Here is a 72089-nt window from a genome sequence, read left to right as displayed (position 1 = left end):
GCTAACTTCCAGTCAAGATTTCTCTTGTGCCCTCACCTTTCTTCTTGCACGTCTAGGACAAAGGAGCCAAGCAGCTGTTCTTTAATTTGAAGCCATGGCCCTAGGATTCAATAAATTCACCATATGATCAAACATTAAAACACATATGCACCTGTGAAAACTAGTCAATTTCAGCCAATTGTACCTAGTTTAAATTAGATTGAGGCAGCCTGTGGGAAGACTAATCTAAGACTGGAAACCCATCAATGAAGCATATAAAAAAGGATATTTAACCTCTGATAAAATACAAACCATGAAGAATTTATTAATCCCCTCATAAGAACGTCTCTTGCTAGGTATTGATGATGATCCATAGGACAAAAATAAAAATCAATCCCTCTCCTTAAGTCTATATTCTATTGGTGACTGACATGCCAACAGATAAGTATATAAAGTATAAGATTACTTGAAGAGGAAAGAGGGGGTAACTAATGACTAAAGAAGTTACCCTGTAAATCCTGGCACATGAGATCAACCTTGCAAGAAGCTGGGGATTGAAAGAAGTGGAAGTGAAAAGGAATAGCCTAGGGAAGAGGAATGTAGATTGTACAAAGGCAAAGAAGAAAAAACACATAGAGAATCTAGTTAGAAAAGCAGGTACTCACATTTGACAGAGTATGTGAAGTTGAATGATATACAACAATTCCAAAAAGGGAGGCTGGAGCCAGATAGCAACGGGCTTTAAAAGCCAATGTAAGAAGTTACAATTAAATCCTAGAATCAATAGAATTTAAGCACAGGAAAGAGAGCTAGGGCAGTTTAGAGAAGAGCAAATACTTATTGCAGTTTGAGTAGAATTTGGAGTTTGAGAAGGGAAGTATAGGGAGTCAGCAGTCTCACAGTGTTCAAAAGACATCATCAAAGAACTAAGTATTTTCCTTTATTCTAGCTTCAAATCATTTAGAATGCTTTAAGGTTTGTGACAAGTAAAACTATATGTGGTCACCTTATTTCTGTCCCAAGTTTGGTAAAAATTAGCTGGGGTTTCTAATGTATTTGTTACTTAAAATTAGAAGCTTTAGCACCAGCTTGGGGACATTAAGCATTTATTAAAGTATATTAGATATCAGTAAATAGAGAACACGTGGAGTTCAAAAAGTTCAGAAGCCCTACGTACTTAGGATAGATGAGTCAGAACAAGGCATCCTCACCACCTCAGAGTCTCCAGCCAAAAAGGGGAAGTTCCTGTGCCTGTGAGATCAGAAGATAATTGGCTAGCATCACCCAAATCCACTGGTTCACTGGACTAGAGGTCAGTCCATGAACAGAAAGTGCCAAGGACAGAGAACCCACCCCCTGAGGTCTAGGCTCTCAGGTAGGTGTGGTTTCAATCAAGTCAACTTCAAGTGAGTCAATCAGCAAAGTCAAACCAATCAATCTTAATATAATCCCCTCAAAGGTGTGGGGGTGGGGGTAGGTAGAGCTCTGAGGATTCCAAAACCCATTATTTTCTCACAGGTTTGTGAATTAATTTTATAAACTATATGCTATTTTATCCGTACGAAAATCTTTGGAGGGAAATGCTATTCTTATCACCTTTTTATTGATGAGGAAACTTAGGGTGAAAGAAGAAAAATTATTTGTCCACCATCACATAATTTAGAAGCATATGAGTCTGGATATAATCTCATCTTCCTCCTTCAAGGTCCAGTATTCTATTCATTCCTCATTTGAGCTGCCTCTAAGATATTAAGGGACTAAGGGGGGTAACTAGTGCTAAATTATATAATTTAATGGAAAAGATAATACATCAAAACTGACTCTGAAGTATACCCAGCTTTTTTTTGTGTGTGTGTGGGCAATCATCAGGGATTTTTTCTTTTTATTTGATTTTTTAATAGAATTTTATTTTCCAAAATATATGTAAAAACAAATTTTAACATCAATTTTTTTAAAACTTTGTGTTCCAACTTCTCTTGCTCCATCCATTCCCACCCCACACCCACAAGAACTAAAGCAATTCAAAATAAGTTATACATGAGTAGTCATGGAAAAATTCCCATATTAGCTAGTTGTGAGAGAAAACAGTAAAAAAAAAAAACAACACTCCAGATTAAGGAATTGTCAAATAGGAAAAGAAAAAAAAATGTGTTTCCATCTGTTTTCAGATACTATCAGTTCTTTCTCTGCAGGTGGGCTGCAATCTTCATAAGACTTTCAGGGTTATATTGGATCATTGCCTTGGGGGAAGCTAGGTGGTTCAGCGGATAGACCACCAGCCCTGGATTCAGGAGCACCTGAGTTCAAATCCAGCCTCAGGCACTTATCCTATTCTCTCACTCCTTTCATTGTATTCATCCTCAAAAGTGTTTTGTTTCTGGCTTTTACCTCCCCCAACCCACCCTCCCTTCTATCAGAATTCTCCCTCCCCTGTATGGTAAGGCAGATTTCCATACCCAACCGAATGTACATGTTATTCCCTTTTTGAACCAATTCCTGTAAAAATAAATTTGACATTATTCTTCCTCCCTCATCTTCTACTCTAATATAGAAGTTCTTCTGTGCTTTTATTGTCAGATGATTTACTCCATTCTACGTCTTTCTTACCTATTGTCCCAATGCATTCATCTTTTTCAGCCCTTAAATTTTTTTAGATAAGTATCCCATCATATTCAATACATACCCATGCCTTTTGTGTATGTATAATTTTTCTAACTGGTCTAATAATGAAAAAAATTATAGTTACAAGTATAATTTTACCATGTTGCAATGTAAACAGTTCAATCTTATTGAATCTCTTATTATTTATGTTTCCTGTTTACCTTTTTATGCTTCTCTTAAATCTTGTATTTGAAAGTCAAATTTTCTATTCAGCCCTTGTCTTTTCATCAGGAATTCTTAAAAGTCTTCTATTTTATTGAATATTTATTTTTCCCTGAAATATTATACTCAGTTTTGTTGGGTATTTCCCCTCTGTAATATCATTCCAAGCCATCTGATCGTTTCATGTAGAAGCTACTAAATCTCGTGTGATCCTGACTGTGGATCCTTAATAATTGAATTATTTCTTTTTGGCTGCTTGCAATGTTTTCTCCTTGATCTGGGAGTTCTGGAATTTTGCTTTAATAAACATGGGAGTTATCATTTTGTGTCTCTTTTAAGAGGGGATTTAGTAGATTCTTTCAATTTCTAATTTATGCTCTGGTTCAAGGATATTGGGGCATTTTTCCTAGATAATATTCTTTTTTTTAATCATGGCTTTCAGGTGGTAGAATAATTCTTGAATTAACTCTCCTCAATCTATTTTCCAGGTAAGTTATTTTTCCAATGAGATATTTCACATTTTCATCTATTTTTCCATTCTGTTGATTTTGCTTTTATTATTTCTTTTTCTTTTTTTTTCTTTTTTTTTTCTTTTGGTGAGGCAATGAGGGTTAAGTAACTTGCTCAGGGGCACACAGCCAGTAAGTGTCAAGTGTCTGAGGCCAGATTTGAACTTAAGTCCTCCTGAATCCAGGGCCAGCACTTTATCCACTGCACCACCTACCTGCCCCTATTATTTCTTAATGTCTTATAGAAACATTTGTTTCCATTTGCCCAATTCTAATTTTTAAGGATTTATTTTCCTCACTGAGATTTTTATCTTCTTTAAACATTATTTGTCTAATTCTACTTTGTAAGAAGTTCCTTTCTTCAGGGAATTTCTATACACCTTTTTAAATTTGACCACTTCTACTTTTTCAAGGAATCACCTCTTCATTGACTTTTTGTGCCATTTTTACCATTTAGTGTATTCTGTTTTTTGAAGGTTTTATTTTCTTAAATGTTTGATTTTGTGCCTCCTTTAACAAGCTGTTGACTTTTTTCCTGATTTCCTTGTAGAATACTCATTTTTTATTTTTTTCCCCCTAAGTCTCTTATTTGATTTGTAAAATCCTTTTTGAGCTCTTTCATGGCCTGAGTTCAATTCATATTTTTCTTTCAGGCCTTGGATGTAGTAATTTTGACTTTGTTGCCTTATTCTGAGTTTGTGTTTTGATGTTCCCTTTCACTATAGTATTTCTATATAATATTTTTCCTGCAATTTGTTTTTTTTCCAAAATATTTCTTGAATTATCTTATTTCTTTTTTAAAATCTGAATATTTTTTCTTTAGAATTTTATTTTTCCCAAATTACGTGCATAAATTCTAATCAGTTTTTAAAATTCTATGTTCCAAATTCTCTCCTTCCCTCCCCCCTTAAGAACTTGAGCAATTCAATATAAGTTATACACGTGTAGTCATACAAAACATTTACATATTAGTCAGGTTGTGAAAGAAAACAGACAAAAAAACTTTAGAAAAAGGAACTAACAAAAACACATGTTTCAATTTGTATTAAGATACCAATAGTTCTTTCTCTAGAGAAGGATTACATTTTTCATAAGTCCTTTAGAGTTGTGTTGGATCATTGTATTGCTGAAAATAACTAATTCACAGCAGATCATCTTACAATATTGCTGTTATTTTGTATACAGTACATTTCACTTTGCATCAGCTCATGTAAGTCTCTCTAGGTTTTTCTGACAACATCTTGCTCATCATTTCTTATAGCACAATAGTCTTCCATCATAATCTTATCCCACAATTTGTTCAGCCATTCCCCAATTGACTGGCATCTCTCCAATTTTGAATTCAACTTTTCTAAAAAAAATCTTTGTGGATAACAACCTATTAGTGGTATTACCAGGTCAAAGAATATACATTGCCCTATAGCCCTTTGCCATAGTTCTAAATTGCTCTACAGAAAGTTTCCATCAGTTTACAACTTTACCAAGAGTATATTAATGTCTCATTTTCCCCATATTCACTACAACATTTGTCATTTTCCTCTGCTGTCCCGTTGTCCAATCGAATAGGTATGAAGTAGTTGTTGTTTTGACCTGAAAAATTCCAATCAATAGTGTGTTAGAGCATTTTTTCCCCATAGGAATGTAGGTAGCTTTTATTATTTCATCTGAAAACTTCATGTCTTTTGATCATCTGTTAATTGGGGAATGGCTCCTATTTTAACAAATTTGACTCAGTTCTATATGTATTTGAGAATTGAGGCCTATCAAACAAACTTATTTCATTTTTTTTCACAGTTACAATTGCTAACTCTATTTCCATCCATCCCATTCCCTCCCCATGACATTTACTCTATTTTCAATTTTCTTTCACTCTGTCTTTCCTCAAATGTGTTTTGCTTCTGACTACCCCCTCCCCCAATCTGCCCTACATTCATTCACCTCCCCCTCCCATCCCCTTCCCCTCCTACTTTCCTGTAGGGTAAGATATATTACTATACCCAAATGAGTATGTATGTTATTCCCTCTGAGCCAATTCTGATGAGAGTAAGGTCACTCATTCCTCTGTGTCTGCCCCATCTTCCCCTCCACTCCATAAGCTTTATCTTGCTTCTTTTATGTGAGATACTTTATCCCCTTCCACCTCTCCCTTTCCTTTTATCCCAGTGCATTCCTCTCACACCTTAATTTTATTTTTTAATGATATCCCTTCATATTTATCTCATTCCTGTGCCCTCTGTCTAAATATACTCCATCCAGCTGTCATAATAATGAGAAAATTCTTATGAGTTATAAGTATCATCTTCCCACGTAGAAATATAAACAGTTTATGAGTTCCATTTCCTGTTTACCTTTTTATGATTCTCTAGGCTCTTGTATTTGGAAGTCAAATTTTCTATTCAGCTCAGGTCTTTTTATCAAGAATTCCTGAAAGTCCTCTCTTTCATTGAATTCCCATTTTTCCCTTGAAGGGTTATATGCAATTTTCATGGGTAGGAGATTCTTGGTTTTAATTCCAGTTCCTTTGCCCTCTGGAATATCATATTCCAAGCCCTCTGATTCTTTAATGTAGAAGCTGCTAGGTCTTGGGCTATCCTGACTGTGGCTCCACAATACTTGAATTGTTTCTTTCTGGCTGCTTCCAATATTTTCTCCTTGACCTAGCAGTTCTGGAATTTGGTTATAACATTCGTGAAGGTTTTACTTTTGGGATCTCTTTCAGAAGGTGATTGCTGGATTCTTCCTATTTCTATCTTGTCTTCTGCTTCTAGAATATCATGGCAATTTTCCCTTACAGTTTTTTGGACATGATGTCTAAATTCATTGTTTTGATCATGGTTTCCAGGTAGTCCAATAATTTTCAAATTATCTCTCCTGAATCTATTTTCCAGTTCAGTTGTTTTTCCAAGTAGATATTTCAAATTGCCTTTTAATTTTTCATTCTTTTGGTTTTGCTTTATTGTTTCTTGATTTCTCATGAAGTTATTATCTTCCATTTGCTCCATTCTAATTTTTAAGGAATTATTTTCTTCAGATAGCTTTTGTTCCTCCTTTTCCATTTGGCCAATTCAGCTTTGCAAGCTGTTGAATTTCTTTTCATGATTTTCTTGCATCACTCATTTCTCTTTCCATTTTTTCATCTACTTCTCTTAGTTTACTTTCAAAGTCCTTTTTGAGTGCTTCTATGTATTGATACCAATTCATATTGTTCCTGGAAGCTTTGGATAAGGAGTATTGACTTTTTTATCTTCCTGTGAGGGTCTATTTTCATCTTCCTTGTCACCATAGGAACTTTCTAGGTTCAGCATTTTTTTTCCTGTTTGATCACTTTCAGCCTATTCTTGATTTTTAACTCCTTCTTAAATTGGGACACTGCTTCCAGGGTAGAGTGTGCACTGTCCCATGTTTCATGGGTTTTCAGCAGCTATTCTTTGAGATGCTTCTAGGAATTTGTAAGTTCCTAGTTCCTCTAAGGTGGTATGATTCAAGGAGAGGCATGTTTACCACTCCCCTGTCCTGTGCTCTATTATTTAAGGAACATGAGGTCCACTTTTTTGCCCTTCAACCCAGAACAGAATCCTGCTGCACCATGGCTGCAAGCTTCAGCCCAGCTTCAAACCTCCCCTACTGGGGTCACCACCAAAGAATTGAACTCGTACCTGACCATGGGCAAAACAACAGAGTCCTGCCTCAGTGCCATCAAAGGGACCCTTGTAATTTCCCCCTGGCCAAATGCAAGACTTCCTCACTCTCCATGGGCTGAGTTCCAGAAGCAGCTACTGCTGCAACAGACTCAGAATTTCCTCCTCATGAGGCTGTGTTTCACTCTCCCTTCCCCTTCCCACCCCCTCACTGATACAACAAACCTTTCCCGCCACCCTTCTAAGTTGTCTTTGGCTGGGAAATGTTTGAACTCTGTCCTTTTGTGGGTTCTGCTGCTCCAGGAATTGTCTTATGGCATTATTTAAAGGTAGTTGGAATGGTATTGGGGAGAGTTCAGGAAAGTCACTGCCTTTCCTCCACCATCTTGGCTCTGCCACCCATTTCTTGACTTTTAATACCATGCTAAAGTGGGGTTTTGCTTCTTCAATGAATAGGACACTGTCCTAAGCTTTTTACACAGCAGTTTTCAGAGATAATTCTGGGGATATATAAGTTTTCAGTTCTTCCAGAGTTGTATGATCTAGGGAGAGTTTTGTTTATTATATTTTTCATCTATGCCCTGGTCTGTGAGTGACACCAAGCACTATTTTCTACCCTGAAACTTTGGACAGGATACCAGCTTCTCTGGGCCTCCAAGCTGTGGTGTCCTAGTACTTCTCTTCACCCTGTTACTGTGATCCAGATATTTGTATAGGTAATGCAACAGAGTTCTGCCCCTGGTTCCATCAGAGGAACCATTCTTATCTCTTTCTTACCAGTTGTCTTACCACCTTCCCATCTGTGATCTGAAGAGTCAAGAAACTGCCACTACCACTGCTGATTCAGGTGCCCCCAAGAACTACTGCTAGTTTGCTGGGGTCTGATTTAGACTGTGCTTCATTCTCACACAGGTACATTAGACCTTTTCTGCTTACCTAATTAATCTTAGCCTGAAAATTTTTTTCACCCTGTTCTTTTTTTGGGTTCTGCTGCTCCAAAATTGGTTTTGATGAATTATATAAAGATGTTTGGAAGGGTTCGGGAAAGCTCAGGGGAGTCATTGCCTTTTCTCTACCATCTTGGCTTTGGCCTTAAATTGTTTTTTAGTTCTCCTATTCAGTGGGTTTTTGTGCTTCTTTTACTAATTAGCCTATTCTTTATTAAGGTGGTACTTTCTTCAATATTTGTATGCCACTTTTACCAAGCTGTTCATTCTTTTTTTATGATTTTCTTGCATCATTCTCATTTTTCTTCCTAATTTTTCCTTGCTCTCACTTTTTAAAATCTTTTTAGAGTTCTTTCAGGAATGTTTTTGGGCCTTAGATAAATTAATATTTTTCTTTGAGGATTTATATGTAGCTATTTTGATTGTATTGTCTTCTGAGATTTGATCTGTCACCATTGTTACTTTCTATGATCAGATTATTTTTTTTTGTTATTGTTGTTTGCTCATTATTGCAGTCTATTTCTTTACTTTTTTTTTTTTTTTTGATTATTGAATTTGAATTTATTGGATATATGTATCATTGGTGTCTGGCATATTATTTTTTTTTTATTTTTTATTTTTTTTTGAGATATTTTATTTTTTCCGTTACATGTAAAGATAGTTCTCAACTTTTGTTTATACATGCTTTACAATTTCAGATTTTTCTCCCTCCCTCCCTCCCCTCCCTCCCCCCTCCCCTAGACAGCAGGTAATCTGATATAGGTTATATCTATATATATCTATACATATACATATAGATATATATATACACACACATATATATACACATAATAACATTAATCCTATTTCTGCATTAATCCTGTTACAAGAGAAAGAATCAGAGCAGTGATGCAAAACCTCAAAATAGAAAAAAAAAAACAACAGCACCCAAAACAAAAGAAATAATATGGTTCAATCAGCATCTATACTCCACAGTTCTTTCTTTCTTTTTTTTTCTTGGATTTGGAGATCCTCTTCTATCATGAGTTCCCTGGAACTCTTCTGTACCATTGCATTGGTGAGAAGAATATAGTCCATCACAGTAGGTCAACACTCAATGTTGATGATACTGTGTACAATGTTCTTCTGGTTCTGCTCATCTCACTCATCATCAGCTCACGTAAGACCCTCCAGGTTTCTCTGAACTCTTCCTGCTCATCATTTCTTACAGCACAATAGTATTCCATTGTATTCATATACCACAACTTGTCAGGCCATTCCCCAATTGAATGGGCACCCCCTCAACTTCCAATTCCTTGCTACCACGTAAAGAGCAGCTATAAATATTTTTGTACATGTGGGTCCCTTTCCCCCTTCCATGATTTCTTTGGGCAAAAGACCTAAAGTGGGATTGCTGGGTCAAAAGGGTATGCACAGCTTTATCGCCCTTTGGGCATAATTCCAAATTGCTCTCCAGAATGGTTGATCAGCTCACAGCTCACCAACAATGCATTAGTGTTCCAATTTTCCCACAGCCTCTCCAACATTATTATCTTCCTTTTTTGTCATTTTAGCCAATTTGATAGGTGTCAGGTGGTACCTCAGAGTTGTTTTAATTTGCATCTCTCTAATCATAAGATTTAGAGCATTTTTTCATATGGGAATAGATAGCTTTGGTTTCTTCATCAGAAAACTGCCTGTTCATATCCTTTGACCATTTCTCAATTGGGGAATGACTTGGATTCTTATAAATTTGATTTAATTCCCTATATATTTTAGAGATGAGGCCTTTATCAGAAGCACTGGCCTCAAAAATTGTTTCCCAGCTTTCTGCCTCCCTTCTAATTTTGGATGCATTGCTTCTGTTTGTACAAAAATTTTTTAATTTAATATAATCAAAATCATCAACTTTGCATTTTATAATATACTCCTATCTCATGTTTGGTCAAAAACTGTTCTCCTTTCCAAAGATCTGATAGGTACACTATTCCTTTCTCTCCTAATTTACCTATGGTATCACCTCTTATGTCTAAATCATGTATCCATTTTGACCTTATTTTAGTATAAGGTGTAAGATGTTGGTCTAAGCCTAATTTCTGCCATACTATCTTCCAGTTTTCCCAGCAGTTTTTGTCAAATACTGAGTTCCTATCCCAGAAGCTGGAGTCTTTGGGTTTATCAAACACTATATTACTAGTGTCATTTACTACTGCATTTCCTGAGCCTAGCCCTATTCCATAGATCTACCACTCTATTTTTTAGCCAGTACCAGATAGTTTTGATGACTGCCGCTTTATAGTAAAGCTCCCAGGTTTGGTACCGCTAACCCACCTTCCTGTGAATTTTTTTCATTATTTCCCTGGATATTCTGATTTTTTTGTTTTTCCAGATGAATTTTGTTATTATTTTTTCTAGCTGTATAAAAATAATTTTTAGGTAGCCTGATTGGTATGGCACTGAAAAAGTAAATTAATTTAGGCAGTATTGTCGTTTTTACTATATTAGCTCTGCCTATCCATGAGCAATTGATATCTTTCCAATTATTTAGATCTGATTTGATTTGTGTGAAGAGTGTTTGGTAGTTGTGTTCATAGAGTTCTGGTTTGTCTTGGCAAGTAGACTCCCAAGTATTTTATATTACCTACCGTTACTTTAAATGGAATTTCTCTTTCTATCTCTTGCTGCTGGACTTTGTTGGTCATGTATAGAAATGCTGATGATTTATGTGGATTTATTTTATATCCTGCTACTTTGCTAAAGTTGTTAATTTGTTTCTAGTAATTTTTGACTTGATTCTCGAGGATTCCTTAAGTATACCATCATATCATCTGCAAAGAGTGATAGTTTTGTTTCCTCCTTGCCTATTCTAATTCCTTTAATTCCTTTCTCTTCTCTGATTGCTAAAGCTAACATTTCTAGGACAATATTAAATAATAGGGTGATAATGGACATCCCTGTTTCACCCCTGATCTTATTGGGAAGGCCTCCAATTTATCTCCATTGCATATAATACTTGCTGATGGCTTTAGGTAGATACTGTTTATTATTCTAAGGAAAGCTCCCCCTATTCCTAAACTCTCTAGTGTTTTTATTAGGAATGGGTGCTGTACTTTGTCAAAGCTTTCTCTGCATCTATTGAGATAATCATATGATTTTGGTTGGTTTTCTTATTGATGTGGTTGATTATGTTAATAGTTTTCCTAATGTTGAACCAGCCCTGCATTCCTGGTATAAATCCCACCTGGTCATAGTGTATTATCCTGGAGATCACTTGCTGTAATCTCCTTGCTAATATCTTATTTAAGATTTTAGCATCATATTCATTAGGGAGATTGGTCTATAATTTCTTTCTCTGTTTTTGCTTTGCCTGGTTTTGGTATCACCACCATATTTGTGTCATAAAACGAATTTGGTAGAACTCCTTCTTCACCTATTTTTCCAAATAATTTGTATAATATTGAATTAATTGTTCTTTAAATGTTTGGTAAAATTCACCCGTAAACCCATCTGGCCCTGGGGATTTTTTCTTAGGGAGTTCATTAATAGCTTGTTCAATTTCTTTTTCTAATATGGGTTTATTTAAGGATTTTATTTCCTCTTCAGTTAACCTGGGCAGTTTGTATTTTTGTAAATATTCATCCATTTCATTTAGATTGTCAAATTTATTGGCATACAGTTGGGCAAAATATTTCCTAATTATTGCTTTAATTTCCACTTCATTGGTGGTAACATCACCCTTTTCATTTTTGATACTGGTAATTTGGTTTTCTTCTTTCTTTTTTTAATCAAATTAACCAGTATTTTATCTATTTTATTGGTTTTTTCATAAAACCAGCTCTTAGTTTTATTGATTAGTTCTATAGTTTTTTTGCTTTCAATCTTATTGATTTCTCCTTTAATTTTCAGGATCTCTAATTTAGTGTCTAATTGGGGATTTCTAATTTGTTCTTTTCTAGCTTTTTAAGTTGCATGCCCAATTCATTAATCTCCTCTTTCTCTTTTTATTCATGTAAGCATTTAGAGCTATAAATTTTCCCCTAAGCACTGCTTTGGCTGCATCCCATAGATTTTGGTATGTTGTCTCATTATTGTCATTCTCTTGGATAAAGTTATTGATTGTTTCTATGATTTCTTGTTTGGCCCCATTCATTCTTTAGAATGAAATTATTTAGTTTCCAATTGATTTTCATTCTACTTTTCCCTGGCTCTTTCTTACATGTAATTTTTATTGCATCATGATCTGAGAAGGATGCATTTACTATTTCTGCCTTTCTACATTTGACTATGATGTTTTTGTGCCCTAATACATGGTCAATTTTTGAAAATGTGCCATGTACTGCTGAGAAAAAGGTATATTCCTTTCTATCCCCATTCAATTTTCTCCAGACATCTATCATGTCTAACTTTTCTAGTAATCTATTCACCTCTTTCACTTCTTTCTTATTTATTTTTTGGCTAGATTATCTAATTCTGAGAGGGGGAGATTCAGATCCCCCACTAGTATAGTATTACTATCTAATTCCTCTTGTAACTCATTTAACTTCTCCTCTAAGAACTTGGATGCTATACCACTTGGCGCATACATATTCAATATTGATATTACTTCATTATCTATAGTACCTTTAAGTAAGATGTAATTTCCTTCCTTATCTCTTTTAATGAGATCTATTTTTGCCTGCACTTTGTCTGAGATAAGGATTGCTACCCCTGCCTTTTTGACTTTAGCTGAGGCATAATATATTCTGCTCCAGCCTTTACCTTTACTCTGTGTGTATCTCTCTGCTTCAAATGTGTTTCTTGTAAACAGCATATTGTAGGGTTCTGGTTTTTAATCCACTCTGCAATTCGCTTCCGTTTTATAGCAGAGTTCATCCCATTCACATTCACAGTTATTATTACTGACTGTCTATTCCCCTCCATTCTATTTACCCCCTTTGTACTTTTCCCCCCTTCTTTCACCCTATTCCTCCTCACCGACGTTTTACTTCTTACCCCTGCCTCCCCCAATCTGCCCTCCCTTTTTATCACCCCCCTCTCTTTTCTTTACCCTTTTCTCCCTTGCTTTTGTCCTCCCTTCTCAGTCCCCCCCTTTCCCTTCCCCTTTTGTTTCCCTAAAGAGTGAGTTAAGTTTCTTTATCCCAATGAACGTATATGTTATTCCCTCTTTGAGTCAAATCTAATGAGAATAGGGTTGAAACCATGTTCCCCCCTCCTTTCTTTCCCTCTATTATAATAGGTTTTTTTCCACCTCTTCATATGATATAATTCATCCCATTCCACCTCCCCTTTCCTCTCCTCCCCATAGACTCCCTTTTTATCTCCTTAATTCTTTTGTATCATCACATCAAAGACAATTTATATTTATACCCTCTATATAAAGTCCTTCTCTCTGCCCAAATACATTTACAGTTCTTAAGAGTTATGAGTATTATCTTCCTGTGTAGGGATATAAACAGTTTAACCTAATAGGGTTATTTCTTTACTTTTAATGTTATGTTAAAGTTATTCTCTGCTCTTGGTGTGGCTAGGACTCTGTACCAGACTTGTTAGAAATTACAAGGGACCCTTTGATGGCATAGGCTACAGGACTCTGTTCAATTGCCCCTACATAGGTCTGCATCACAGTCTTGTATCACAATTCCAGGGTGAGGAGGAGAACTTAACATCAAAATTTACTGACCCAGGACACTGAGGACCCTAGTCACATTTCATAGATCATATCACTGACCAGGAGAGCATTGATAACTCCTTTCCTTATATATTACCACTTTGGAAGAATTGAAAATGTGCTGACATTCAGAACTAGCTCTGAAAGTAGTTGTATACATGAAATTTGGTACAGAGCCCTAGCCACTGAGCATACCCTTTGATCTAGCAATACCACTGCTATGTTTATATCCCAAAGACATCCCAAGTAAGATAAAAAGACCTATTTGTACATGTACAAAAAATATTTACAGCAGCTCTTTTTTGTAGTAGCTAAGAATTGGAAATCAAAGGAATGCCCATCAATCAGGTAATGGCTAAACAAGCTGTGGTATATGATAGTGATGGAACATTATTGTGCTATAAAAATGACAAACAGGATGATCTCAGAAAGGCCTAGAAAGACTTGTATGAACTGATGAAGTAAGTAGAACTAAGAGAATAATTATACAGTGAGAAAGTAATATTGTTTGATGATGAACTGTGAATGACTTAACTATTCTCAGCATTACAATGATCCAAGTCAATGCCAAAGGACTAATGATGAAGCATACTATCTACCTCCAAAGAAATAATTGATATTGATTGAACATAGATCGAAGCATTCAATTTTTCACTTTCTTTCATTTTTTTCCTTTTATTCAAATTTTCTTATACAAAATTAATAACATGGTAATATTTTACATAATTTCAAACATATAACCTATATCTGATTGGATACTGCCTCAGGGAATAAGGAGGGGAAGGAGGGATAAAATTTGGAAATCAACACTTTAAATATAGATGTTTATTCTTTTTTTTTAATGAAATAAATAAGAAAGAAAAAATGTTTGGAGGGGAATCTGGAAGAGCTCATGAGAGTCCCTGCCTTTTCTCCACCACCTTCAAATACCTTGATTTAGGATAGCTATTATAGTGTCCCCATCTATGTGAGAGGAGTGCTCCAGATGCTATAGAATGAATATACAATAAGCCTGGAAAGGCAGGCCACAGTCATATTGTTAAAATTTTTAAATTTCAAGATAAGGTTCATGAATAGGTTTATGACAAGTCAGAATTGGAAATAGTGTACATATATATGCATGCTTATGTAAATATTTATGAGTGTTTCTATATATAAAACAGATATATCATACACATGTTTATATTTATGTATGCATATGTGTGTATACACACACATATATATATATATATATATACATATATATATATATATTTCATTATATTCTTGTCTTCTAAGTTTATGTCTTAGCCTTCCCTGATACCATTTTATGGTCTAATTATTATTATTATTATTTGTTGTTGTTGTTTGGTCATTTTTTCCATCCTATTTCTTGACTTTGAACTTTATATTAATATTGGGTCCTGCTTTCCTGGGTGTGAAGAAGCATTATCCAAAGATTCAGACTTTTTTTGTGCTTTTGTTTTCAGATCTAGTTCTAGGGATCTCCAAGTATTTGGTGTTTCTATTGTGGTGTGAATGTGCCACTGTTTTCCTGCTATTTGGTCTTTCTGCACAATGGTCCATAGTACCCTACAGCCTTAAGCACTAGTGGTCCTCTTTGCTTTGCTACTATTAGCAAGGACTCTATTCTCTTTTTTCCAACCACCAGTGGTCCTTGCCACCCTGGAACTACAACAAGATCTGTATATAGGCAAACAAGTTGCCAATCATTACCATCAAAGGTTTCCTTGTGATCTGTTTCTAACCAATTGTCCAACCTTTTTACTGACTCTGGCATGAGAGCTTATGATGCTTATGTTGCCACTACCTAGTTTTGCCACTGTTTTTTGTTTGTTTGTTTGTTTTTTGATTTTGGGGGGATTTTTTGTGAAGCAAGTGGGGTTAAGTGACTTGCCCAGGGTCACATGGCTAGTAAGTGTCAAGTGTCTGAGGCCAGATTTGAACTCAGTTCCTCCTGAATCCAGGGCATATGCTCTATCCTCTGCACCACCTAGCTGCCCCTCCATCACTGTTTTTTCATCCACATGGACTCTGGGTCAGCATTCACCACTATGCCATATATCTCTCTGACCTCCTCTGTTTTCTTAAGATAGAACAATTTCTACTCTGACCTTTTGGTGGTTCTGCCACTCCAGAATTTTATTTAAGACATTATTTTAATGCTGTTTAGAGGGTAATTTTAGGAGAGCTCAGGAAAGTGTTTTCTTTACTCTGCCATTTGGCTCTACTTTTTTACCCAGACTTGATCTTTTGACAGATTACTTTGGCAACTCTTCTAATTTTTATCAAAGTCCTTGAATTGGCACATACTAATTTATCTATTTCTAGTGCACTCAGAAGTATTTGTTTAGGAAGAGCTATGCACATGAAAAAAGTGTCAATTGTACCAAAATTAAGAATACAGAGGAGTTGCTTTTTATATTTATTTTTGGTTTGTATTTTTTTAAAAGAGTTTCTTCAGGGGGCAGTTAGTTGACACAGTGGATAAAACACTGACCCTGGATTCAGGAGGAACTGGGTTCAAATCCAGGCCCTCAGACACTAGACACTTAATAGTTGTGTGACCCTGGGAAAGTCACTTAACCCCAATTGCCTCACTCAAAAAAAAAAAAGGGTATCTTCATTAGAGTAAAAGTATGGATATGGAATCTTGAAGCCAACAAAATGTGTTTATAATTTTTCATTAATTAGTCTGTCTATTAAAAGGTTTATTTTAATCAAAGGAAAGTAATAATGCAATGGTAATGAATGTAGTTGTTATTGTTTTCAATTGTCAGTGAAAGGTTAAAGAATATTTTAGTAAAGATAAATTTGTACTAAGTATACTTACATGAGGAAGTAGTAGGATATAGTGAACAGATAGATTAACTTTGAGTCAGAAAGACCTGGGTTTGCATTCTGTCTCAGATACATTGTAGTTACATAACCCTGGAATTACTATCTCACTTCTCTGAACTTCAGTTTTCTCATCTGTAAAATGATAGGATTGCTCTTCATGATCTTTAGATTCAGGTATAATATTATTATCTTACTCTAATCCTAATGAATTTGTTCTGGGTTATCACAGAGTCTGTAGGTACTATACCCATTCTTTATTCTCTACTCATGTAAGTCGTGTGTATTGAATTTAGCCCTTGGAGGCTTGCCTCTAATTAAAGATGTTAGATTCCCTTTCCTCATTTTCATTGTCTTGTTATATTTCCCACCATAGTATCACTAATGATATTTTAGTTATGGCTTATTTCTAGGGGTTTCCTGAAAAGGGGGAGTGAAAAGCATACTAACTTTAGAATATGATTGGGGTGGGTACTTTTGCTTGGAAGAGAATCTTAAACATACATTCATAAGAATGAATCACCAAAAAAAGAATTCAGTACCTTCACTTATAACTACTTATATAGTCTCCTGTGAAGTTGTGTAATTTAAAATTCTAAATGTGGGTCCTAATCTGTCTCCCCAGCTTTGGGGGGAAACTGACTAAAATCACTGATAAATGAGTTTAGGTTTTTTAAGGGTTTATTGAAAAATAGTAAAAGAAAGAGAAAGATTGAGAACAGATTTCCTATAACCTGGCAATCCTAGCCTTCCTAATCTCCCACTTCTGAAGTTCTCTGCCACCACGTCGATGTATCTCAGCAAAAGAGGAAGAACCCCCCCCCCCCAGCATCTGCTTCCTGCTTCATGCTAGAACCTCCCAGAAAAACCTCAAGCTGTTTGGCTAGTGTCATTCAAATTCATTAAGTACCCTTAAGTACCAGCCAGGTGTGCTTATAATCTAGCAAGCCAGTCAAAGTACCCTTAAGTACCAGCCTGACATGCTTACAATTTAGTATGCCATTCAGTTGCTTCTCCCCAACTCAATCAGCCCAGATCAATCTCCAGGTGAACCCCTGAGTTCCATTATCTTGACACATTCACCCCTTTGTTTCTTTGAGGAACAGGGTGTTCCTTGATGAAACACACCCTATGCTAACAAACAATATGTAAACAATATATAAATAACAATATAGGAAAAAGGAGAAAGAGGAAATTTTGTCCAGAGGGGCAGTTCCTCATGAACTGGAGCTTTGACACTGGACTGCAGAGGGAGTGCCTCTGCAGAGAATACATGTTACAAATGGTGTATATAAAAACAGAAGGAATAAAGAAAACAAAACAAAACAAAACAAAACTGTTCATTTAAAGTCTCTGAGATCTTGTCTTCTTGGAGTGGTCATCAGGAAAAAAACAACTAGACTCTGGTCTGGACTCTGGTCTGTAAATTTGGACTCTCTTCTTTAGCTGTTGAACTGCTGGATCTTTACTAATCTTTAGCATAGCATTGTCAATGATCAAATTAAACAGTTAGAGTTCTTCAAAATATAACTCATACTCAAATTATATATATATATATATATGTATGTATATATATATATATAATATTACTTTTTTTTGAAGGATTTATACCCATATAATACTGATTTGGGGCAGTTATACAATCTATAACTATTCTTACCACCATGTGTCTGGATCAAGCCCAAATTTTGTAATATGTCTATGATGACACCTAAAAATGTTATGGAAAAGTTACTATACCACATCTAGTGGTTCTGAGACATTCAAGAATTGTTCTGGGACACAGGTGGGCCAGATGATAAGTTCTGTCCCCCACCCTTCTCCTACTCTCACCACTGTCACAGGATAGATTGAGGAGTAAGGAACCAACAAAAATTTCCCAAACATATTAAAAATCCAAATTCTTCCAGTACTGAGTCTCCAAAATACCAGCCAAGAATTTCATCATCCCCAAAAATCCCAAGATATGAGTCACCACATTGTTGGAAGTTTCCAGGAGAACTCTGTTTGCATACTACTTGAATAACCCCCATAGGCCAATTAATTGTTAGCTACAGTAAGAACCTAGGAAACTAAAACATGTCTAGGTAAACATCTCTTGAGATCTCTGAAAAACGCAACCCATTGATTGTTTTATCTTCTAAGTATTAATCAGCAATTTTATCTCATTCAGTAGTATCTCATTGGTAAATTTGGTTTTTGAGTAGTCCTATTATTCATTTCATTCTACTTCACTTGTTTCATATTTGTTGTTTCTTTTTTATGTAAATGGTTAAAACTGAAAAGATGTTATCTCCCCCTTTTTGAAAAGATTTTGTTTTCATTGATTTTCCTGTGACCATTGCCAAACCTAGCATCAACTATACACTAAATAACTCTTTAAAAATACAAAATAAATGAGTAATGTCTTTAACATAGAAACAATAATTTTTCACAGTCCATTTTTATTTTCACCAGAAGTTAAAGAACAGTATGTTACTATAATATCCCAATGAAATGTTATAGGTCATTAGCATTATCAAAATGAAAGAATTACTCTTATCATAAGAGCCAGGGGAAAAATGATTGTGGCTATTATAAACAGCAGATAGGTTTCCTTCATGCCCTTTAAAAACGAGTTGTTCTAGTGGAGACTGATGAATGTCTTGCCCTCAATAATACAATTCTTTTTCCTTTTAAAAAATATCTCTTGGGACCTGGAAGATTCTAAATTCTTTGTTACCCTTTTCTTGTTTCTTTGAACAGAAACATTGATAATGCTCTTCTTAATTCCCTATTTAAAATATATGTATACACACATACTTAATTTATATATATATAATTTATATTTATATAATACTATTTATATTTGTAATTTATATATACAAACACATATGCATGTATATATATATATATATATATGTTTATGCATTTGTATATGTATATATTTCATGCTATGGTATATATTCTTCACTCTTCTGACACTAATTCAATTATAAATTGTCTGCTAATTAACATTTTATACCTGTCAAGACTCTTCACTCTTTGACTTTCAATATATTGCTTCTAATTTGATTTCCCTCCCATTATAAAAACAAAACCATTGCTTTTACTTTTGCTTTAGAATTACATTTATAGTTTGTGAAAAAAGCCCTAATTCACTTGACAGTTGTCAACATTACAATTCACTTTTTATACTCAGGCATCTATGTTATAGGTTATTGATCCTTTGACATTAGTGAATCTCCAAAGAATTACATTTTTAAGAGGTTGAAATTTGCTGAATGAGTAAGAGAGATGGAAGAGGGAAAATTTAAACACTAAGATTTTCAAAGCAGTTTATTTTCATTATCTCATTCCATCTATTACCAGTATTTTTATCCTCTGATTCTATGATATCAGGGCAGTTCTCCTTAATAATTTCCTGGAATATGGTGTCTAGGTTCTTTTTCTGGTCTTGGCTTTCAGGCAGTCCAATGATTCTCAAATTGTCTCTCCTCGATCTGTTTTCCAGATCAGTTGTCTTTCCAATGAGGTATTTCACATTTTCTTCTATTTTTTCATTTTTTTTATTCTGCTTGACTGATTCTTGGTGTCTCATGGATTCCTTATCTTCCAACTGTCCCACTTTAATTTTTAAGGCATTGTTTTCTTCAGTGAGATTATGCACCTTTTTTTCCATTTGGCTAAGTGAATTTTTTAAGGTATTGTTTTCTTCAGTGAGATTATGCACCTTTTTTTCCATTTGGCCAAGTGAATTTTTTAAGGTATTGTTTTCTTCAGTGAGATTATGCAGCTTTTTTTTCCATTTGGCCAAATGAATTTTTTAAGGCTTTGTTTTCTTCAGCTTCCTTTTCCAAGCTGCTGATTCTTTTTTCATAGTTTTTTTGTTTTGCTTTCATTTCTCTCCCCATTTTTTCTTCTACCTCTTGCAATTGATTTTTAAAATCCTTTTTGAGCTCTTCCAGGAAGGCTTTTTGTTCTTGCGACCAATTCACCTTCCCTTGAGAGGCTTCAGATGTAGACAATTTGAGGCTATTGTCCTCATCTGAGTTTGTGTTGGCTTCTTCCCTATTGATACAGAAGCTCTCAATGGAGAGGGCTCTTTTTTGCTTCTTACTCATTATTGCAGCTTATTTATTTATTCTTTAGGTTGAGGTCTGCTCTGGGGGCACCAGGGTCCCTGTTTTGGGCTTCTTGTGCAGGTGTATAGGTGCTGTGTGACCGGGCTTTTACTCTGAGGCCTTTATGGTGTGTGGAGATCCCCTGCCCTGCATTTCCTGTCTGATTGTGCTCGGCCAGCCAGGCGCCAGACCCCGGCGTCTGATCCTGCCGTTCGTGGCCCTCTCGGCCGGTGCAGGTAGGTTTTTCCACTGTCCTTCTTGGCCACCAGATTTTTGAACCAGGTTCCGGGAGCCTCAGTTGTTTGGCTGTGGCCCGCAGCTCCTGCTGACTTGCCCCGACCCCTTCGGCGCTGGGTTGATGCCCTGCGCTGGGCCTCCCTTTTGCCCGAGTCAGACCGACCTTTTCCTGAAGTCTTCTAAATTATCTCTGGTTGGAGGACTGTGTCTCTCTGTCTCTTTGCAGGTTCTGTAGTTTCAGAATCTGTCCAGAGGCTTGATTTAATGTTCTTTTTGAGGGAACAGAAGGAGAGCTCAGGCAGCTTGCTGCTTCCTCTCCGCCATCTTGGCTCCGTCCCCCTATTACCAGTATTTTTAATCACAATTTTACTGATTAGAAAATAGAAGTACAAGGCAGTAAAGTGATTTGTCTATATTGGTCACATAGCTAGTAAGTATGTGTCAAAGACATGATTTATATCTCTCTTTTTGACTATGAGTCTAGTATTTTAGGCATTATAAAATACAGCCTCCTCACTAGACCAAAAGTGGTTTTAAGAATGACTCAGCAAGACATTGAATGTGTTTGATACCCTATGAAGAAATAGGAAAATATGAAAAGATTTAGACAGTTTAATTACTAAATCATTATTTTTCTTTTTTTTTTCCATGTGTTGTTTCTCATTGATGCAATTAAAGTTTGAATTTAATATAGCAGAATGCCCAGTTGTCCTAAAGATGATAGTAGATTATTTAAATTGGTCTCTTATACTTGTTACCACTACAACTTAATTGTTTTTTTTTCTCTCCCATTTTTATAGATTGCAAGCCCACTGTGTATTCATACCCTGTGTTATTCTTTTTCATGTTTTCACATTTTTTCCCACAAAGAGTCAACCAAAAACACCAGACACTTCCTCCTCTTATTCTAATAACTCATGGCTATGAATAAACTTTCAGGTTGTTCATATACCATTTTCCACTCTCATTATATAACTGTAGTAGCTTTTTTTCTATTTTCTTAATGATTTTCAATTGTCATTTGGTTTTAGCATTTAAATTTCCCAATATCATCTTCTCCTAGAATATACCCATGAAGCCACTTATTATAAGTAAACTTAAAAGTAAAAATAAAAATGGTGTCAAATTAGATAATATTTTAAAAATTCTAATTTTATATGTAGTGTACTACATTCATGGTCTCAGCTCTGCAAGGAAGCAGGAAGAGGAACCTTCTCATCTCACTATCTCTCCATATTTGTTAACCAAGCATTAGATTTCAATTATTGTTGTTTGCTTTTACATTATTGTAGTCATTTTGTATATTATTTTCCTGTTATTACTTTTGTTACTTTTCATCAGCTCATATATATCCCCATCATTCTTTTCCATTATTTCTTAGAATACAAGGAGCCCAGAATTTAATGTGTTATAGGGAGCTAAGTAAACCTCTATTTAAATATTAAATAAATCCCTATTATAATATAGCTTAAAAGTGGTTTTCTAGGGGCAACTAGGTGGTTCAAGTAGATAGAGTGCTGGCCCTGGAGTCAGGAGGAACTAAGTTCAAATCTGGCCTCAGACACTTAACACTTACTAGGTGTGTGACCCTGGGCAAGTCACTTAACCCCAATTGCCTCACCAAAAAAACAAAAAACAAAAAAACAAAATAAAACAAAACAAAACAAAAAAAACATGGTTTTCCAAGCTCTATTTGAAGACCTCCGAAGAAAGGGTAAGCCTCCTCTTGACACAATCTATTTGCTTTTGGACAGCTCTATTTGCTAGGAAGAAAACAATATTCTGACTCTTATTCTTTGATACTACCAAAAATTCTGATATGAAGATTTCAGTTGATAGAGGACCTTTCTTTTTGTCAATGAATATTTAGTGGTATATGCATTGTAAATGGAATGGCTTGGGTAATGATTATGGACATGTTGTTTCTTTACAATTTCAAGTTACTTTCGAGAATGATTAGAGCATGATAGAATTTAATAGAGACACTTTTGGTTCAGAATCACCAACTGTATAGATAACAGTTTTATTGTGATAGTATGGTCATAGTATGATATCTGGAGGGGACTTTAAATATTATAAAGTCCAAATTTCTCTTTTCACAGGTCAGACAACTTAGTCCTAGAAAAATTAAATGACTTTCCCAAGGTCACGCAAGAAGTGACAGAGATGAGATTTTAATTCTTGTTATTTCAAGAAATTTAATTTAACATGAAGAATTCAGTAGTTTCTCATATTAAGAAATGTAACCAGAGATCTCCTGACTTATTTCTGCCTGTATTTATGATCTGTTGTCTTAAAACTTCTTTTCATCTTATGTTTTACAACTATGCAAATTCATGTAGATATCATTTTAAGGCTTGATAATAAGATCATAGTAAATGTTCATGTTATTCTACTAGCTGCATTATCACAATATATTATTGATAAAAGTCAATTATTTTCTATAAAACTTATCAAACCAGTACTAAAATAGTAGTGAAAATTAGAGTGCCTGACAATGAAAGGAAAATGGTATCAATTTTTCCAAAAAAAGTAATTTGGTGATTTAAAGCCATTCATTTAACTAGATCTTTCCTATAAGTTTTGTCCTGTGTCACCTTTTAAAAACTCAGGGAAACAAATTGACTCGTCAAGAGACTTAATTTCCCCAATTGAATATGTGGATCTAAATGAGTCCGAGCACCAAGTTCCCTTTGGCTATTCTTTATAAACCATTGTTCCTTGTCACTTTATATTCATGAAGTAAATCAATTTGACACATTAAAAAAGGATGTCTCAGAGGTTCAACAAAGTAGATACCTGTCTAGGTCATTTGTATAAGAACAACCTTTATATACAGAATAGTACAGTAGAAAAAATAAGGACCACATCCCTAATTCTGTTACATTATATAAATTAAGTATATTTTTGTTATTTAACTGAAAAAATGAAATTTTAAAGATAAAATAAAACACTAAAGACTATATTCATATTTCATCTTATGAAGGGATTCATCAAACTAAAATATCCATGAGTTTTCCATATTCTGGTCGTTGGCACTTTAAACAAGGAAAGATTCATTGTCATTTCTATAATCTGTGATTGTTGTGAATCACTAATAAGAGTCCCCAAATCATTTTTTAATTCTTTACTCAGTGCCAGGGAAAGTTGGTGTTCTTTTCAAGTTTCTTGACTTTTTAGATGGACCTGTGTTAGAGAATAAGGGAAATGGATTGGCCTCAACCAATTGACCAATTCTTCATGATAGCCCCAAAACAAATTAGACCACTAGTATGCAAAAACATAGAAGTTGATGGGGGAAGAGAAGCAAAAGCCAAACTGATATGGTTCTAATCAATTTTATGTATTTATATGTAACTATATAGAAATAAATATAAATAGTTAGGTAGCCTGGTAGATAGAAGGCTGAAGTTATAGTCAGGAAGCCCTGAATTAAAATCCTCCCTCAGAAATTTATTAGTTATATGTCCTGGAACAAGTCACTTAAATGCTCAGCCTCTGTTACATTATCCATAAAATAGGCATAATAATACCTTCCTGGTAGGGTATTTGTGAAGATCAAATGACATAATATATGTCACATTCTTTGTATAACTTAAAGGTTACTACTACTACTACTACACAGGTCCTGATTAGTGCGAACAATGAATCCTGTGAATTAGAATTAGTCACAGGTATTGGTAGTCATACTATTTGAATTTATAATCATGTGACCTGTGATAATCTGTTTAGCCAATTGAAAATATTCTGTATAAATTCAAATAATATCACCAATTTCCAGATTTTGTTTTTTGGTATTGATTGGGACTTTGATGTACTATGGATATAGAAATATATTCACATTTATTCTAATTTAATGAAAATATTCTGGAAATTAGTATTTTTCATAGTTAGGATAATAGATTTAATGCTGAAAGGGAGATTTAGAATTTAATAATCTGACCATTATTATTATTATTGTTGTTGTTGTTGTTTTGTTGTTTCAATAGATGAGGAAACTGAAGCTTGATATGACTATATATGCTCTGTGTGTGTGTGTGTGTGTGTGTGTGTGTGTATGTGCTAAAGGGGTCACAGGATTTGACTTCTGGTCCTCTAACTCTAAACATAAGGAATTTGGATTTCTTTAGACTTTTAATTCACACCAGACTGACTATCTAGGTATTAATAAGATATATGTGTGTGTGTGTGTGTGTGTGTGTGTGTGTGTGTGTGTGTGTGTGTGTGTGTGTAATCTAGGTTGCAAGTCCTCCTGGAAGTGACTCGAGAAAATAATGAGACATTCCAGTAATTTAAGACATACATGAGAGTATGCTTCTTTCTGAGAGTTCTAAGCACCTAATTTTCATTTATACTTGGCGACGCTTCAAGCTAAGTTAATTCTGTGTGGGTTTGGGGAAGAAAAGATAGAGAAAGCCAATTGAAGTAAATTTTGGACTTTCTTCCCAAAATCTCAAAAGGGAATGAACTACTCAATGCATGCCAATACTTGGTCAGCACCATTAGGTAGGTTTACAAGAAATGAAACCAGCCCATGAGTACTGTGAGATCCTGTGTAAAGGCCTGTGGTGGGGCAGCTAGGTGGCATAATGGATAAATGACTGGGCCTGTAGTCAGGAGGACCTGTGTTCAAATCTCACTTTAGACAATTACTAGCTGTGTGACCCCTGCCAAGTCACTTAACTCCAATGCCATAAAGATCCAGGACCATCTCCAGTTATCCTGATGTATATCTTGCTACTGGACCAGATGGCTCTGAAGGAGAGAGTGAGTTTGGTGACCTTGCATAGCCCTCCCTCACTTAAATCCTATTCAGTGCAAGTCATGACATTATCTCCCATGTTATAGTCTTCTTCAAAAATGAATAACAACAAAATGCAACTGAAGCTTTGGTTGTGGAGCAGCCTGTGTGGGATTTTTTGAATGATGAAAGAAAATAAAAGCATTCCATAAAACATAGCTACCATGATGACACCAAATAACACTCAATTCCAATCTTTCCCCCACTTCCTGTTACTTTGTAATATTTGCTTAGAAAACTGTGATTTACAAAACTCAATAGCTGCTTTTTTGTCTCCTTCCTCAGACTGAGTGAGAAGAGGGGCAGGAGTAAAGGGAGACAAATATTTCAATGAGGATGCAGGTGTTTGTTTTTCATTAATTGTTTCCTTGTGCCTTTTGGGTTTTGTATTACTTGATTGTTTTAATAAACCACACAGTCATAAATAATAAACTGTTGAATCCTGTGAATTTCGGGTTATAACTGAAGAGAGGGAAGACTACAAACCACAGGATGGAAATTTAGCATATAGATATGGTTGCTATTTTTGGTAATTTGGGTGCATATCAAAATCATTTCTCTAGAACCAAGCTGGGTGCCACAATCTTAGCTGCCATTTGAGCATGGGAAAAGATATGAATAACTGAAGGTATATGGCTCCTCATGACTACTCAGAGCATGTTTTCATAATCAAATAACATTAAAACCCACATGTGACAACATACTTTTCCCTGTAGTAAAAGAACAGAAGAATACATCAGTCATAGTTAAATACAATGTTGATGGTACTACCTTCAGAAGCTCTAGAAGCTACCATATAAAGTGAAATAGGTTTTCTATGTGAATTATATCAGTTCTCTGTGCCCCACCGTATTCCAATAGGAGGGTGGTAGAATATACAGATATTTTCTCTATATTAATCAATAAACCAATCAAGATTTATTAAACACTATTATTTGTCAGCACTGTGCCACCTATCCAAACTCCCTTTCCAGCTACTTGAAAAGAAATCTAAAATACAGTCAGCATGTTCATTTTTCTCTCCAATACTTTGAAAAACACCCTGGAAATGATTCAAAGAGTAGAGAAAAGCAGTATATATATAAACACCATATATATTTTTAATTGTCTCAAGCCTTGCTCAACTTTCCTTGTGAAGTAGAAGAAAATTTGGCAAAAGAGAAGCAAAATATGTCAATATCTATAGAATAAATGAAATTTATATAAGGAAAAATGACTGATTTGAAAGAGTAATACAAGATACTTGTCAATATTTGATATACGGATAACAAACCACATAAATAATCAATAACATTATCAGTTTGTAAAAGCTCTTAAAATTGTTCATTTTTATACTGATGCTATGGTATAAATTGTGCTTCTATTTCTGTTTACTTCACTTTACCTCAGTTCTGGTTAATGTTTTGGTGTATTTTTCAAATCACATATTTCTTCATTTCTTATAGCACAATAGTATTACACCACACTCATAAACCACAGCTGATTCAGACACTTTCAATTAATGGGAATCATTTTAGTTTCCAGGTTTTGTTTTACCATTGCAAAAAGCTGCTATAAATATTTTCACATATATACTTCCTTTTCCCATTTTAATGATCTCTTTTGGGGATAAGCATAGCAGTGATCTTTCTCAGTCAAAGGATAAGCACTATTTAGAAAATTTTATTTTTAATTTATAATTTCAAATTACTTACCAGAAAGGTTACATCCATACAGAAGTTTAACAACAATCCATCAATGTGACTCTTGTTACATTTATAATTAATTTTATGCATCTACATAAATGTGTATCAAATATCTAGAAAGATGAACATATTCCTGTCCCTCATTGTGTATTATCAATACACAATCTTGAAGCATTTAATCCATTAAAAACAGAAAGGATATAAATTTATGCATCCCTTCTTTCTATATTCGTTCAATTCTATAAAATTACATATAGATATGAAGATCTGCAGTGTATATATAATTTTGATGAATATTTATATACATTTATTATTCTGAAAGGGGTGCTAGATGGGGAGAGATATATACTAATTTTGTTCAAAAACTTTTTTCCCATACATCCTATCCTGCTTAGGAACTATATTGTATTAAATGGCATTAAGTGTACATTTTTGATTGACAAATTTTGAAACTAAAAATAATGTAACATTTCTAACTATATAAATAAGAATTAATAACAAGATAGCAAATTGACTAGTTAACAGTGAACTCATTATCAACATGTGTAAAACCATTTTAATATGTCATTGTATTTAATTAACACATGAAAGGCTTATTGGTTTCTGATTATTTCTTTCAAATTCTTTTATATGTTTATAGTTCAGAAATTATTCATGAATGAATTACACAACTTTGACTATGAAAAATCAACATTAGCCCAATAAGAACCATAGTATTGCTTCCCCCAGGTTATTTTTTTCTGTCTTTTAAAATATTTTGTTCCTAAACTAAAATGCAAAATTGATTAAACAAAAACTGATTCAGCTACCATTTATTTCTAAGGGCAAACTGCACATAGATCTGCAATCTTGGCAGTCTATATCCACACAAGTGGAAAATCTGGATTTTCTTTCTTATTCATTTGATGCAATTTTTGTCATTAATTGCCTGGTAGCAGGTTCATTAAACAAGTTTCTAAGTTGAGTTCATAAACCTTTTTCAGTATGTTACACATATTCAATCATTTGTAAAAAGTTGTCCATTAAATCTTCTATTTTAACATCTTATTTTCCTCACATCTTTATCATATTTATCTTATGATAATTAACAAGTTTCTTTTTGTTGTTGCTGTTAAAAGACTAATCACTATGAGCTCTGAGTATTCAAGAAATGAAGCAAGACTTATGGTTTTAGTAAAAACTACCAAATAAATTGCTGCAATGTGGTCCAAGTTTCTGAGCTACAGTTCAGGATTTGGAGTAATCCATGCAGTGAAGCCTTTTATGGATTTATCTAAACCTATGCAAAACATTTCCTGGGCAATTCTTCATTGGCAATGTGTTGTGACCTGGTAATGCTTAGCCTTGCCCCTGATGGGTCTTGAAATTTTAATTCTCTATAGTGGCATTATACAAATGCAAATATGTAGCAACACCACAATAATATTCATGACAGAAATATGGGATCTTATAAATAAAATAAAATAAATATTTTAAAATGTCATTTAATGGGAGCTGAGGGCACGGTTACAATTACAAAGTCAGACACAATATAAGGATGAATAGACAGACATTAAAATTTCAAAATAAAAGGATCAGCAGTAGTGTCTAGAAGGAAAAATGGTCCAGATACACTAAACTAGGGTGATATGTCCTCTCATATCTGTCTTGCCTATGCTTAACTCTTGAGTTCATCTTGACAATTCTAAAGCCACTTCTGTCAAATCCAACTTTGCCCATTCAGAATTCCCTATTGTCCCCTCCTCTGCCTTGACATCCTCCATGAATCTAACCACCTCTTTCACCAGTGCAATCCTCTCCAAATTTACCCCCTTTATGAGAGATTCATTCTTCAAGAGGTTGGGGGTCACTGAAAATATTGTAAAGTTTACCAGATGTATTTATCTTCTCACCTTCTTTTATTCAACTCCGGGAAAATTTTGTTGTCAATGCACAGTAACTTTCCAAAATATATGTACTCATATAACAACTCTATACAACTTTTCTAACTTCATATTACTTTTTTATGCTATAGGTATTATGGACAAAATCTCAGAAATTTGTTACCAGAATAAAAGTTGGGTTGCTCACATAAGAATGTCTATACATACTTGATGGAAGTTAAAATATAGAATTCTGTGAGGCTAAAATGAGGTGATGGATGTAAAATACTTTATAAGCCTTAAAGAATTATAAAATACCAATGAATGCTATTGTCGTCATTATCATCATCATCATGAGCAGCAGCATCCTATAGTCACCAGGCTTCCACTCTCGGGATGACTTCATTCTCTTCGCTTCTACTGGACTGCTGCTAAATACCAACAATGTTTCTATAGCTATATAAGTGTATAGTGTTAAGTCTTTAACAAACAGACTTTCTGGAAGAAAATAATGTATGTGCATATGCATTTAGTATAATGCATTTATAAGTTTAGACAGTCAACAAAAAAGACAAAATAAATGATTTAAAATTCTTGAAATAATTAAAGCCACTTCTGTCAAATCCAACTTAGCCCATTAGAATCTCCTATTGTCCCCTCTTTGAGGGCAGGTACTTTCTTTTTTATTTTCTTTTTTTTTTTCAGGGCAATGGGGGTTAAGTGACTTGCCCAGGGTCACATAGCTAGTAAGTGGCTGAGGCTGGGTTTGAACTCAGGTCCTCCTGAATCCAAGGCTGGTGCCTTATCCACTGCGCCACCTAGCTGCCCTGGTACTTACTTTTACCTTTTTGTTTTGTATTACCATGCCTTAACAGTTTCGGGAACACAGTAAATATTTAATAAATATTTATTGAATGACTGATTGATATACATTTCTATAAGTACTTCTTCAAAGTTGATTTTCACTTAAGGTGAATTTGAAGAATTCTAAATCATTTACTCCACTTGATATGTTCATATGACTTTTTGAAAAGAGTGCAAGGTTTCATACATAGGAAATAATATAAATGCCCATATATAACAAATATGTCTATAGAATCATCAAAAAGTAATTAATAAAGGAAATTTAGATACCATTTATGAAAACCTATGATTTCATTAGTATGGGTGGATTCTCTTTCTTTTCACAGAGTTCTATATCCCTTACTAGATGTTCTTCATGAATTGCTATGCCAAAGAATTTTTTACCTGGTGGCCACCCCTCTGCTAAGAGCTTCTGCAAAAGTAGCTATTCTGACCCCAGAGAGATACTCTTAAATCTTAAAATTCAGCCTACTCACTCCTGAAAGAAATTTACTAATTGGCATTAGCCACCTACAAAATTTCTCATACTCAACATGCCCCAAATGGAGCAACTTATTACTCTCTGAACTCCTTTACCCCAACCCCTCACACACTTTACTATATTTCCTGAGGACTTCATTTCCATTCTAATCAACCAGCTTTCCTACTTGGAAGTCACCTTTGACTCCTCCCTCTCTCTCAATTACCATATGCAATTCATTCTTAAATGTTTTAATTTCTACCCCAGTAAACCATCTCAATCCATCCCCTTCCCAGAACTCATAGGGTTGCCACCCTATTGAAGACCTCATTGCACCCAACCTATACTATCAGTAGCTTTCTCCCAGGTTTTTCTGTTCCAAGGCCACCCCTCTTCTCTCCATCCTCTACATAGCTGCCAAATTGATATTCCTAAAATGCAAACCTAATCACGTCATCTTGCTATGCAAAATTATTTAGTGACTTTCTATAATCTCTAAGAAAAAGTATCTTGCCTTTTAGCATGGCCATTGAAGGATTCTGCAATCTGCCTTCATCAGCTCTGTTTCATATCATTACTACTCACATAGTCTTTATCCCAGGAAACTATACTATCAGATGTGCCTCAGGCTAAATAGCACTTTTCTCACCTCACAGATGTTTTACATTGCCTCCCCATCTCCATTTTCCATCTTGATAGGAACTTCCATAATTTTTCTTCCCTTGATACTGCTTTCAGAGGATTAAATAATTCTTTTAAGAGAACAAAAAATGGATATGCTCCTCTCTCTCTCTTTCTCTCTCTCTCTCTCTCTCTCTCTCTCTCTCTCTCTCTCTCTCTCTCTCTCTCTCTCTCTCTTTCTCTCTCTCTCCTCTCTCTTTCTCTTTCTTTTCTCTCTCTACATACATATATGTATATATGCACATAATATCTATTATTCTAGATATTTTGGGTACATACACATATGTCTATAACAAGACAAGTTAACATAGAAGGTGGAGTATTAGGAACACCTGAGTTCAAATAGCTGTTTGAACCTGTGTTAAGCTGTGAGGATGCCAAAATATTCTTAGGTGTTTTTTTCTATATCCCCCTTGAATTTTCCCCTTCAAGTTATTTTCCAAAGGGAGACCAAATTTGAAATTGAGAAACGTGGGACTTTGAGGGTATTTGCTAGAAAGGGACTCCTTATGGATATGCTAAATCGATAGAGTTTAGCAATACAAATTAAAAGGGGTGGGAATTCTCTGTCATTGCTAGAGCAAGGACTAGATGTTGTCTCTAATCCTCACTATCTCTCAAATCTCTCCAAAATGAAAATTGTATGTGAAAAATAAAGTGGTTTCAGCCACCTTTATGATATGGTACACCTAGAAACCAAAAGAAGTTTAAAAAATATATGAACTGACATGATCCTGAACTCATGAAGCAACAATTCCCCCCCCTGCCCCATTACATACACCTACCCAACATGTTACCACTTGTACTAGTCAACTTGGGTTTGCTAGAAAAGCTAACCATTCCCAAACCTCCCTTTCCTCTTTCTAGTAACCTGGAAATTTGAGCTCTAGAGTGTATAAGTCTGTTGTGTCTCCAGTGGTCAACACTGTAGCAGAACTCTGTGCTGCAAAAGATTTCTTCAGGGTAGCAGAGGAACAGAAGGAAAGGAACAGGAAATACTCATGTTTGGGACTGAAATAGAACTCAACCCCATGCCTCAACCTCTTCCCATTCCTACACCCAGAACCTCGATGATCTAAACTCTAAATGACAGGAATCACCCCTCAACGATTGTGACACCCATGTGGCAGTGTTCTGAATTGTTGGGCCAGATAACTAAAGAACAGAAGGAATGGGACAGAATACTGTATGAGTTCATATGTGTTTGGGGTTGGGGGCAGTTCTATGTAGCACTCCACTAAGTCTAAAGGAAAGAGTCCAATTTTTACTTGTGACCAGTTCTCTCCTTACAAAAAGTCCCTTTCAGCAGAGACCTAAATTGATGAACCATGAATTTACCAGAATGGGAAAATGGGGGAAGGGTTGGAAAGGGGAGATTTAGAAGTGCTTCAGTGGTGGGAGAGGGTTCCATTAATGAAGGCTCCTGTGGGTGAAAAGATATGTTTTATGAAAATAGATGGGTTCCTTGAATTTAGGTGTTGTCTGGGAGATTTGGTGTTTGAAAAGACCTCTTCTCTTACACTGGGGGGAAGAGGAGGTTTGAGTTGAAATTCCTTAGGGGCAACTGGCCCCTGAAGGACATTATTTCAGAGAACACATACAGGAAGAAGATATAGATCAGTGATAGGCTGCATAATTAGAGATGTGGAGGGACCAAGGGACAATGTCCTCTGTTCACTGTAGGAAATCTTTGCAGCAATTGACTTTCTTCTGGAAGTGAAGCAGAGTGGAAAGGTCGTGGCAGAAACTGTGGAGAAGGAAGAGCCCAGAATGGGCCGACAGCTTATACTTAGTGAAAGGGAAGCCAAAATTAAAAAAAAAAAAAATGTGCATGATGGTACTAGTAGGCTCAGCAACTAGGCAATAGAATCTTCTTATGGAGAGGAAATGACCATTGTAGCCAAGCCTTGCAAATGAATCACAAAAACCTCTTATGGAAGGAATAGCCACTGAATGATGACTCCTGCCTTTCTAAATGAATTGTAGCAAAATATTCTTGAGATTTAAGCTTTGAGTAATGGTGGAACCAATTCTTATTGAGTAGGGCTGAGGATACTTGAACTGAAGTCAGGGATAAGAAGTGAAGATCTGCAACATTATCATCACCAATGGAGACATATTGGGTAATGTCTTTGGAACCAACAGAACACCATTTACCAGCAGGCATAAAATAAAAAAAGGAACAAAACCCAACTAAGACCACATGATGAATTGGAGCAGGTATGGTCGAAGCAGTGCTATGACTTCATAAGATAATAAGGATGGTCCTGCAGTTTTTTCACGGATGTGCTTTGGCCCCATGAGTTCTCTGTGTATGATTCTCCACATGTATGCATGACATGAGACCACTCTTCCTACAGATGCTATGTATGTGCCACAATTTGGGGGGACAAATGTTTTATTACCCTTTTCTTAGTATGCTATTTCATTGAATTCATTGGCTATGAGCTATGTCTTCTGACTAACAATAAAAGACAATAAACAATAGGGGCTTTTGAAACACGATTTCAAGTGCATTTATATCTATAGGGTACGTAGAATTTGGAGTAGCCTTTCTAAGGAGATCCAAATATGAGTTACGGGAGGTGTCTACAGTGTATACACACACACATATTCTATCTATCTATCTATCCATCATCTATCTCTCTACACACACTATATAGTTTCTCTCCCTCTATAAATATATCTTTATGTTTTATATTTATATATAAATAGATGTTCATATATTATTAAATATTATGCTATATTTCTATATTGCATATTATATAAGTAACATGCTATAACATAAGGAAATGGAGTAGAATGCAATGTAATATAATATGATATGATTATATACATACATGCATATACATATGATATGATGGAAATAACCTGCATGCAATGACTAGTAGGAACAATTCCTGCATACACTGTAGAACAGGAAACTTTAGAAGAGTAGGAAAATCTTTGTTTCTTGAATTTATTCACTTTGGTTTTGTCACTGCTTCTCATGCTTTTGTTTCTGCCAAGTCCAGTTAGCAGGAGATTCACTTTGGACTGCTGAGGAAGCATAGAAAATTACTGCTCACCTGTACAAAACAATGACAATTCTGAATGGTGTTGATCTGAGAGATTAATGGGAGGTCTTCAAGAGCACTATCATAATTATGACCTGACTCTATATCCTTACTATATATAAACCCTTTATTACTCATAATATCTATGGAGATGAATTTTGGGAATAATAACAGGATCTAAGACTTAACCAGAAGACCTCCATAGACAATGCAGAGTGAGAAAAACTGGAATCAACTGAATCACTGATTGATCTTTAGGTAAATGTTTTTCCCTGTTCTAAATTGCATTCCTTTGGCTATAGCTAAATAAAACTCTTTTTCTTAACTGTAAGAAAGACCACAAATATGTCATATTGTTCTAATCTTGAATTTGAGCTGCCAGACTGACATAGTAAGCTCTACTCTATTATACTTCTAATCATACATTTTTCTCGTTGTCTTAGAGAAGCCTATACCTCCAGAGCCATGAGCCAATTTGGATCACAAAGGAACAAGGGTAAATTCTGATGCTTTGCAGCATTATTATCTTCTAAACCAATAGCTTGCTTATGTTCCCAGTACAATTAAATATCTTTCCTATTCCCTCAGTAGATTGGAGCTACCAGTGCACCCGAATGAGATATTTCATTCCACCAACCCCATATAGTGCCATTGGCTTCTGGGTTTCATTATTATTGGTCTATGAGGCTAGCATTATTAGCAACTTCTCACATATTTCAATAAGTATGCATTCTACTGATGGATCTACTCAGCATATGTGCCATACTGGTTTTCTACAAATTGTAGTACTTTGACCATTTTTACTGTATATCTAATATGAGTACAGTAAATTTGTTAACTTTCACCAGGATGCAATATATTTTATACTAACTATGTGAGATCCTTTGGGCAAATTAAAAGGCTTCCAGTGGCTTGCCCCACAAGTACTGGATGGGTTTCCACCTTGATAGCTGTACTAGGTATCAACCAAGGCTCTCTAATACAATTAATACAATACGTCTATTCCTATGATATATTTGATTCAGTCCACTTATACACCTCCAGTCTGGTTTCACCCCCTTAGTATTTCTCCTTTAAACAGATGGTATTTCCTTTTTATATTTATCTAAGACCCACAATGTTGAAAAACCCCCAATGGACTGATTTCTTCCTCTTTATTCCACCTAATAATTACCACATTGGAGGGCTTACTACCTTCCACTCCCATCTACTGTAGCTTTAGGATTAATTGGATCATTAGTGGAGGTGGGGTAGGGTGGGAACTGACTCCATTTCTAATGATAGTTGAGCTCAAGAGTTCAAGAGAAAGGAAATATGGTAGGTTGAGCAGTAGTCTTTGGCTCATAGTCCATTTGTCCTGGTACATATGAATTAGAGGTCTTAATGGTTGTCTATTAATCTTACTTTTAACTAATCCATGTCAGCATCCATGTCTTTAACTCCCATGTGCTTGGGACATTGTTTTTGTTATTCTATTGTTCAGTCATATTCAACTCTTCATAACCTTGTAGACCATACTGTCCATAGAGTTTTTCTTGACAACGATATTGGAAGTATTTTTTTTTAATTTCCTTCTCCAGTGGATTAAGGGAAACAGGTTAAGTGACTTCCCGGGGTCACACAGTAAATATCTGAGGATGGATTTGAACTTAGGTCTTCTTAATTCCAGGCCCAGTGCTCTATACACAATCCATCCAGCTGTCCTACTCAGGATTTACCCTTGTCAAAAGATCCTGGTTAGTGTGTCCTTTCTACTCTTATCTAGCTGATGCCAGTCACTCTTCAGAATGCTGAAGCCAGTTTTCAAATAATGCTGGAGAAGCTTGAATACCCATTATTTTTCAATTCCTGTGGTTCAGAGGACAGTTTCCTTTTGATGCTTCCAGTTGTCTTGAGCCCTTTCTACTCACGTTTATAACATGGTCACAGAAGCAAGAAAAATCACTTGGTTACCTATGCATAGTCTCTAAGTCATGAAAATCACTCACCACCACCACCCAATATCTATTTCTCTTCTCTCTGTGATAGCATTCAACTATAATTTCTATGATTTGATGGCAAAATAATCTTTGGTGGGTCATCTTTTTTGTACTTTTCCCTCACTCTATTAAATGAAATAAAGTCAAGGAACCAATCCCAAAGAGGTATGCTTCTTTTATTTGGATCTGAAGAGAACCTCAGTCAGAATTCCTATCTGATTGGACTCCAACTCATTCAAATAGATGCGACTTTCTTCCTAACTCTATAACATTTGTAGATAATGGGCTAGACAATGTTTCTCCTAAACTTGATTCATGTTCTAAGAAAATTTTCTTAATGTTTTCATTGATACACAAGAGCACTCTGGGGCTTTACTCATTCTAAGTGGTTTCCAATGGCTGAGCAATCATTCAATGAAGGTTCCTTGCATGAGCATGCTAACTAAAACCAACCTGCCCTGACCAGAAATTCTAAGTAAGCCTACCATGAGAATCCTCCTATTCTCTCCTCTATTTTTTTTTCTTCTAGCTTAGGCCTATGGGTCAGGATTTGGCAATGAATACTACTTCTGCTTCATTCTACTCTTTCACCTCATGTTTGATAAGCTGGATCTCTTGTGGAGAGAGTGATTCAGAAACTGATGAAGGCTCCCATAGGTAGAGAATTCCTTTAACCTTGAAAGCCACTAGATCTATTATTTGGTCTCAATTTTTTGATATCTCCCTTGAAATACTTGACTCTTGGGGGCAGCTAGGTGGAGCAATGTATAAAGTACTGGCCCTGGAGTCAGGAGGACATGAGTTCAAACCAGCCTCAGACACTTGACACAGTAGCTGTGTGACCCTGAGCAAGTTACTTAAGCCTAATTGCCTCAAAAATCCAGGTCCATCTCTTGTCATCATGATGTATATCTTGCCACTGGATCCACATGACTCTGGAGGAAAGAGTGAGCCTGGTCACTTTGCACAGTGCTGCCTCACTTAAATCCAATTCACTCCAAGCCATGACATCACTTCACATTATGTTCCTCTTTGAGAATAAAGAACAAATAACAATTACAATGACAACAACAACAACAACAACAACAACTTGACTTTTTATGCAGAGCCTTTCAAGACCAACTCCCTATTTTTCCAGGGTCATAAAGAGTGGCCAGGGAACTGTGCTTCAAAACTGTGTTCACTTCTATTCTTTTTTGGACCAATCTCATGATCCCTTCTGGATTAGTTAGATACCCCAACTTGTCTCATTGTCTATCTTGCCACTCTCATAAATGTGGTGTCTTCTCTTTCCTATTACCTTCCTCTTTCCTGAAGCAAGAAATGTATCTTTTTTAATTTTGCCAGCTATAATAAATAAATTAGCCCTTACATTCTTCAAGTTCAAGATGAGTCTTAGAATATAATCATGTTACTTGTACCTTTACTAAAATAATCAAAGTATACAGAAACAGTAGGAATCACACAGAAAAGGAAAATTAATATAAAAGGGTAAAAAGATTTTTATCAATTAAATTTGAGTTGTGTATGTAAGAAGAAGTGATGGAAGGAAGAGAGCAAAGTAAAGAGAGAATTTACACAGTATTAGTAATCTATGATACATTCATCACCCAGATAACTTGTGAATCCAGAGAAATTTAATGAGAAAATAAACTAGTATCAGTGAGCGCAGAGGTTTCTGGGTTTGTTCAGGTAACCATCCTATCCCTCACAGGACACAGAGCCAGAGCTCCCCTGGGCTACATTTATAGTTCTGATAATAACCAACTAGAGACAGTGATATCAAGTAGGACTGGAAGATGAGCTAATAAGGATGTCTTCCAAGGGGGATAATTATTTATAGAATGAAGCTGATTATCCAATTCATATTAAAAAATAAAACAACTCTTTATAAAATCCAGCATTGTGGAAGTTACATATAATATCTACCATGTTTCTGTGTGAGATGGATGAATCACAACAGTGAGTTCATTATAATAGAAACTTCTCGGTGAGGAAATTCTCTCTATTAAGGTAGAATGGCATATGCTTAGCCCCTTATAATCCTAGACATTTGTCTCTATCACTGCTCAAAGACTTGTCTAGTATAAAACCTAAGTATGTCAGAGTCAGGGCATCAGGAGATGGATATCAGAACTATTATAATAAACAATATTTACAAGAAACAAAAGTATAGCTTGTAACTAAAGTAAAAACAAAACACAAGCCTACTAAGTGCCATTTCTTCATTTCAAATTATCAACTGCTGTTAGAGAAAATCTGTTGTGGCCCTTGACTCTTACAGACATGAGTTTATACTGAGTCCCTCTCATTAGATGCAAATGAACTCCAAGTGCTGAAAGTCATTGGTTGGCCACCTAGCAAAGGCTTACTTTTACCTGCTGGTTTTACTCTAATTAAGAGCACTTTATGCTCCAGCTTCTCCCTTTATCAGCCATTGATCAGCTTTTCCTATATAAATAGTCCTGGTAAATTCTTACATTGCCTTTTCCTTTGACCTGTTCTCAAATTTATCTTCTGGATTAGCACAGAGAAATGAAGAGAAAGCAATAGGTAGCCTCTTTCTCCAATTGGCTTTTCCTCCCAATTAAGCTATTGTTATCCAAGTGACTAAGCTTCTTAGCAAATGCTTCATTAACACTGAAGCAAATTCCTACTGCTGAGAAGCCTTAAAGTTTAGCATTTACAACCTGCTGATGCCTCCCCTTAGAAAACAGCAAGGTGTTGGTTTTTTTTAATAGATTTCCTTCTGAATATTTTAGGGATAGAACAAAATTTCATGCACAAGCATTGTTAAAGTTCTTTCACAATCCAAAATTCCTTTGACAACAGTTGCTTAACTATAAACAGAATGAGCACCCCTCATTGCTTCCCTGCAGGCACTGTTGAGAAGTGGTTGTGACTCTGGTGGGTATGCATGTATGGATGCTTAAAACCTATCTCCCTGAGCCCTGGAGTGTCGTTTGCCAGCTGAGCTCCAAACATTGAAAGTTGTCAGAGCTCATACATGGATATGGACCAACAGTGTGACATGGCTTCTCAGAAAGTTATTCCAAGCTGAGGTTCAGGGAAAAAAAACTAGGGATTTTTGCACTTGGGATCATCACTGAAAACAGTACACTGAAAAAGTAGGATAAAAGGCTTCCTTAACTGAAAAGTTGAATGGGAGCCACTCTATGAAGGGAAATGTAAGTAGGCCACTCTTGGGGATGCTGTCTCATTCTTAGGAGCCAGTTCCCATGTAATCTATTTATTTGTAATAACAGCTGCCAAATTTTCTTTTTCATGATTGGCATTCAAGAAGCTAGGTCCCCAGAATGAAGGTAGGGACTGGGGAGGGTTATAGTGGTAATCCTTATAGCAAATTGAGGTTTCTAGTAAGTAAGTTGAAAGAGAACTTGGAAATATCACTACCCAAATCTTCAAAACATCATCCAACTGCTTGAATTTAGAGAGGAGGAAACAGGCTCCAATAAGGGTAATTGACTTGCTTGTGGTAACAGAAAAAGGCTCATTAAGCCCTTATGGAAGTATGGGGTAAACAGAGATTAATGTAAATGGGAAACAAATATCATAATCACAGGCTGTTCAAATAGGAAAGGATTTAGAAAAGAACCTTGTCTGTATTATTTTATTGAAGAACAATTAGAATCTCTAGGCTAGTGTCAGAATAGAGACTGAATCTAAGGTCTCCTGACTCCTAGTCAGCACTTTCAGTCAGACTGTTGAAGTCTAGTCTCTCTCTAGGACAATGATTGTGTACCTGGGGTTAGCAGACCTCCAAGGGTTTCATGGAAATATTTCACAGGTTCTTTTATTTGAATGAGAGAAAATAAATCTTTATTTTAACTTATCTCTAATAAATTTAGCATTTTCTTCAACTTTTTAAAGAATTATTATTTTGAAAAGTTGATAAAAGTTTTCACTAAACGGCTAAAGATTTTTTTCACACATATCTGCTCTATTAAGTGGGGATTATATTCCTTCTCTGAGAGTCACATTTAATTTTATCAACAAGCATCTAAGCAGGAAAAGGTGACTATTGGTTTTGCTAAGTGAGTCTGGCACCAAACACATGACTTCTATCTTCCCAAATCTAATTCCAGGTACAGTTCAAGCAATTTAGGAGGGAAAATTTGAAGAGGAAAAAAAAATAATTCCAGCTATATAGGAGGCAGAAATATCCTTGAGACAGTTATGGCTTTCTCTCATGAGCTCTGGAACTGAACTCATTTTCTCTCACTTTTCATTCCTAAAGTGTCCAAACCCAAACTACTTGTAGAACAGACTTCTCAGAAAGGTAGCTGACAGTTTCTTAGCCCTGGGAAAGCATCTCTCTCTCTCTCTCTCTCTCTCTCTCTCTCTCTCTCTCTCTCTTTCTCTCTGTCTCTGTCTCTGTCTCTGTGTGTCATTGTATACACCTTCACATTAAGAATCTAGATGGGACTAAGAACCCTGAAGTGATCTTTGGCCTTCCACTCACTGGGATCATCCTTTGAAAGTGAGAGTAAGGCAATTACTAGCCTCTAGGCCTCTGAGAAACTAGGAAAATCCTTTAGAACTCAAGAACTGAGAAGAAATTTCTTGCCTACTCTATTCTACCCCATGGTCTCAATCCTGGTACAGCCTGCACCTCTCCTAAAATCAAATTTTATATCTAATACTAAATAAAATGGAGTTTGATTTTAGGTACTAATGGGTAAAATATTCAGAAAGAACAGAATATGAAGCAGAAGTAAACAAAAAAAACAAGAAAAAAATGAAAAGGAGGAAGGAAAGAAGGAAGCAAGCAAGGAAGGAAAGAAAGAAGGAAGGAGGAAAATAGATATAACACAAGCCTCAACCACTCTTTGAATTTGGAACAGTTATGGTGGTGGGAAGAGAAATTTTACAAAATCAGGTCATTCTGGGACAGCTCTGAATAATGATGCTATAATATATTCTATAATATAAATTATCATCTATGTCTTTATCCCTTTGAGTAGCATTAACCCAATTTAGAATATGGAAAGATTGTGATAAGGGGGAATTTTCAGTTAACTCTCCCAATTAATGAAAGTTAGTTTCAGGAAGCAAATATATAGCTGTCTGTTGCCTATAAACAAACCAGATAAAACTCTAAAGCCTCTGCTACATTTTGGTGAAATTTAGCCTGCATTGGCTTACTTCTTTCTCTGATAACTCTCTAATCTCCTCCATATTACTGAATAAAGATATCTTGGTAAAAGCTTAATACACTATTCTAATTCAAATCTTTTTTAGACATTTCTAACTCTACTGTCTTTTTAATCATGTCTGTTATTCTTTCATCTCTGTCTTTATTATTGCATTCTGAATCCTCAGATTTGCTTTTCAGAGTTTGCATAGCTTTAAGATGATTTCACATTTGTTCTATGTTTAAAAAAAAAATATGTTCTCCAATTAGTCTTATTTCATTCAATACTAATTCCCACCCTTCTTCCTTCCTTTCTTTAATTATTGAGCTTCTTAACCATGTTATAACTTCTTATGGTTTTTCCATTACCATTTCTGGGAGACTAATCATTGCAGCATTATTTTCTCTCCAGGGATTTATCCTCATTCCCTTCATTCTTTGTAACATTTGTTGATTGTATGCTTCTCTCTCTCTCTCTCTCTCTCTCTCTCTCTCTCTCTCTCTCTCTCTCTCTCTCCCCCCTTCCTTCTTTCTCTCCTTACTTAAATGTCTCCTAATTTTTCTGAGTGATTTTCTTTGTGGTGAACACTTTCTACTTTATAATTATCTTAATTGATTTGGTGACTTTAGGACTTTTTTGATATATATTAGGCAATTTCAATATGGACACTTAATCATAGGAAGGAAGGTGCAATGTATTCTCATCTTCTACAGCTGGTTGATATGGCTATACAGATGGTTAGTAAGTCACACATACATACAGTCAGTCAGTAAGTAAATGTTTGCTCAGCATCTACTCTATTTCAGGAATGGTACTGAGTGCTGGGGATACAAAGAATGGAAAAGACAGTCCCTGTCCTTCAGTGGTTCAGTCTGGGAAAGAGAAAATGAAACACATACATACCAAAAAAAAAGCAATATATATGATAAATTAAAAATAACAGAAGGAAGGAATTCAATTTAACAGCACTTGTGAAAGTCTTCCTTTAGAAGATGGAAATTTGGCTAAGACTTGAAGAAAGCAAAGAGAGCCAGGAAACGGGATTTAAGAAGGAAACCATTCTAGGCTGTCCCCTGAAAATGCTTAGAGAACAGATAAGTGTATTGTTTGAGAAAAAGCAAGGAAGCTGAGTTACTGGATAAAAGCATACATGCTAAGGGGCAAAGAGAGTAAAGTGTAAGAAGTCTGCAAAGATAGAAGTGCAGCTATGTTATGAATGGTTTTGAACAACAGAGGATTTTATATTTGATCCAGATGGGGATATATATTCAGTAAAGGGTGACATTGTTAGACCTGTGTTTTAAGAAAATCCCTTTAGGAGCTTAGTGGAGGATGGAATATAAGGGAAACAGTCTTGAGGAAGAGAGATTCACAAGAGTCAAGTGATGAAGGCCTGAAACAGGTTGGTAGTAGCATCCAAGAAGAGAAGGGAACATATTCAAGAAAAGTTGCAAAAGAAAAAGTCAACAGAGCTTTGCAACATATTGGATTTGGGGGGGGGAGGGAGTGAGTGAAAATAAGGAATCATGGGTGACATATTTTTTCTAACCTGGGCATTAGGAGAATTATGGGGCCCTGAAAGTAATAAGGAAGTTTAGAAAGGGAGGGTTCGGAAGCAAAGATAAAGAATTTAATTTTCAAACATACTGAGTTTATGATGTCTGCAGTTCAGGATTTAAGAATAGAGGTCAGCAAAGTGGTTCAGATTGAATAAGTAGACTTGAAAATCATCAGCATATAGATTGTAAATGAACTCATGGAACTTATGAATGACCAAGTGAATTTTTTGTTTGTACTTCATTCTCAAAGAGGATCATGACATAGGCATGACATCATGACTTGCAGTGAATTAGATTTAATTGATGGAAGACTTTGCAAAGTCACTGATCTCACTCTTTCCTCCAGAGTTATCTTGGTTTAGTGGCAAGACATATGTCAGGATGACAGGAGATGGCCCCAGATGTTTAAGGTAATTGGGGTTAAGTGACTTGCCCAGGGTCACATAGCTAGTAAATATTTGAGGTGAAATTTGAACTCAGTTCCTCCCAAATTCAGGGCCAGTGCTCTATCCACTTTGCCACCTAGCCGCCCCACAACTAAGTGAAATAGTATAAAGTGAGAAGAAAAGAAGATCCAGAATAGCTCCTAGTAGTATACCCAATGTTAGTGGACATTATCTCATTAAATTTCTACTGATGAAATGAGAAGAGATCAGATTGGTAGAAGAATCAGGAGAATATAGTATCCTGAAAACCTATTGAAAAGGGTATCAAAGAATTGATCAGTAGTGTCAAAGGCCCTCATATTAGGTCATAAAAGATGATGAGTGAGAAAAAAATAGAATTGGCATTTAAGAGATTGTTAATAACTTTGATTTTATAGAATTTCCTAAGTAAATGATGTCATAAGAAATAGGGATTTAACCCTTTTTAGAATTTCTTTATTCCCAAAGTTTATTTTTCTTTTTTTTATTACTATTGGTAGTATTTCTAGAATTATGTCAAATAATAGTAAGTAAAAGGGCCAACTTTGCTTGGCTCGTATGTTTATTGGAATGTTTACTATGGTTTGTTAGAAGTGACTAATCTGCCATCTTGCTGTTCCTGCAATTCCTTTTTTCTGTCTTTGTTTTTATTACCACAGCCCCACCAGAAGTCTTTCCTGCTTAATAAGGTTTTCCAGAGCTTACACTGTAATAACATAGCTCTCAAAAATCTAGTTACCTCTAGGACAAAATGAGAAATTAGAATAAGATAATCATAAATCTTTACTAATTTCTACTAGCAACTCATTGCTACCATGTAGATTATGCCAAATTTCTGTAGATACTAGCTACTTTGTTAATAAACACAAAAACCCATTTTTCTGCTTTCTCCAATTCATGTACTGAGCAGATGGTTTGCCAGCATGCTTGTATTTATATTTCTTTTCTTTTCTTCCCATTCATTCACTTAGGATAATTTTATCCCTCTCTCCCCCAAAAGACATTCTCAGGTTAGCCTGGGCTTGAAGTTCATCTACACTACCTTATAAATCATCTATAGATGTATTATGTATCTTTGTTTACTGGTTATTTTTAATCTTCATCTTTGTCTCTAAATACCCCACTTTTTCCTGAATGGTGCCTAGATCATACCCAATATTGAACTAACATTTAGCTTGATTTCTCAGGAGGTAAAATTTTCTGGGACAGCTCATTGCTATACCATGCTGGGTACATAGTAAAGGTGAAACATGGTCATCGAAGGATTCTTTTTTTTTTCTTTTTTCTTCTTTTTTTTTGTGGGGCAATGAGGATTAAGTGACTTGCCCAAGATCACACAGCTAGTAAGTATCAAGTGTCTGAGGCTGGATTTGAACTCAGGTCCTCCTGAATCCAGAGCTGTTGCTTTATCCACTGAGCCATCTACGTGCCCCTGAAGGATTCTTTTGTGGCTAACTTAAGGAGGACTACCCACACTGCTCTCCTGACCCTATAATACAAGGCATACTGCAACTTTCTGTTTAGGACTCTTTATCTTCAAGATCAAAAAACAGTTGTTCTTTTACAGTAAAGACAACCTTATGGTCTGTATGAATATTGCATTATCAGTGACAGGCAAGGGAAAAGCAAGTAATCAACATGACTGACCTTTATAACTGAAGATGGTACTATGAGCAAAAATCTATCTTGAGTCATGTGGTAACATTCAACTATTGTGACTCATAAACTTTCTAAAGGTCAAGAAATCTAGTAACAACCCCCTTGTAACACACTCCCCCAGCCCTATATATTCATGATAACAACCATATTGTCAACTCTCTTGTTCTGAATATGTTGAGATTAATTGAAGAGGGAAAGGGGAGGATGTCATACTTTCTCTTGTCTTAAAGACACAGGCATAAATAATAAGAGGAAAAAAGATAATTTAAGGGAGATGTTTGTAAATAAGATATTTATAGAATATATTACATTTTTAGGTTTTGAACTTTCTGATTTCTCCTTGAAAAGTCTGGGTACTGTGAGAGTTGAAATGACACCCTCTGTTGGGAGGAACATTGTGAGCTCTGGTCTGACAGGAGACAAGGTGGCTCTGGCGTCAGGAAGTGATGTTTGCTCATAGGTTCTGTTGATCAAAAGTTGCCAGCCAATTAGCTTGGTGCTATGTGTGTGGACAGCCTTGTTTCCAGTTTTGCAGGAGACTTCTGAGAGGAGCAAGGAAGCATTGGGCCTTTGGGTTCCTGATCTTGGGTTGGAGAGGTCAGATGATGGGGTCTCTTAGAAATAGTTAGATCTATTACCACTTTCTCCCTCCTCTCCAAATTCTTATGCTCCTTAATAAATACTTAAAAGTCTAAACTCTTGCTAAAGCTTCTAATTTATGGCAACCACTCAATAGAGTTTTAGACAGTTTAGCTAGAATTTTAGCCCCATACAGATAGCAACTTTACAGTACATATTTTGGATGTATTAATGATTCAGAACAAGATTTCATTAGATCAAATAACATGAAGTGATATCAGGATGCTTCAAACATGTTTAAAAGAGAAATAAAAATTGAAAGAGCAGAACTTGCAGAACTCATAGCAAAATGGCAGAAATCAGACTTTGCCCTGAATCAGACCATATTGAGGTCACTGAAATTTGCAGATCCTGAGACTGAGCTGACTTTGCAATTTTGGATGAACACAACATTCAGTACTCAAATACACACACACACACACACACACACACACACACACACACACACACACACCCCAAAGGGACCAGCCCAGACCTTCTCCTTAGAAGTATAGAGACTGGCACTGACATTAAGTCATATGTTAGGAAATAGGCTAAAAAAATGAGCAAAATACCATCTCCCACACTGAAATGGAAAGCTATTATGGTGCTAAAGATTCTCAATACAAAAACAAAGAAGAGAAGAATTACTTCAAAACATATGTGCATAAATACATACAGACATAATATATATGTATCTATCTATATCAAATGTAACAGTATTGATAAAGGGAATACCTAGCAGTGAAATACTCTCTACTGTTATAGAAACAATTATGAACTATAGTTTTAAAGAGTTGTTGGGGACACTGTTGACCCATTCTTAATGTTACTGTAAAATTATTCATTTTGATGCAATTATTTTTTTTTTTATTAAATGGTTTAGCAAACTATACAAAGAAGCAATGTCTAAGAATTCCCACCCACTCTAAATGTTTTCCTAAATTGGAGTAGCACATAACTAGGAAGGTTACTTGAAACATTATGGTAACAATCTGAATGAGGGAAGATATAAGATTCTCTGATGGTATGGAGGATTACTCAGGATGCAAAAACATTGCCATTATACTCCCCACAGTTAAAATGTCTTCAAGAGTCAGTGAGTAGGGGCAGCTAGGTGGCGCAGTGGATAAAGCACTGGTCCTGGATTCAAGAGGACCTGAGTTCAAATCTGGAATCCGACACTTGACAATTACTAGCTGTGTGACCCTGGGCAAGTCACTTAACCCCAATAAGCCTCACCAAAAAAAAAAGAGCAAGTGAGTTACATATTTTTATATGTGTAGTTAGTTGAACTTTCTCCATATGATTCATAGATTCATCTTTCAGGTAGGGTTTAGAGTTGCTAATCTCTATGTTCCTTCCTTATGTTGAGATTCTATAGTTCTGTGATAGATAATGAATATATATATATAAACATATATATATATATATATATATATATATATACACATATATATATATATTTTAAAATCACTTTAGCCATTCATACTACATCCATTTGTCAAATATAAGTGCAGTCATTAATTTAAAAGAGATTTATGCTTTTTATTTTTAAAAGTCAATGTTACCTCTCACTTATTTGAGGTTTTTATCCAGTAGTATAAATTTTTATCACTGTTATTCCTTTCTCTTTCTTCCTCAGTTCATTTTGATTTATCATTGAGTAGAGCCTCCATTAAATGGCAAGAAAGGAGAAAGACTGGTCATGAATTATAAATGACTTGTATGTTACTTACTCATATAAAGCAGGAGAAAATGTTGGAATTGGAAATTAAAATGGGGTCTCCAGAAAAAAAAATCACCAAAATCATATAAAATGTTATTTTAATTATAGCAGGTATAGTAAAAACAATATCCCAATATGCAGTGATAACCAGTTTTTATTTTCCTTAGCATCGTGAATTGATTGTGTATATTTCCATAGTTGGATTAGATGATATCTAAATTTCCTTCCATCTTTAAAGTTTACAATTCTGTAATTCCATAATAGCCATTGGGGTTAGGTCAAAAGCACATTCGGGTTGCCTCCTAGTGAAACCTTGTTGCCAGATCAAGGAAAGAGATATATTGCAATCTCTTCTGCCACACTGCTTACCATTAACAATTTACCTTTGTTATTTCTGAGAACCTTAAACCTTCTTCTTCATATGTCAGCACAACTCTATGGCAGTAGTTTCCTTTCTCTACTTTCTTTGATCTGGCAACCTGAATGCACTTTCCATGGAGATGGTCAAGAGGCACTATTAGAGATTATTTTAATTTGTAACTTCTTAGAAGAAGATTCAAAATAACATTAAATATTAAATTCTGCCTTAAATACTGAAGTATATATTATTATACATCAATTATTTGTCAATAGATTTGTTCTTTCTAGATCACAACCATATTGCAAAAATAACCTAATAATTTATGAAGTAGGGAAGGAAAATTTTATAATGGATACATCCTTGAGCTTGGAGTCAGGAAAACCTGGTTTCAAATCTCATCTAAGATATTTACTAGCTATTTGACTATTATAAAGACACTAAATCTTTCCATGCTTCAGTTCCTCATCTTTAAAAGAAAATTAGACTCAATGACCTCACAGGTGCTTTTCAGTCCAATAGATCCAATCGATGCCTTAGCCCTATGAAATCCTAGAATATAAAGGGCCCTTTGAGATCATTTAGCATGGTTCATGTCAGAAATACACAACCTTTCAAAACCAACCCAAACAAGTAGTTGTACTGCTTCTACTTGAAGAAATCCTATCATTAGGAATGTTACACAAAGAGGTAGACATTATAGATTGTTACAGATTTTACAAATAAAGTTCAGTTTCAAAGTAAATCACCATTTCCATCACTGTAACTGCCATCAGGAGGAGTGTTCAGATAGGTAGAAGATGTACCAGGAGAGATTAGAATCCTGAAAACTTACAGAGAAGAGAGTATCAAAGAGGTGGGAGAGATCAATGGATACAAAGACTGCAAAGAAGTCAAATAAAATTAGAATGGAGTAAAGGTCATTTTTTTTTAGTGAGGCAATTGGGGTTAAGTGACTTGCCCAGGGTCACACAGCAAGTAAGTGTTAAGTGCCTGAGGCTGGCTTTGAACTTGGGTACTCCTGAATCCAGGGCCAGTGCTCTATCCACTGTGCCACCTAGCTGGCCCATAAAGGTCATTTTTGTTCAACAGTTAAGAGATCACTGGGAACTTTGGAGAGAGTTGTTTCCTTTTTGTGATAGTGTTGGAAAACAGAATTAAGAACAAACTTAGAGGAAGGAAACTGGAGGCATATGTTGTAAATGTCTTTTTAATCAGTTTAGGTACAAAAGCAGAAGAGATAAAGGACAATGATTTGCAGGTTTGGAAGGGTCAAATGAGTTTTTGTTTGTTTTGTTTGTTTCTGGATAGAGGAGACATGGACATATTTGTATGCAGTAGGAAATGAGCTAGTAGACTGGAAGGTGTTGAAAATAAGTGAAGTGGTGACTATTGAGGTGACAATTGGTGGAAGGAAATGGGATGGAATGGCATTACTTGAACAGGTGGAGGTTTAGCCTTGGTAATGAGGAAGGGCACTTCATCATGTAAACCAGGGATTAGGATGATATAGTAACAGAAGATTCCTGAATGATAGGAGCTGAAATTGAAGGGATAACAGAGACTTAACAGTAAATTACCTCAATTTTTTCTGTAAAATATGAGACAAATTTCTCATCAGAGAGAGTAGGATGAGGGGAAAATATGGAAGATTTGAGAAATGATGAAAAAGGCTTAGAAAAGCGCTGGTGGAGAGGGGAATAACAAATTTATAAGGCAGCTATAATTGGGTTGCCAGCAGTAGTGAGGGTTTAGTTGAGATTATGTAACATAAATTTGTAATGGACCCAATCAGATTACTTGCAGAATTTTCTTTACTTTCATCCAGTAGCACAAGTATTAGGAGTAAAGGTGATGAATGATGGAAGTGATTCAAGGCTGAGGATCATCTAGGTATAATAAGTGATATGATAAGGGGGTAGGTATTGAAGACAAGAGGACAATGTGGAATTAAATTGTTTCACCAAGGAATCAAGATGGGGAGAAGAGGACTGAGTGTCTAGTGCAGGGAAAATAGGCTTGGAAAGAACTAAGGAGTCAAGGGATTGGAGGTTACAGTGTGGATAAAAGTACAATTATGCACTTACACTTTTCTATGCTGTCATGATAATTTATATGTATAACTCATTAATCATGACACTGAGAAATAATTTATTTGGGTCCCTACTCTATGTTAAGTTATGTAAGGGAAATTAAAAGGAAATGAGAAAGGCCAATAGATTATGGTCAAATAAGGGAAACTCAAAATTCTTGACTATGGGATATTATATTTGTGTATAATGGCAAGTTCAAGAGTGACCATTTGTGTTTAGCTGAGGTAGGGTAGAAGTGTAGCTTATGGGAGGTAGATTGAGAAACTTCGTGGTTAGGGTATTTGAGGAACAATCAATATGTATTGTTGAATTTTCCTACTACAAAGACAAGATTTGGGGAAGAGTGAAAAATTGTAATTTAAGCAAGGTATCAAACTTATTGGGGAAGGAAGGAAGGGTAATTACCTAGGGATATATAGAAAACAACTATTTTGATTGGGTAGTAGGTACAAATAGCATGAAACTTGAAGGAAGTGAGGTTGTTGAGTGATGGCAATGGATATGAAGGAGTATTCCAATTCTTCTTCTTCAACTAGTGAGCCAAGAAGAATAAGTGAAGATACAGACAGTAATGAAAGAAAAGAAAGAAAAAAGAGTGGTCAGGAAGGCTGTTTCATCATGGGAAAGTCAGGTTTCAGCAAAAGCTAATATATGGAAGGATTAGGAGAGGAATAGCTATGAAATAAAGGAAAGTTTGTTTTTCATGCATCAGATACTCCAGAGTAACGAGTGGAAGGACTGGATACAGTTAAGATAAAACTTTGGGGTGAGGGGATTGAGGATAATGTGAATGAAAAATCAGACAGTGGGGGTTGTGGAAAGGAGTTTGGATGATGACCTATTCAGAGTCACTGAGATATGAAGGGCATGATTAGGTGTAAGAATGTTCATCAATGAGTAAAAGGCACCACTCCTCTACCCTCAAAGAAAAGGATATGAGAGTCTGGAAGTCAGTGATGGTGTTCTTTTCATTTGATCTTCTGTACAACACAGTTCTGAGATGGGGCTGCCAAAGAAGTTTCCAGATGTCTTGTGCCAGTAAAGATATCAGCCTAACCTTTGTCTTCAGAAATGAGGCAACTGGGAATCAGACTTGAATACTGGCCCAGAGTCCCTTAGTGAGCAACAGAATCAAAACTAGAATACTGTCTCCTGACTCCTAATGCAAGTCTTTTCTACCACATCATGTTTTCCCTGATCACTTTCCATTGAAAGTGATGCTTACTGGATCTCTATATATTTCCTTTCCACCATAGTTTAAGACATTTCTGTGGAACAATAAATGAAAATGAATATAACTTTTTTAAAATTTTTTTGACATTCATTTTTTAACACTGTTCATAGACAGCTCCACCAATTATTCCTAGAAAAGGCTGTTGAAAATGCAGCATTTCTATAGCTCTCCTTTCCAGTCTTCTTTAGATTCTTCTACCTTCAGCATAATCTATATTCACAGAAGGTCAGGGGATGATGCTTCAAATTATTTTGAATTCTAATTCCTTTGCAGGGAATGAAATAAAGTATGTTCAAAGGAGGACTTAGGCAAGGAAAAAGAAACAGAGTTGGAAATAGATATGGGAAACTTAGCTTGAACACCAGAGTCAATATTTTAAAGGTTTCTTAGACACTGAATTGTTTTAATTAGATAGAAGCTCCACCTTGGTTTTCAATAGAGGGTCAGATACTGTTTATCTAGGAACATCTCCTCAAAGCAGAATAAATACAAAACTCAGAAAACACACACATGGAATGAAAGCCTCATGACTTAAAATGAATGCCTCATAAAGAATTTTTAATATCTAATTAGTCAGAAACTTGTCTATATGGATCCCAGATGTTACAACCAAGAATACTATGAAAATCAGCAAGAATAAAGTGTTTGTTCCCACACGTTCCCTGTGAATTTAACATCTTTCAAATGAGGCATAGCTAAATTTAAAGTCAAGATATCAATTTAAGTCAATAAATCAATGATTTTATATTATGATCCATGAATAAATTCCATGAATAAGCATACAAAGAACAAAATGATTCCTCTTCCCAGTAACCTTATGCTTTTCTATACTGTCATGATAATTTATATGTATAACTCATTAATCATGACACTGAGAGATAATTCATTTGGGCCCCACCACTTCCTATCAGTATTAATCAAGTTGATATGGTTCCATAAGGATAGTGATTATAAATTCTCTATATTAGGCCACAGAGCTGTGAACTGCAGGTTGTAAGTTCACTTGCTTAATCATGGGAAACTAACTACAGGTCTTCCACCTGTGTTTTTTCATGTCATGGTTACCAAGTTCAGTATGGCAGAGGTAACTGAATAACATGGAAAGTCCAACTTATTTTTGCACCACTGGACTACTTTCTCTTTTCCAAAATGATCATCTGATGACCATTTAGTCAGTGGAGATGCCTTATTCTCTGGCCAAACCAAAACCCATTTACTGATATACCATTTCTAACTGATGTAACATTTTTTGCCCACAAAGCAAGATCTATCAATCAATGGGATTCTGTACTCTGTATAACCTCTTTAGAATGTTCAGCTATCATATCTGGTATCACTTTTTTGGGGGGGCAATGGGGGTTAAGTGATTTGCCCAGGGTCACACAGCTAGTAAGTGTTAAGTGTCTGAGGCTGAATTTGAACTCAATTTCTCCTGAATCCAGGGCTAGTGCATTTTCCATTGCGCCAACCCAGCTGCCCCATGGTATCACACATTATAAAAAAAAAAAAAAAGGTCCTGGAAGAAAGGGGTCATCTCAGATCATGAGGAAGATCTGAATTCTGCCTCATTAAAGATGACCATGAACCCTTTAATAAAGTATCATTGGCTCATAGTTCTGCCTCAACCTATTTTATTGTATGTTGTACAAGTTTAATCTCCACAACACCTTAATATTTTTGATGGATTTGTAATATAAGTGCAAACAAGCTCTCTGGTATTTTGGATGGGAACTCTTCTATGTCATCACAGTTTGTGCAACTCATGACCATATTATACAATATACTCTTCATGCAGGGCCCATACAATGAGGAAGGACCTTCATGCAATGATGGTGATGATGATGATAAATGCTATTATTATTATCACAACAGTTAAGACAGAGTGTTTTAAAGTTTGCAAAGTACTTGACATACATGATCTTATATATTTTGATCTGCCAATATGTACAAAGGGAAGCACGATGGGATTGACTAGGTCTCTTCAGATTTTATCTCTGTAATCCTATAATAATTTTATCTTCAAGTTCTTTATTTGTCAATTTCTGGAAGAAAATCCTGATAACATCTTGGAAATATAGGCTAACAGTCCTATAATTAGATATTAAATTAGCATAATGATAAGTCCCATTATCCCTCTATTGATTTCCCCAAATTTATCTTCTATTAATCTTGCTTACATGTGGTTGTTTATCTTTTTCTCCTTCATTAGGCTGTAAGCTCCTTGAGATCATGTGCTAGTTTTTTGTGTATTTTTTATATCCACAATGTTTAAAATAATCCCTGCCACCTAATAGGCATTTAATAAATGTTGATTGACTGAATGACTGATGGATCCAAGTTGAATGATGCCATTTCTCCTACTTTTACAGTACAGGTATAAAATTATTATGATATACTCCAATTCTCTCACAGTCTTTGTTGGCCAATGGTATATATGTGAGTTGTGTTCTTAAAATTTATAATGTAATCCAATCCAAGATAGCATGATGTGGGGAAAACAATTTCCATCTCTATATCAAGAGATCTGGGTTTGAGTCTTTGCTCTGCCTCTTATTAACTATCACAATGGGCAAATATCTTACTTGCTCTAAACCTTAATTTGTCATCCATTAAAATTATTCTGATATTTTTTTCATTGCCTAGCTCCAGGATTTTTTGAGAAAAAGATGGGGACTAGATCAGGAATTTCATTACAATAGGGAGCTCCTAGCTTAACAAATTCCTTCTTTCAATGAAAGTCATAATTCACATATTGAGAGCATTGCCTGTGTCATTAAGTGGTCAAGTCACTTGCCCAGGATCATATATCCAATATGCATCAGATGCAGTACTGGAACTCAATTCTTTCCTGGTTTAAAAAATTGCTCCTTATCCACTATGCCACATGAGCTGACTATACTCAACTGATCAGTAGGGTTGATTTAGCTGAAATAGATGACTCAGGAAATGTCTTTTTCCTTCCTCAGACCTCTAGGCAGGCTTCCCAATGCCACACATTTGTTCAAAGGTGATAGCTTTTCCTGAAAAATCTCTATAAGTATCTGTGCTTTTATTTATATAACAAGATCCCAAGGCCTGTTAGTGAGGACAAAATTATATAAACTTATAAACACTATATTAATATGAGTTATTATATTAAGATACCATGAAGCTAGCTAGTATGGTTGAGGAATGAACTTGCTGCTTTTGTATCGTTAATACTCTATTTTAATCGTGTGAGATAAAGTAGCTACAGAAATATTCTAACTATCCTATCATATTTAGGAAAGGTGATGAATAATGATGATAATAATAATAATAACAACAGCTAACATTGATATAGTACCTACTATGTACCAAGAACTATGCCAAATGCTCTGCAAATATATTTCATTTGATCCTTGCAACAACCATAGGAAGTAGGTGTTATTATCCCCATTTTATATTTGAGTAAAGTGAGGTACCCAGATGTAAAGTAATCTGCCCAAGGTCACACATTCAGGAAGCATCTAAAAACAACAACAACAACAACAACAACACTGACAGACAGACAAACAGACAGACAACATTTAGCTAGTGTGTACTATGTGGAAGGCACTATGCTAAGCACATTGCAAGTAAATTCTTCCTGACTCTAGGCACAGCACTGTATCCACTGTGCTATCTGGTTGTCCTATTTATTACTTCACAGATATAAGGCCTCTCAAATTTAGTCCATCTATTGTTGACTCTAGCATACAGTATTGCTGCCAGTTTTCTAATTGTGTCTGTATGTGGGGAGGTAAAATTGGGTAGTTTGTTCCAGTTCTTTGTTTTCAATTTGAGTAGTTCCCTGTATGAGTACGCTGTACCACCACATTTCTGAAACTTATTCTTAAGGTACTATTAGACACTTTGAATGTGACCAGGTAGTGTAATGGATAGGGTAGGACTTGGAGTCAATGAGACCAGAGTTTAGATCTGGTTGCAAATACTGGCTTTATGAGCTTGGTCAAGTTAATTATATTCTGCCTGCTTCAGTTTCCACATCTATAAAATGTGGATAATAATAGTACTGACCTCTCAGTACTTTGAAGAACAAATGTGATATTTGTAAAGTGCTTAGCACAGTGCTTGACATATAATAGGTGCTATATGAATGCTGCCTATTAATATTGTCATTATTATTACCAAAGCAATGCAGATAGTCTGCCAGAGGTAGAATTCAGGCAATTGGGGTTAAATGACTTGCCCAGGGTCACACAGCTAGTAAGTGTCAAGTGTCTGAGGTCAGATTTAAACTCAGGTCCTCCTGAATCCAGGGCCAGTACTCTATCCACTGGGACACCTAGCTGCCCCTATCTTATGTTTTTTTTTTTTTCACCCACATCAAAGGATGCATATTTTAAGCTTGACTCATGTAAAATATTTCCATTTTTCTTTCTTTTTGGAGGAATTATTAAATATTATTTTCCATGTTCATATTTATGTATTACTACTTTTTAATTGTTTACTACATTAACAGATTTGAACAGGAAGAGTAACAGATGAAAGTTCACTTCACTTTGTTACCAGGGTTGAATCTATCTTTGTTAGCACTTAAATGGCTTATAATATCTATTTTGGAATTTAGTTTAGAATTAATTACATAAGACGTTCTGAGAAATGAATTTTCAGCATACGAGGAAAACATTTTGACTTTACTTGGCATAAATAATAAAACAAGTTATTTCTAATATTAGATAGGCCATGTTTTCTAAAAAAAACAAAATATAAGTAGAAATAATAATTTAGGATCCAGAATGATAAAAGAAACATTAACTTATAAAAAAGAAGCTTAAGAAATAGTGGCCATAGAGACCCTTTGGATTCTAATAAAAATTTTATTATGTAAAAGTGAAAACATTACTATAAATAAAGAGAAACCTTCCCATTATGTGAGAAAATAAATCTTCCATGCCCCCTCTTTTTTCCCCAATGTGTGACCTCTACTTATTATTTCTTCTTTTAAGATTATCAAAATATAACAAAAATCACCCCAGGGGCTTCTGTGTGTGTGTGTGTTTGTTTTTTTTGTTTTTTTACTCCTTCTGTGATCCTGATTCCTGATTATGTTGAACTCTTAGGATATTATTATATATACATACATTTAGAATGCAAACACTTCATAATTATTATGTTCCAGATTACTTACTAGTATTTAACTTTTTGTGTTTCTTGTTAGTCCTATGTACTTCAAAGTTCCTACTCAGCTCTGGTCTTTTCAATAAGAAGTGCTGCTGCTGCTTCTGTTGGAAAAAAAAAAATATTGGAGGAAGCTGAGCTATACTGTTTCCTCCTCATCATCTTGGCTCAGGCTATAATATTCCATTATGTGATACTATTTGAAATCAGCATTCTAGTACTGTGATAAACACACCTTCTTCTAAGTAAGTACGTAGCACCCCACTCACCAACTCCAAGGCCCTGGCACCATGGTATTCCTCTCCTAAAAAATTCTTTCCCCCAATCATTTAAGGAGATTCAGATTTTTAAAGCAAGAGAAGCCACCCTTTCTCCCAAGGAAACTAACTCCCCAGAGCAGGTGCATTGTCTTTGGCTATACCACCCCTTCTGCCCTCCTTTAAAAAAAAAGAAGGAAAGAGGGAAGCAAGGAACAGAGGGAGGGTGAGAGGGAGGGAGGGAAATAGAAAGAAAGCTCAGTTGTTTTTGCCCCCAGTTAGATAATTTTTTATTCTAGTTCTGATTCTTGTGATTCAAGGAGTTAAGGAAAATTTCGAGTTCAAAATCCTGAAAATATTGTAAAGAGCTGCAAAGGAAAAATAAATTGCTATATGAGAATGATTGGTTGTCCCAAAAGTCTTATGTAGCTTTTTTTATCTATTAAGGCCTAACTGCAATAAGAATTTTGAAACACCCTGTATTTATTTTTTGTATTGAAAGTCCTAGAATGATTTTGGCTATGTAGCACTCCAAAACATTCTTCCAGAATTATTTTTTTTCAGCATAATGTGTAATGGAATTTTTTCGTAGTGACGTCATCAATTTGACTCTTGAACTTAGGGTGAAATTAGAAGCCATTTTATTAAAATCTATTCTTTACAGAATCATTTTCCTCAATTATAACTTTTCTTTAATGTGAGGTATAATTGTTGTTTTATTTTCCCTTAGGATTCTAATAATCACAACAATCATCCTGGAAAACAATCCACATTATTATTATTTTTTTTTTTGCTAAATTGCCTTTACATAAATGTTATATGTTTCATTTGAAATATTGGGGGGGAAGCCTGTGCATGTTGTAAGTTATTGGGGAACTTAGCTGGGGTTTCTAATTTATTGCTACTTATAAATTAATGGATATTGCACCAGTTTTTGGCTTAAGCATTTATTAAATCATATTAAATGTTATTAAAGAGTTGATCGTATTCATGGCAAGCAGAACCCTCCCCCCCACCACCACCTCTGCATCATAGATATAGAGCAGGCACATGGTTCCAAAGTTCAGAGGTCCTACATTACCTAGAGCTAGAGAGCAAAGCAAGGGGAGAAGCATGGCTGTCTCATTAAGCAGTCCCAGCAGTCCCAGGCCATGAGAGCATAAGTCCCTTGAGACCCAGAAGAGAGGCAGCCCTTACACACTGTTCAAAGATAATTGGCTAGCATCATTCAATTCTATTGGTTGATGGGACCTGAGGGTAGTCTGTATCAAAATGAGCAATACTGGGCTGAGCTCAAGGTCTGAGCTTTGCTCTGAGGGCAGAGGCTTTCGGGTAGGTGTGGTTTCTATTGTCTACTGAGTTAATCTGATCTCTAATGTACCTTTGGGGCTGGCTCTAAGAAACCAGTCAGAGTTCCTGAGTGGGGGTAGGGACACTGGATCTCTCCAAAAACTCATTATTAATAATTATTTTCTGACAAATATATTTTCATTGGCAAGGATTGTATATAAACACCAGTCATTTCAGAATCAACGAAGTACAGTGGGAACATCTGCTTGTTACAGCAAACAACAAAGTGGAAACTGAAAAAGAAGAAAAAAATAAAGATGAGAAGGCAGTGCATGTGATGACAACAGCTTCAACCACATCTGATGTAACAATTTATCGAAGTTTGAAAAGTGGAAATTGGTTAAAAGTAAAGAAGTTGACTGTGATTATCACCATTTCTTAGGCAATGAAATTTACAACATTGAGGAGAACAGACTACACCAGATACTGCCTGCCAGCCCACAATTTCCTCGTAAAGTGGAAAAACATGGAGTCCAAAAAATTCCCTGTAAGAAACAAAAATACTGGACTTTCCTTTTTGGTGAATATATGAAGGCTGTATTACATTCTTTCAAGAACAGACACACACTATAGAAGAGTGGCTCACTTTGCCACAGCAAACTACTCTATTTAATCCCTAATACTGTCACAAAGGTCCCTCCCCTCTTAGCCTCATTGGTTGAGGACTAAGAGGTGTACAATCTTCCCAGAACACCTCTACATATTTCCCCTTAACATATTCTTCCTCCCATTTTATATATTGCATGTTTGAAAATGGAGGCAGTCTCTGTCTCTGACTTTGGGGTGTTGGCAGTTAATATGCATAGACTACTAGCCTTGAAGTTCTCTTCTATATCTACTTTTAGCCACCTGCAAGACTCACTTTAGCCTTTAGGCCCATTCCTGTAATCATCTTTTCTTACCCAGACTCCCTCCCTGTTAGCCTTGAGGCTCCTACCTGCAATACTCCTTTCTTATGTCTTATTTTCTGAGATAACAGCATTTTTCTCAGGGGAGCCTTTATTTCATTTCTCTCAACCCCAATCAATATAAGGAATCATTTACAAAAACAAACAAACCATTCAAACCAAATCATTTACCAAAAACAAAAACAAAAATGAAACAAAAAAACAAACAAAAAACCAACCCTAACTATGGAGGGAGATGTTGAAAGTATCACCACATGAAAGTTTAAAAATAAAAAGGTTGAGAAGAAAATAAGGAGCCAGAAGGCAGCTTAGTTTGTAATCTAGCTAGACCATATTATCCCAAGTACATTTGTAGATAAAAACAGGACAATAGAGACAAAATTTGAATTCTGCTGGCATCTTATTAGTGATGTAGTCTCCTCAACAGTAGTAGAACTATTCTATGTTGTACTTTATCTGTACCTGATGAATTATATAAATAAATTAAAATTTATGTTAAGAAAATGAAAAAGCAGGAAGCATGACTAGACTATGCAAGTAAATACAAAAGAAATTGCTGCTGGAGAAAAACACACATTCAAGAACACAGAGAAATATTATTTAGCCTTCAATGAAGAATATACTTTTGTAAAGTCCTCCAAAAACAGAAATATTTGAAGAACTTGCCCATTAATAAGCAATTCTTTTCCTGTTTGGATTACATATAGAATATCTTCTGTTATATAAATACCTTCAATACATACATATCTCTTTTTAAAATATTTTGCTCTTGACTATTCAAATAAATTTGCCATTTTAGGCACAACTATGTTGGAGACTTGTATGGTTTTCGAGTACACATGAGTATATCATCTTCATGGAAATGTTTTCTTAAACATAAATGTTTTCTTAAACATAAATAACCGATAAAAATAATAGCATCCTGTTCTCTCATCACTTCTCAGAGCTATTATTATACTTCATACCCATCAGATTGGACAAGATGATCAACAAGGAAAATGTCAATTACTTAGGAAACTTCCAGAAAATAGGTACTCTAATGCCCTGATCATAGACCTGTGAATTGGTCTAGCCATTATAGAAAGCAATTGTGAAGTTACTAAGTTGTCCATGCCATTTGAGCCATTTATAATACTATTAGATCCATTTCCACAAAGAGATAAAAGAAGGAGCAAAAGAACCCATATGAACAAAAATATACTATTCTTTTTTTGTGTGTGTGTGTGAGGCAATTAGGGTTAAGTGATTTGCCCAGAGTCACAGAGCTAGTACGTGTTAAGTGTCTGAGGTCGGATTTGAACTCAGGTTCTCCTGAATCCAGGGTCGGTGCTCTATCCACTGCACCATCTAGCTGCCCCAAATATACTATTCTTGCTAAATATATTTTTAAAAACCTCAGAAATTAAATTGTGCCCACCAATTGGGGAAAGTTTAAACAAATTATAGCCTAGAAATGTAATGCAATATTATTGCACCATGAAAAATGATGACATAGATGGGTTTAGAAAAATGGAAAAACATCTATAAACTGATACAAAGCAAAGGGAACTGATCCATGAGGGGAAAATGTATGATCAAAAATGTATTATGCAGAAAAAACCTTGGAAGTTTGAAAATGCTTATTTATTTAATGAAAAACCATGATTCCAGAGAACATAAGATAACACATGCTATTTACCTCTTAAGATACTGGTAATAGACTCAAGATACAGAATGAAACAGGAATCTCCAGGCATTGCTTTGCATGACTAGGCATGTTTGTTATATTATTTTTTCCTTCCTTTTGGGGGGGGTAAAATTTGGTAGGGGGAATGGGAAAGCAAGAAAATAAGTGCTTGTTAAATTAAAAACACACGCACATTTTTAAAAGACTGAGTAGTGCTTTGAGAAAATAATTCATTAGATTTAATTGTTCAAGGGGATTACTGATTGATGATACTTTGGTTTATTTTTTTTAGCCCTCCAGCATTTTTTAATTGCTTAGACCAAAATCTCAAATGTGAATATAATAATAGGATCATTCTTTGACCATGGCATATCTTTCAAGGAAAGGCTTAGCAATCTCAAAAATTATTTTTATTATGCCACTTCTATACATCACAATTGGAAATTTTAGAGGCCGAATGGATTCTTGATCTTAGTCACTTAGAGTAAAAATAGAGTACGAATTATTCATTCCCTCCTATAATGGAATTCACATTCATTTTAATTCATCTAGATAAATAGCTCAGTTCTCTCCTTTTGACATCAAGATGACTAAAAATGTCTCCTGCCATTTTTCTTGTTCACCTCATTTTTCTATCTATAGGTAAGCTATAGACAGAAATAAAATGGCTGACCCACTGAAGCTGTGCTTTGGTTGAATGTATTGGTTAGGTAGTCAGAGTTTTCTTCTGTATTCCTTATGGAATCTTGAAGCTACTCTTTCCCGGTGCATCTAATTTGTCCTTGGCTCGCATTGCTGATATTTCCATTAGTTTTTGTTATTCCAGGGTCATTGCTATGATATTAATTAAATAGTACAAATACTCTGGTCCTCAAAATTTCATGAGGTTGAGGGAAGAGAGAAGACTAAGGTTCATCACTTTCCCTATTCAGGCATTTTTCAGTACTCTCCCACTCTTTGTGACGTCCTTTGGAGTTTTCTTGGCAAATTTTTGGAGTTGTTTGGCATTTCCTTCTTCAACTCATTTTATAGATGAGGAACTGAGGCAAACAGATATAAGTAACTTGCCCAGGGCCACATACCTAGTGTCTGAGTCTCTATTTGAACTTATGAAAATGAGTCTTCCTGACTCTAGGCCCAGAACTCTATCCAATGTATCTCCTCTTTCCCCACCTCCAGACAATTCATCTCAAGTTCTCAGCTTGAATAGGTCTTGTTTTGGTTATTAGTGACATCTCTTGAGTTCTAGACTGATCTAATTTACACAAAACCCCACAAGGTATGGCTGAGTTTCTTTCACTAAGACACTTCTTGTGGTACCCTCATTTCATGTCTTTCCAATTTATCAAGGACTTATTTTTTGCAGCTGATTAAAATGTTTTTGATAAAGTGACTGATTCAATAGAGAAGCTTAGGCTTTGTTCACACCTACTTCATAGCTTGCAGTGTCTGATTCATTTATTTATTTATTTTTGCAGGGCAATGGGGGGTAAGTGACTTGCCCAGGGTCACACAGCTAGTAAGTGTCAAGTGTCTGAGGCCAGATTTGAACTCAGGTACGCCTGAATCCAGGGCCAGTGCTTTATCCACTGCACCATCCAGCCATCCCCTGTCTGATTCATTTATAAACTCCAGTCTCTCTGTCTCTCTGTCTCTCTGTCTCTCTGTCTCTCTCTGTCTCTCTCTGTCTCTCTCTCTCTCTCGGCAATGAGGGTTATGTGACTTGCCCAGGGTCACACAGCTAGTGTCAAGTGTACGAGGGCAGATTTGAACTCAGGTCCTCCTGAATCCAGGGCCAGTGCTTTATCCACTGTGCCACCTAGTTGCCCCCAAACTCTAGTCTCTTTCAAATTATTAAGATAGAGTACTTGAAACCCCTCTTCCACAAACTTTTATGTAGTTTCTATTATCTTATATATACCCACCAAATATATCCTGAAAGGGTAGAGAAAATGCCCATATTTGAGAAGTGGAATATATTTTTCATGGAAGAACCAGGAGGCTAATGTCACTAGATCAAAGAGTATATGAGAAAAAGCGAAGTGTAAGAAAACTGAAAAAGTATGAGAGAACTTGGCTAAAGAGGGCTTTGAATGCCAAAAAGAGCATTTGGGATCTCATGCAGTGGATAACTCAAAACCTGAGTGTTCAAACAATCAATCCTACTTCTAAAATACATATTCTAATCCTTTTAGGTAAAATCAGTTCCTCAAGTTAATTTAAAATAATTCAGTAAGACAAAATATATTAAAATTATTTTAAGAAGCTTAAAACTATTTGACAAGGAGGGTTCCTAGAGTCTCTCTAGTTCTTTCTCAGTCCTAAGAAATGTTATGTCATTCTTTCACAAAGGGCTCACTTTGTGAAACCACAGCATATCTGTACCATAATGTCTTTGTTCTCCATAGTCCTGAATGATGTTGTGAAAGCATGGGTAGTTAACTCACAACTACCCAATTCTTCAAGTATCCTATTCAAAGACTCTTGTGAACTTTGGTACCCACACAACATCAAGAGACCTAGATGCAGGGTCCAAAATAGCTGAGCCCTTATGGAACCTGGGATGACATGAATATGAGTCACAGAAAATGGGAAGTCATGCATGAATTGTAATCTGCACTTTTAGAAAAAGAAGACACATTAATGAAGCCAACGCTCAATTAAAGCATCAGCACAGCATGGCAAAAATACACCTCAGATTATCCAGAAGAGAAGAATTCAATTCACTGAAACACTTATTAATTAATGGCTTAAAAATAATGATGACAGTTAACATTTATATAGCATTTAATGTGATATATTGACACATAGATATTTATATCTATACATATGTACATATATTTTATATATATAAACATGCATGGATACATCTATGTATGCCTTTATACATATGTATATATCTCCTATTTGATGATAACAACAAACTTGCAAGGTAGCCATTGTATTTGTCTACCTTGAAACTGAGGTACATAGAGGTTAAGTTACTTCTCTAGAGTCATATAGCTAGTAATATTTCTGAGACTATACTCAGAATGTCCTAATTCCAAATGTAGCAATTTATTCATGAATCCACCTAGCTTCCTACTATTTATAAGGCACAATGCTATGGTCTAGGGATATAAAAACATAAATGAAATAATTTCTGCCCTCAAAGTGTTCACATCATAACAAAATGTATAATCTATCTATCTACACATACACATAACATGTCATACATATACATACATAAACTCTATATAATTACTATAAACATGTATATACACAAATTTTATATACATATATGTGTGTGAGAGTGTATCTGTGTGTGTTTATTTTTTTTTTCAATTTTTATATTATCCTGTGGTCAATGGGGAGCTATGTTGAGTTTTTTTAGAAGGGATGGAAAATTACATTTGTAGATCTGTGTGTTCCTAAAACAGGAATATTGTTTCAACAGCTTTATGGAGGATGTCTGATGAAGGTTTCAAGATCTTGATATACTGAGGCCTTGCTGAGATAATTGGAAATATTTATGTAGAGAACAGAAGACTCAAAGAGGATATGAGAGCTCTCTGGGCAAGATGGTGGGGGGAATAATTTCTTGGAAAATGTGTGAAGTAGGTAGCATGTGAAGTCCCTTCTAGCTTAGATTCTGTTATCTTGACACTCTACAATAGATGTGGCAACTCCCAATTCTAATATGATATGGACAAATTGAAGTTCGGACTAAGGAATATTATCCTCCTTTCAGTTTCTTTATTAGGCCATGTATGAAGAACTTCATTCCATTCTGAGAACAATATTCTAGAAAGGATACTGCCAAGGTATTAGACAGTCATCTTATAATAGACAGCTAGAAAGCTGGTTAGAGAGCTGTATTTTAATACAGGAAAAACTTGAAAAAAGTTTTGTCTCTGAAACATACTGCTTATATGTTTCAAATTATTTTGGTCAAGTTACTTAACGTAGCCATGCTTTAAGCAACTTTTAACCTATAAGAAGAGGAGACAATGTTGACCTGCATAGATAGAGAGACTATAACTAGTAGATGTTTCTAGAATGTGAATTCTTGATTCAGCATAAATAAAATATATTTGAAAGAATATTCGTGACCCTAAAAGGAAGAGTATTTATGGGAGAAGTGAGTTCTCTATCATAGGGTGTGTTTAAATAATCACTTATAGAAAATAGAATTCTTAATTTGGGTAAAATTTAAATCAGATTAATACTCAGATTTCCACCATCTTTCCATATGTATCTTTTTAATGATTTTCTCTAACAATCATTTTTAATTGTGATCACAGTCTGCTGAACTAAAGAAAAAAATATTATACTACAAAGTACCTTAAACATAGTAGATGCTTTTAAAAATGATGGTTAAATGTGTTAATTGACTAGGAGAAATATTTATCAAAAGATTACAATTACGTGATAGCTCATTATGTCTATAGAAATCACTAGAAGAAACTAAGGCCAGCTAACCATGATTTTTACCTCAAAAGGATAATTCAAAAGGACTATTGCTTTCTTTCCCCTGAAATGCCTATAAACTTTGATGATCAGAATTTGAAAGAACAAAGAAAAATAACACTTGTTATTTTATTCTAACTAATTTATTCTGAAGTAGCACATGAACTCAAGCAACCTGAACTGAAAGGTAGTAGGGTCATGATAAATTTGTTTAGTTTCAGATTTCATTCAGTGATGTTACAGGAGAAAATTATAGAGTGTATTTACTTTGCATTTTTTCAGTCAAACCAGAACACAAATTAATTTTTAATATTAAATGAGTATTGCTTTTAATACTGTGCATTAATAGCAATACAGTGTGTTGAATATTATGAAGCTGCCTCTTTTCAATACTCCTGAGAACTAGTACAGTGTGTCCTTTTCCTTGGGAAAAAAATTAAATTAGGAATGCATAATGAGAACATCACATGATAATTTGTGCTGCTATAAAGTCAGCAAGGAAATACTTTGACTTGAAAGTTTCATTCCCTCCTTAAAATGCATATTTAGAAATGATTACCATAATGACAGGGGCATGCTTATCTGTATAACTTGAGACATGTAGGAAAGGAAACATCAGTGGATAAATTCCCATTTCTATTCATGGGGATTTATTTGCATAACTCTGCAAGCACAAAGATGATATTATAAAAGATGAAGTTCAAACTCACTCTATTTAAAACTCATCAATTATAGGAATGTAATCAAGATTAAGTTCTATGTTATACTAAAAGGTTTAGTTATTGAAATACATTTACTGTTATTTTGACATGTTTTTGTTTTCCTGAATGTTATGTTTTACAGTTCTAAGCACAGCAATTCTGCATACTTACCCTAATCAAAATTAACCTTTTAATCCACAATTCACTTAAAACATTTTAAAATATATTACAATGCTATTTCATTGCGGGGCGGGGGGGCTGTACTACAGTAAAACAATAAGCATGTAAATCTCACAATGATATGAGAACTATCATATCTCTTCCTATACCAACTGTTCATAGAATTTTTCTGTCTTCCTTTTAAGTTTACTATTAAATTTATTGGTGACACATCTCCATGGAATGGAAATGAAAATTATTTCACATGTTCAAATTAGTTTTATAGCTTAATGAATCATTGATTTTATAGAGATAGAAATACATACAGGAAATGATTAGAGATAAAGATAATTCAGTGCACTGATTCATAAAGGGTAGACTGTGAAAGCTCTCCAGGTACTCTGCCTGGTTTTGACTTTTAAGAACATCCCCCAAGATAAGCTTATTACCTGAAATCTTATCTGGATGAGATTTAATAGAGCCTTGATACTCAATACCTTTTAAGTTCCCTGAGCTGCCTCTGATCTGAAATCTAGATCGTGTAATAAACTCCTCCAAAAACCTTCCTTTGTATAAGGTTCAGAACTTTCCAGTTAACTTTCCATTTTCCATTAGTTGCTCTTTTGGTTTCCTCAAATGAACATCATCCCCTCAGGCAGATAACTTGTCATTCTCCACTGCCTGCCCCCTCCCACTAACCCTTTCCCTCGACTTCTTTTCAGATTCATTATATGTACTGCTTTTGTCAATTAGATTGTAAGAGGCTTGAGAGCAGATTCTTTCCCCTTCCTTCCTTCCTACTTTCCTTTGTCTTCCTTCTTCTCTCTCCCTCTCCCTTTCTCTCTCTTTCTGTCTGTCTCTGTCTCTCTCCTTCTCTCTCTCTCTCTCTCTCCCCCCCTTCACTTAGCAGTAATAACATTTGTTTCTTAAATCACTGCCTGTCAAATTAGAGTCTATGCTTTCATTGATGCTAAGAATTAATCATTTAGGGGCAGCTAGTTTGTACAATGGATAGAGAGCAGGCCCTGGATTCAGGAGGACCTGAGTGCCAATCCAACCTCAGACACTTGACACTAGCTCTGTGACCCTGGGTAAGTCACTTAATCCTCATTGTCCAGCCAAATCAAAACAACAACAACAACAAAAAGGAAAATAATTAATAATTTAACTCTTTGCACTTCATCAAAAACAGCATCATTTTTCCTAATAGGAACCACTTGATTAAGTGATCAGAAAGTCTTTGACCTTATCTGTGTAGTCATCTGATTAAAGATGTTAGAAGACCCTTCTGGAGAGATGATTAATATCACCTAAATGGAACATGAAATAACATCGCTTCAGTGAATCCCTATTACCTCTACAATCAAATATAAACTTTGACAATAAGCATTTTAAGCCTTTTACAATATGTCTCTAATATATCTTTTCTATAGCAACAACAAAAATATTTATATAATACTTAGTATGGACTAGATATTGTGCTAAGTATTTCAAAAGTATTATTTTATTTGACCCTCACAATAATCCTGGGAAATAAGTGATATTATTATCCATTTTACATATGAGGAACCTGAGGTGACTTGCTAGTAAATGTCTGAGATGTGAACTCACATCTTCCTCACTCCTGGATGAGGTATGTATCCACTGTACCACAGTGCAGTCAAATTGACTACTTATTGTTCTTCACAAATGAAAATCTATCATTGGTTTCCTACCTTTGAATAGATTGCCCCCTTCATGCCCAGAATGTGCTTAAGATACCCTCTTACTTGTACATCATAAAATAATTAGTTGACTTCAAAGCTCAAATCAAGTGTCATCTACATGAGGCCATTCTTGAGTATCCCATTTTGTAGTACCTCTGCCCCTGAAATTTACTGAATTTTAATGATATAAACATAAATATTTACATAAAGATCTATATCTAGATATAGGTTTAGATATCTAGAAAAATCTATGTATATATGTACACATGTATATATGTATATATTTAAGCCTATGTGTGCATATATGTGTGTGTGTGTGTGTGTGTATATATATATATATGTTAGATGGATGGTTTGACAGACAGACAGACAGATGGACAGCAGGCATATATATAGATACACAACCAGACAGACAGATAGATAGATAGATATAAAGAGAGAGCATATATGTATATTTGTACATTATTTCTTCTGATAGAATTAAAATCCTTGAGGGTAGTGACTTTATTTACTTAATGTAGTGCCTCCCATTTAATTAACACTTTTTAATTGATGGATTGGCTGATCATCTGTTCTATCAAGGAAGCTTATGCAAACCAGTGGCTATTACTGGAAAGCTTAAGATTTAGACTAGAGTAAGAGAAAAAAAATATAGAGATCATAAATAAATAGAATGAATGATATGGAAGGGAGAGAGATGTGAGTATAGGATTATAACTTCAGTGAGACATTTGGTGACATCTTATTTCTTTTCTTTTAATGCATATATTTATCTTTCTTAAATTATCTACATCTTAATATATTAATTGTTGTTCATTTAAAGTCATGTCCAACTCTTCATGAGCCCATTTGGAGTTTTCTTAGTGAAGACAGTGGAGTGGTTTGCCATTTCCTTCTTAAACTCATTTTGTTGATGAGGAAACTGAGGCAAACAGGGCTAAGTGACTTGCCTAGAGACACAGGGCTACTAAGTTTCAGGTATTACTGACTCCGGGCCTAATACCATATCCACTGTGCCACCAAACTTCCCATTAGCAGGGCACAATTATCGTAAATACCTTCAATGTTGATGGCACTATTTGTAGAGAAAGGGGAAATGAGTAAAAGATGTATATGCTACATAGTAGTGGTGCACCAACTATAGCTGAATGGCAAGTATATCGAGATGTCTGTAACTATTTTAAATTAGTATATTTTAACCTTCTTTGTTATACAGCTTTTCATAAACAGTAGCCAACATCTTAAGAAATTACGTTTGATGTTTTCTGAGGTCTTTTCTAACTGAAGTTCTATGATTCCATAGCTCTGAGATAAACTAAATTAAAACTTTAAATAATGCAAGTTACATATGTACTCTAATCTCAGTATCAACTCTAAACAGATGTCACCATCTGGCTTTTTTTCCTAACACCCTCAGGAAAATTTATACCAAGTTTTAAATTACAGTCATGACTTCTTATTTCTCATTAAAGTGAGATAGAACTCAGTGATGAAGGCCAAGTTACCTATAATAGTTTGCAAACCTCTTTTCACATCAGTGATTACCAAACAAAATAATTTACCAAGTCTCACAGCTTTTTAACTTTTAGTCATTTCAAGCCACATTTTAAAAGATTTCTTAGTTAATTCCTTTTTACCTTGCATTAAAGCATCTTAAATTAAAGAATATTTGAAGCAACAAAATAGTGTGATTCTAAAAGCAATATATTATGAAATCAATTCATGCCATTATTTAATTTTCAATCTAAACAATACTTTGGCTACATTGATAATTAAAAAAAAATTGCATTCAAACAAAGCTTTGATATTCCTACTTTACAGGATTTATTAAGGCCAATTATCTTCATGTTTATGAAATGAAATCTAAAAGTGTAGATTTCAGAGCCCCGGATTGAGAATCAGAGGAATTGTAGTAATGTTCAAATCCCAGTTCTACTTCTTCCCAACCAGGTGATTTTGGACAAGTAATTTAAGCTCAGTTTCTTCATTGATAAAATAGAGGGGTTGGACTCCTCTGATATCCTTTTCAGCTTAATGAGGTAATTAGAGAATGGGTCAACATATAATAAGATAATGAAAAGTGCAATAAGGGCATTGATTTCAAAGAATTTAGAAAAGAGATCAATGTGATCTGAAATCATGAAGGAAATTGAAGAAGCTTAAATTGGAAATTTAATAAGATCCTACAAATGAATATTTGGAGTAAAGAAAATAAATGTAAGGCAAGGCTTCAGATGATATTTATTTGTTTGTTTGTTTGTTTATTTATTTACTAAGACACAGTAGCTGGAGGAAAACACACACACACACACACACACACACACACACCAAAAACCAGAAAATTTATCATCTGGAATATGCACTAACTAGACAGACTTTAATTAGAAAAATTAGAAAAAGTAAGTAATTGAAAGGTACTTATGTCTAAGTATGTCTTCACAGCTAAGTTTCTACATTAATTCATAAAGGTATCATTTCATCCTGACTACTGCATTCAACCTTTTTGCTGTTATTTGATGTTTTTGGTTTTTACCATGTTCAATTCTCGGGACTGCTGTGGTGACACTCATGAGTGAATACCATCATTGGTCACTGGATTTTATCTGGATTTCATGGTAGATTTCAGGCTTGAACCAATTCTTGAGGGAAAACTCCAAATCATCAGAGAGCTCCCACCATGTCATCTGAAACACTCCAGTCAATATTGTCTCCACAACATGCTCCACTAAATATTGCTTGCTAGAAAAAGGATAATAGGGATGGGTTTAAGCTGTAGTTTTACTTCTCACACTGGTTCATATTTGTTCATGGATATTTGGCCTGTCTGGTTCTGTATGTGTGTGTGTGTGTGTGTGTGTGTGTGTGTGTGTGTGTGTGTGTGTGTGTGTTACTCCCTGTGACTCATCTTTTTCATTAGTTGTTAATAAGAAATGGACATCTCAGACAACCGTGTACTAACTCTAACTCTAACTCTAACATATTTCCAATCCATACTGAATGCTTTTACAGAAGATGGATTAAGTGCCTTTTCCAAATTCTGATCTGGAACATTTAGAGAGTTGGAAAAATTCATACAGTGCTGCACTTCAGAACATGCATAATTCAGTGAGAGCAACACAGCTGAGCCATGGCTTTCATGATATCAGAGAGGAAATTGTGGATGGAAGAGAGACATGGGGATATAAGGAAGGGGGAAATAATTGGAGTGGAGGTTGCCAAAAAAAAGATAGTTTTTTTTATAATCAGACAGTGGGTAAAAGTTTCAAATAACTATTCTATTTCTAGAAATTAATTTCCTCATTTCTTCATCAGCTAAGGACCACTGAAAACTTGAGAATCACAATCTTCACTGGTACGGCAACAAGAAATTAAGGTGCAAGTTTATATAAAGAACTTATATGAGTTTCTCCTATTCTTTCAGGGCAAAATATTTTAATTAGTTTTATTCTTTTGTTGTTGGAGTTGGTTTTACAGACCTATAAGGTGCACTTTACCATTAATTCTATGCTCCTATGGATAAATATTTACATAATTGATTGAGATCAGAAGGCTACCAGTTATTGACATTCACCAGAAGGTAATGTCAGTTTTAAAATCCTTGAATCTGTCTTTCTTATTAAAATTGTTCTCACAATCTCTCTTCCCCCTTCTTTAAGTGCTACCATCTATTTTAAATCTTTATCATCTCATTCTTGGATACATACAATAGCCTCTAGCTGTTCTTCCTATCTCTAATCTCTCCCTGCTTCAATTTGTTCAGCATATTACTTCTATATTAAACTTTCTAAAAATACAATTATAGAGGAGGAGTTTGTCAGAGCAACCCCCACCAAACAATTGATTACTGTTTCCAGTTAGTAATATAACTGAAATATAATGTAATAGAAATAATAAGAAATTAATGTGTTAAACCAAGTGCAAATAATAGTTTTTGTTTTGCCATTTCTTTAAAAAAGATAAAGTAGTCTTCAATCAGGTTTGATGAAATTAAGAAAGCAATTTCCCATGGGTTGAAAATCCACAAAAACCCAGGTGACAAATAAAAGGCTAGGTGCCCTTATACTGAGGTAGAATCTAAAAAGAAATTCAATGAATATAACCTTACTAGTTCAAAGGAGAGCCAGCTACGGAGGAACAACAATGTCTTTGAGAAGAGATTGCTCTTTGATTTTTCCTTTGCATTCTAACCTTACCTGAGTGTAATATTGGGTTGAGTGTACCACCCACTCCTTCCAAACTTTTCCTAGAAATCAAAAATTAAGCAAGCCCAGTCAGGTCAACTGAGTGATCTGCCTAGTAGAGATGCTGCACATTTGAGCTAGGGGAACAATGTAAAAATATCACAAAAAATGGATCCTACAGTGATGGAGACCAGGGTTGTCTTGACCATATGAATGATTGAATATAGTATACTCACTCAATTTATGTTACAACTTTCCTCCCTGATGCTTTATAAATTAGTGATAGCTTGTACTCGTGTTTTATTGTTAAAATATTTTGTATCTTCTATTTTTATGTTGTGAGACTACATTAATAATAGAAGAAAATACTAAATTCAGTTAGAGGTTGGTAAAAATAAAAGTTATTTAACCCATTCAAGTTCAGCAATCCCTTGAAATCTACCTGGTGAGTTCAGGCAAGACCTGATGCTCATCTTGTGTAGTCGCTTGCAATGGCCCTTCTTTAAGCTACCTTTAGCCCTTAGCTAGGCAGTTGCACTAATTTCCTTACTAGTATCTTTATTGCAGTTGATGCTACTGTGGAGTACTATGACTACCTCTACCACCCTGAATATAAGATTTATTTATCAT

The sequence above is a fragment of the Dromiciops gliroides genome, chromosome 1 (genome assembly GCF_019393635.1).
Source record: "Dromiciops gliroides isolate mDroGli1 chromosome 1, mDroGli1.pri, whole genome shotgun sequence".
NCBI lineage: Eukaryota > Metazoa > Chordata > Mammalia > Microbiotheria > Microbiotheriidae > Dromiciops > Dromiciops gliroides.
The sequence above is the reverse complement of the archived record's forward strand: the minus strand, read 5'-3'. Positions refer to the sequence as shown.